This window comes from Cucumis sativus, chromosome 3 (genome assembly GCF_000004075.3).
Source record: "Cucumis sativus cultivar 9930 chromosome 3, Cucumber_9930_V3, whole genome shotgun sequence".
NCBI lineage: Eukaryota > Viridiplantae > Streptophyta > Magnoliopsida > Cucurbitales > Cucurbitaceae > Cucumis > Cucumis sativus.
The window spans coordinates 12,068,956-12,129,903 of record NC_026657.2 but is presented as its reverse complement, the minus strand read 5'-3'; the positions used below and the strand labels follow the sequence as shown (position 1 = coordinate 12,129,903).

The window sequence follows — 60,948 nt, the reverse complement described above, 5'->3', positions numbered from 1 at the left end:
TCATAATTAAAAATACAAAATACAAAAGTAGAATTAACGTTAGATTTATTTTTTGCAAATAAATTATGATAATAAGATTCATGTCACTTCGTATTTTAAATAACAAAAATAACAAATTTAAAAACAGATAGATATTATTAATTACTTATCATATGTTTCATATTTCCATTAGGTAAAAAAGAAGTGTTGTAGACTTTTTTTTTTTTTTTTAGTTTTTGTTTGTGATATAATGTATTTTTCCTATTGTTTTGGTAGTGATAAGTAATGTAAATCATTTATCTAAATCTTAATATATAAGATAAGCGTGAGATATGGAAACTATAATACACCTCTTAATTATTATTTCAATCCCACGTCCTAACAACTTCTTTTCATTCTAAATTCTATATAATTTCAAAATATCCATATTCTAATCTATATATTTCATAATATTCACTCATTTGAGTTCTTACTGTAATTTTAATTTTAATTTATTATTGTTTTTTTTAGTTTTAATCTATTGATCTTTAAACTTTTAAACAAAAACTATTTTGGAATCTATTGTAAATAAAAATTCTATAAAAAAATCAATTAGAACCCTGTTCAGATGTATTTATTAATTTATAAAAGAAAAAGAAATAAATAATAATATTTTATTGTTAGAGTTCAAAATTGGGAGGGGAGAACCACATTATCAACCTTGAATTATTAGTTATTATTATTATTAATTAGTTGAGCTATGTTTTGATTCACCCACTTAGAGTCGTAGAACATTTAAAGAATATAGAGGATGTTTGGTGTCACCAATTTTAAGTTGAAATGATCCGCTTCATGTTTAGAGTTTAAATTATAATAGTTAAGCTTTCGACTGTTATATGTTAACTATAGTGTTGCTATTTCAAAATTTTCTTTATTACAATTGGGGATGAGTATGATAGACTAAAAAATTGAGTCAACTGACCAAAACTGACCGAACCAAAAGTTATCGATTGAATATATGGAGGGGTTTAGTCAGTGTTGATTTTGATAAAAAATCCAAGCTCATACCATTTTTAAAAATATTTCAAATGCCTAAAACTGACCAATTGATTTGTTCTCTTTCATAGTTGAGGTAAATTTAAACATTTACTAAGTGATTATAATTGATTTGATGGCAGTTTTGGTTGAAAAACTTACTCTGACCTAACTAGTGTTCACCCCTAGTTACAATATTTACTATTTCTTGCTCTTGTTGGTACGGTATTTACAATCTTCTACTAAAACTAAAATAATGTACATGCCAAACAAAAAATATTCTAACACAATAATTAATTGTATCAACTCCTATCACATACGTTCACAACCTAATCAATTTTGACTAATAATTTATAACTATCTTCATTTATTTTCATTTAAGATCCACTTAAAATCATGTGAATAAAATCATCACTCACTCAAAACTCTATTAATTAGAGTATTGAGAAAAAGTATTAGGTATTTCTTCCACATAAATCTATGCCATTTGGTTTTAGAATCTCTTAAATACATGCCAAAATTCTATAGAAAAAAAGTTTAGGTCTAATTTTGTTTTCACATACAAGCTATATTTTTCTTTAAAAAAGATTGTATCAATGTATTATAATTTTTTTTTTTAAAAAAAAAAAACAAAGAAACCACGTCTTAATGATTTTAAAAATTATGTCATTTTGTGAATTATATTTCAAAATAAGTGCACCTAACCTATTTAATTTTTCATTAATACATGAAACTGATAAGGGATTAGAAACCAAACCCAACTTAAATCTTAAATTATCTACTTTTAACTATGTTCATTAATGAAATTTGAATTTTTGTTAGGAAGCTTTATCTTTCACTTTTTTTTTCTCATTTGCATATTTATTGAAAACTTATATTTTCATTTTTACATTTATCCGTAACCATATCTTTTAATTGAGTACAAACTTCAACTTTTATACTTAATAGTTTGGTCATTGATTGTTGCTTTATTTATGCAAAAAGTTTCATTAAATATTAACACCAATTTTTACTATAGGGACTAAATCACCCATATAAAATTAAAAGTTTAGTTACTACAAATAGTTTTGAATTTATTTATAAAGGTAGGATTTTGTAGGGGTTTTTTTCTTCTTTGTTTGAAGGGGAAAAAATGGTGTGAACATAAAAAAGAAGAAGAAAAAAAAGAAGCGATAATGAAACATTTTTACACGGATTGCCCTTCGGGTTCAAATCTCTTGACGTTCCTCTATAAATTCACAACCCTTCACTTTTCGAGTCCACAAAACAAAACCCCTAATTTCTTCTTCTTCTTCTTTCTTCTTCTTCCTCAGATCTCCCAATGGCGAAATCCCTCTCCCTTCTCCTCCTACTCCTCTCCATTCTCACCATCTCCGCCTCCGCCTTCAACGGCGGCGCTTCCAGTTTCATCAAATCCAAGTGCAGCGCCGCTACTTACCCTGACCTTTGCGTCCAATCCCTCTCAAGTTTCTCCTCCACAATCCAACGAAACCCCCGCCAATTAGTCCAAACCGCTCTAGCCGTCAGCCTCTCCCACGCTCAATCCACCCGATCTTTCGTCTGGAAACTTACCAAGTTCAGTGGACTTAAACCGAGAGAGCGCGCGGCCTTGAAGGACTGTATGGAAGAAGTCGGAGACACCGTAGATCGGCTCAACAAATCGGTGGAGGAACTGAAGCGCGTTAGCGGATCTAAGAAGGACTTCCAATGGCACATTAGCAACGTTGAGACTTGGGTGAGTGCTGCTATGACCGACGAGAACACTTGCTCCGATGGATTTGCTGGCTCTGCTCTGAATGGAAGAATTAAATCTTCCGTTAGGGGTCGCATTGTGGATGTTACTCGAGTGATAAGCAATGCGTTGTCTCTGATTAATAAGTACGCTGAGAATCAAAGCTAAAGCTGTGATTTCAGGTTCTTCCAATTTCTACTCTGTTTCTGCGCTTGTGGTGAACAAATTGGAGATGAATTAGATGAATCTGTTTTGGGTTTTTGATGTATATTAAGAGAGTTTTTTTTTTCGTTATTTTTTCTTTTTAGTGTTTTGATGTGGGAAATGCAACCGTAACGATTAATAGTGCTTTCTCTGTTTTTGCCTATCTTCTTTGTAATTGTAATACAAGCTTTCAAGTATCCATATATATACATATATTATATAACTTCTAATCTTCTACGTTTATTTTTTCCTTCTTTGATTGTTATTGTGCATATTTTTAATGTTTTCTAAAAAATAAATAGGATGATGACCACAAAATTTCCTTCCAATCCAACCTCTAGTGAAGAATTTACAAATTTAGGTTTCTTGACTTTTTGTTACTGTGAATATCAAACCGAAATCTATTATACTTGGTTGAGCCAAACCCCTATTGGCATGTTTATCTAACTTTGGTGATTGATGTCTAAAGCAAAGAGAAGTTTAAGTTGTTCACTCTTGATGCATGAATTTAATAAGTCCATAAATTGATGGTTTATAGTTAGTCGTAGGCTCCACAATAGTTTAAGAACTCGGTCAATTTATTTCTTAAATGGTACTATTGTGGTAAATAATACACGAAGGAAGTATGAAATTTTTTCTACAATTTAGTAGTGCTAGAAATTTTCTCTAAGCTCATATGAGCTAATAACTCATTGTGTCATACATGTTTTAAATGTTGTTAAAAACTTGTGTGTTAATTTCGTATTAATTATTCATTAGTTCAACTATAGTTTTCACGTTAAAAAACTTCAATGCGGTATATAAAATGAGTGACAAAAAGATGGAAACAAAGGAGGTGCCAATTAATCTTAATTTTTTTAATATATAAATGTTAAAATGAAAAATAAAAATGGTAAAGATAGAGAAATTAAATGATAAAGTAAAAAAGATTGGGGATTAAAAACATCCTTTTATGGAAGTGGGTTTCTTTTAATTACACCACCACCATGGTAGTGCAAAGTTTTGGTGTGCCAATAAAAATGATAAGCATTGTGATGTGAGGCCAAAGGCACTTATACCAGTGCAAACATAAAAAGAAGATTTTGTTTTTTACACTTTTTTTAAAAGTTAGTGTATATCTAAAGAATCCTTGTGAATTTTGACCAAACCAACCATTATAAATTAATTTGTCCCAAAATTACACTATGATTAGACCTTACAAAACAAGATTCACAAAAGTAAAGGAAAATGAAGATTACTTGTTAATTTAAATCATCTATTGTTTTGTATTAGTTTTTTTTTTCTTTCTTTCTAGAGAACAATAGTAATAATAATAGCTCAATTTGACAATTTGTTTTATGCCATTATTGTCAAAATATAATACAAAGCTATCTCAAATATTAATATTTTGGATTTTTTTTTCTTTAAAGACAGTTACTATTATTGTTTTTTTCCTCAGAAAAATATTGTTTTGGACTCTATGATCTTTGAAAAATGGAGGAAAAATTAAAAACTCCAACAGGAGGACAGCAATGTAGGCCCTCTCCCTTCCTTGATTGAAGGACTACACATATACAACAATTAAAATTAAAACAAATATATATGTATGTGTGTGTGTGTGTGTGTATATATAAAGAAAATGAATGGAAAAGTCCAAAAGGATAAACATGAAACACAGCAGCATGTGAGACTGAATTATGATACCATGAATAGATAAAAAGCTGTCCATCCATTTTCTTCATTTCTTTAATTATTCATCTTTTTACAATCTTTCAATATATATATATATAATATGAATTAGAGATATTTGGAAATCCTATTTTCATACCCTCTCTTTTCTTTCTTGACAAAGCAAAAAAGAATGTCACGCAGACTTGTATTTATAACTTTGCATTTTTCTTTTTAATCAAGTTTTCCAATATAATAAGGTATATTGTAAACATGGTTTAGTGAGAAAACAATTAACTGCCCACCATACTCTTCCTTTCCATTATTGTGATTGTGATGTGTTTTAATCATTGCTTATTGTAAACCCATTTTGTCACATTTGTTGTTTTTAAAAATACATGTTTAAGTATATTTTAACACACTTGATTCAAAGATACATTTACATAATTTTAAATTTAAAAAATCGATAAATGTAATGAGATGGAATATTTAAGTTACCTAATTGATTTGATTGATAATATAGGTAGGCATGCAATGAAAAGTTAATTGTAATTGAATGGATGAGGAAGGAGAATAGATTACTTCAAAATTGAAGTCTACAATCGCAATCAAATTGCTGTTAGCTTACTCCCTAATAAATGATTACAAAAAATAAACATCACATTTTTGTTGGTATAGACCTCAATGTAAGGAATATAATTTGTATGTACCACTCTTCTTTTCTCAGTTTCCCCTTTTTCCTCTTTATGCACTTGTTTTCCATTTTCATTTTCAAGCTCTAAAAATGTAAGTTTAGGCCACGATTATTGATCGTAATAACGTAAATTCGTATAATTGTAATAGAATTCAATCGAGTTATATGAATTTGTCAATAAGGATATAACAATAATAACAATTGTGCTATATTCATATTTTTCATACCATAACAATACAACTAATAATAGGACAACAATAACTATAAAAGTAATTTAAAAATGCAATTAGATTGATCACTCTCCACTCTCTACTCACCACTCACTTAGAATGTGTTTTTTTTTATATAATTTAGTAGTGGGTGCAATATATCAATATAAGCATGAAATACAAGTAAACAATAATATCAATATCTATCCTTCATTGAATATGAAATTTTTCTATATGACATGAAAATTTTGAAGGTCCTGTTGCATTAAAAAAATTTTCTAACCTCACTTCTAGATTCAAATTTTTAAATTTATAGATAAAACAAATTAAATAAATGAAAATTATTATTAATTAAAAGTATAGGATATTATAAGAGTTCTATTTAAGTTATCGAATATTAATTGAAAAGTTTAATTGGATAAATTATATCAATAATTTAATAATTTTATCTATGTTGGAATGATAAACTTAATTTTGGACTTAATGGGACAAAAATGAAAATTTCCTAAACTAACTCAAAATTGTAACGTAAACAAACGTAATTGAAGATGTATGATACTTTAATCTTACTTTTAATTCAGTTCTCATGCACTTTAAAAGGTTCGTACTCATCTTCTACTTTTTTTAAATAAAAATATCAAAACTGACACAAATTAATATACAATTTAAAAAATTGATATGATATATATGACTTTCCAAAGTATTCCAGATCAACCCACTAATATAAAATTGTCAAATAAGGTTTATATATTCAAAATTATATGTATGATTATCTTGAGGCTAAATCAATTTTATATATGAACTAAAATTGTAATTATGTATAACCAAAATAGTATGTACTATATATATATATATAAAGAAGAAAAAAGGAAAAATTAAACATAGACATTGAAAAATTATAGAAAGAATTCACATGAACAAATAACACACAAAATTGAAGCCATATATATATATTATACTTTGAAATGGAAGCTGGAACTACAAGGGTGTCGATTGAGTTTCATTTGTAGTTAAAGTTGTTGATGAGAAATAAGGCATTACTAATCTGCCTTACCACATTTATGCTACAATTCTTCACATCTTTCTTCAACATCTTGCTCACCTTCCACCCGGAGCCCCCGCTCAATCCATCCGTGCATGTTATAACGTCGGTCTGTGCTGCACTCATCCATGTCTTTATACTATTCAACTACACATTACAAATATATGAATAAGAGATTGTATGTTAACGTTACTTAACCTAATTTTAGGATTAAAAAGTAACATTATTTGAATGAGCTAGACCATATCATATTATGCAAACATAGTCTTAATAACAGTAAAACTTCTTAACTTTATTTGAAAGCTTTCAAATACATATAATACTTATTTGTAATTTTTTTTTAAAGTTATTTTGATTTTCATGGTTTTTTTAAATAATACATGTCGATGTCTATCCATTACGATTTATTATTTTTATTTTTTAACCATAACTTTAAATTTCACTCATATACATTATGTAGAAAAATAACATTTAGAGGCCCAACTTTCGTTAAAAGAACAAATTAATTTCTATATTTTCAAATTTACAACGATTTTACTTTTTTCAACTTTAATAAAATATAAATCTTAAATGTAGATTAAGATTTGCACTATTAATATGCTTTAATAAAACTTCTTGCAATGTTGATGATAAATTAATAAAAAAAATAAATTTATTTATAAGCTAAAAAAAATATGTCATTACATATTACTAATTGTGACATTATATATATGGAAACAAATCGTTTGGTTTTTAAAGTTTAAGGTACTAAACTATATTATAAATTTAAAATAATATGAAATATAGTGGTATGAAGTTTAGAAAATGAATTGTTAGTATCATAAAAATTGAGAATGAAGAATGATTTTGTTTTAAACCTAAAGTGAAAACGAGATTAAGACGTTATATATGAGATTATTAAGTAGTTATTGAAAACCTGAAAATCCACATCCTTAGAACGACTCAAGCTTTTGATGGCAGTTGATGCCCGACGGAGCTCGTCAACAGAGTCCTTGAGATTATCGATACAATCACCGATGACTTCGGCTTCGTAGGCTGACATCTTCCGACGGGAGAGCTTGGAGATGATGGAGGTGGCGTTTTGTGCAGCTTTGAGAGAAGAAACCATGGCCGCCCTGCATAGTTCTTGCTGGTTTCTTTTGGTTTGTGAAGCGTATAAGGAAAGTGCAGTCTCGCAAAGGCGAGGATATGGCGTTGGCTTGCACGCCTTTCTGATGTGTGGTTGTACCGGCCGGACAGTGGAGGAAGAAGAAGACACGGCGGAGGGGGTGAATGTAGTTAAAATAATGAAGAAGAAGATCAAAAGGGTTAGTGAGGATTTTAGGATTTGAGATTCCATTTCTCTCTCAAGAATCTATTGAGGTTGTCTTTGTTATAATAATGAAAATAAAGAGAGATTTTTACAATATTTATAGCCCCGAAAAGTGTGTCAAATGTTTTAAAAAATAATTATTCAAAGTCATAATTTGATATGCAAGATTTTATACGTTTAAAATGATTAACAACGAATTTGTGTCAATTGGTTATTAAAAATATGCAAATTCTAAAAGTTAACTAACATCAATCAAAGTTTTTATTGAGAAGTGACAATCATTCCAAGAAAAATTAGAGAAGATAAATAATTGTGATTTTCAAATTAGGGTGTAATGAGAATTAGAATGAAAAACACATCTAAAAACTACCTACTTAAATGACATTTTACCAACAAAATAATAAACTTAAATTAGTTAATAATATTATTTATAATGCAAAATGCTTTAACATATATAATTTTAAATACTCTAGCAATCAACTTTGAAGTAATCATATCCTAATTAAGTACTTAATTTTTGAATGGTTTGCAAGTAAAGGTTCGTAAAAGACACGGGTCTTTTTTTTTTCTTCATATGTTTATGATATTGTACATGTCCCCATACATGGTTTTAAAAGATGCATTATCTTTGGTCTGATATTTCAAGAAATAGGTTCGTGAATGTTCTTATATTTATATTGTCATGGAAACATTAATTAACATATAAATTTAAACATGAAAAAAGGAATACATATGTTTAGTTTAACCCATTTCTTGACTAAATGAGTTTACATATATATGATGTTTAATGAATCTATATTTAAAATGTTAAGTTCTAATGTTCATGCCATGCCAACAAAACTCTATACATACAAATTATAACTGCTGTATTATACATCACTTTTAAATGAGTCAATTCCATACGTTTGAATTGTAACCATTATATATTATGTCAAAAACTAAAGAGTGGAGTAATAATTAATTAATTTCAACCCTAATTAAGTAGTAATAATTATCCATGCTGAACAGAAAAAAAAAAAAAAAGAAGAAGAAGAAGAAAAGCAATATAAATATTTTTCTTATGAAATATAATATATTTAGAGGAAAATATGCCGATAAATATGCTGCCCTTCTCCTTCTATATCTCTTTAAAGCAATCAAAGGAACAAACCTCAAATTTCGTTTTTCTATTTTAGAGATTCTTAGAATACTAAATTATTAGATTGGTCAACTCTTCCAAATCAATGTGAACTCGATATTGTAAGATGTGTTTAGCTTGATATTCGCTAAATTTCATACTTAAACTTTTGTATATTTGTTTTGTTTATTTCATACTACATGTTGTCTTAATGGTGCCATGAAGTTTTTAAGTACAAAATGTTTCTGTTTCAAAACTACATTTGGAGTAGAAAACTTTTAAGAAGTTTGAACAAGAATTGAAATTTAAAATAGTATAAAAGATGAAATCAGAAACTGAAAGTGAAACTCAAAAACCATCTCACTATTACAAGCCACTAAACAAACTCATTCAACATCCTAATTGATTAAAGATGATATATAATTATAATAAGAGTTTTTTTTTTTCCCTTTTCAATATAGCTTACTTCTAATTCAATTCAATCAATTTCCAAATGATCATGGGTATCACCTGAACTTGACAATTGTTTTTATCAAACATGTTTTCTTTTCCTTTTCTTCTACATCAAATTTGATTTGGTTTCTTTAAATGTTGTAAAAGTGGAGTCTTGTTTAAAATTTACTAAAAGAATGAGAGTTAAAAAAGTATTGATATATTGAAAACAAATTATATTTTAAAAAGAATTAAAAAACTGAATGATATCTATATATATATATATATATTATAGATTGTTTGGTTCGTTCTCTTATTTTTTTAGCAACAGATTACTTGAGAAGAAATAATAAATTTACTAAAAGAAAATATATCCTGCCACATAGAAATAGTAAAAATTAGTTCAATTCTATAATATTATGGAAATTGAAAACTAATCAAATTACAATAATTACAAAAACAAGATCCTCCTAAACAAAGTCGTAGGTAAAGTTTGGAGGAAAAAGAAAAGAAATTAAAGTTGAAGGAATCTGAGACGTGCAGGTCTAGGGAAAAAGCATGTGGCCTAGAGGGCGTTGAAAAGTCAAAGAGTCCCCCGATAATTTAGGGTATCACACACATGTCACGTGCACTTTACAACACGTGAAACGCTGCTGATCTCACGCTCCTCTTCTACATCAAGTTAACCTGTACGGTAACGGTTCGTTCCCTTAATTGCTCTTCCAACGCTACTTTCCTCATTCACTTATCACAATTTGACGCTTCCCAAATCACTTCCTAACTTTCAGTTTTCCTTTTAATTTGGTTATTATAGTTTTACTTTTCCCATTTCAGATTGTTTTTATTTCATCTCTAAATTTTAACATTGGTAAGTTTAACCCCTGACTTCTTTTTTCACTAAAAACACAATTTATTTTGTATTAATTAGTGTCAAAGAATTAAGCAGAAGTTTCCAAATCAAATTATAAATTTCATTGCTTCCTCCTCACGTAATTGTGCGTTAATTTAGTGAAGAAAATAAGATAAGATCTTAAGGTGGTCATTGTGTGTGGTTTGTGTTTGAAAAAGAAGTTAAATTTTGGATAATTACAAACAATCTCCATCTTTTTCATCCTGCCAAAGATTCCGAGAAAAAAAGGTAGAAAAAAAATATATATGATTTGGATGCACGATAAATAAAAGTGACATTTTTTTTCAGAATTAATCTCGACAAAATTTAAAAAAAAGTTAAAAGATAAAAACTTTTTTAAATCATACAATTCCTTAATTTCACCTAGTTTTAAATCCAATATAGAATAATTATAACCAACAAAAAGACTAAAAAAAAAAAAAAAAAAGAGAGAAATTTAACCGTCCAAAAGATAATTGACATATTTAAAACAACAACTAATTATGTTTAGGTTTAGGTTTAGAATCAAAATAAAATTTAAACTCGTTCTCTTATTTTTAATATTTTTAAAGAATGTAAATGCATGCATGGGTATGTAGGAAAATGAATTACTGGCAACTACATGATTGCTAAAATAAATCTTTTAACAGTTTCGTAAGAAAAAGGAAAATGATGGAAATGTAGATCATAATGTAGTAGATATATATTTATATATAGACTACATAAAGTTTAATAATATATTAAACTAAAATAAAAGGTGGTGGGGGAATAGGAAAAATAAACTTGTCTGAAAATATAAATCTAGACCCTATGAAAAATAAATTTATGTATATAAATGTATAGCATAGCTAGATATTATTAAAGGTGATATTTTCAAGTGGTGTTTTCTTTGGTTCAGCAGCGCACATGGGGTTTGATTATGAATATATATTATATATATATAAAGAGTTAAGTGGAATTTTTTTGCAACCTAAAATAATTAATTTATAATTGCCACAGATGTGATATAAACTTAAATGCTTTTGTGTCCATCTAAGAAAATCTGTCACACACCAATAATATTGTATGGATTTCTATTTTAATTCATTAATATATACTTAAGTTTCTTCATTTCACGTTGAGAAATTATTTCCACTTGGGTATAAGACTATAAATGCATGTGACATGTTAGCCCTAAAATTTAAACAATGCTATTGTGTTACTCCTAATATTCCATTTTTTAAAATTAAAAAAAAAAATACTACGACTCTCATTATTGTTTGAAATTAAAATAGTTATTTCAGTTTTGATCAGTTTAAAGAAATTAAAAAGAAAAAAAAAATCCCATCAACTACTTTAACTACTTATTAAATAAATAAAGGAATAATTATATTAATATTGAAATAAAAATTAGATAATATTTAATTTCTTTATACAATGAATTATAAAGAGTTAAAAGGTCACTTCTAATGTAAATTATGGTAGATTTCCATATCTTTTTACTACCACATATCTTTGTTGCTAAATGTTAAAAGAAATTTGTTGCAATATTTGCAAAAATATCTTTTTAATTAGTGGAACTAATCAATTGTCAAAAAGAAAAAGTAATAAGACCCTGTTGGTTTTTTTTGTTTTTCTTTTTAAAAATTAAGCTTAATTATAAACATATATAGGTTGATTTTGATTGTTTTATTATTTTAATAGTTGTTTTCAAAATTAAAGTAGGTAGTTTTGGTGTTTAGAATTTAGCTATTACGTGGGTGAAAGTGATAGTAAAGATATCAACAAATTATAAAATCATTACTGAATTATCCAGTGATAATAACAATTGCATTCTCAAACTCTCAATTATACAATTTTGAAAATTAAGAGTTAGGGAATAATTAAAAAAATCAATATTGTTTCCTCTATGGTATGTAACCTCTTGGAACCAATCTGCTATATACCATCTCAAATCATCCAATAAAAAAATAGTTATTATATTAGTCTTTTCACTAAGGGATGGTCTCACTCTTAGCTGCAACTCCAAATTTTAAAAAAAAAAAACCACCAAGAAACTCTTAAATAATCAATTATATATTATGGAAATATTCTTTATTCATAAATATTCTATATTTTACAATCATATCAATTGTTACATAAATAGCTAAATTATTCAAATTAAATAAGGAATGTTATGTAATATAATTAGCCTAAATTACAAAATATACATTAACATATATTATGAGATCTAAACATAAATAAAACTATCTCTGAACAAAACAAACATAAACTATTTAGAAAATCTTCTAATGTATGGATATAGATATATATAAAGTATTGATCTTAAATATAAATATCTTTAATTTGTAATGGCAACCTCAACCGAAAGTTCAATACCATACCAATAATTATTAAATTGAAAATATGATTAATGGTACCATTTAGACTTTAAAATGTAGTTTGAAAATTGTACAAGATAAATAGTTATAAATGTGTTTAGAATATATTTTTAAGTATATTGTTTTAAAAAAAAGTCATTTAAAAGAAAAAAGTTTGAAGTGTTTGATAACTCCTCAAAATAAGTTTTGAAAGTATATTTTAAATAGTATTCGTAAAAAAAGCTTAAATAAAAACGATTTTTTTCTAAAGAGAAATTACTATAAATGATAAAAGTGTTAAAAATATTTACAAAATATACCAGATTTTTTCATATCTTATCGACAATAGACTTTTATCCATGCATCATTTATTTTATTATTTAAAAAAACCTTTTTTCTCATTTTATAATTATTTCAATGATGTTGATTAGACCTCTTAGACCAATTCTGTATTTGTTAAAATAAAATGATAATATCTTAAAATATATAACAATCCAAAAATCAATCTTAATTAAGATGGTTTGGTTTACCTAACATTTGATGAATGTTGAATCAAACACAATGGAGTGTTAACGTTTTATTTATGATGATCAACCTTATTATTACATAAACTGTGTATTGATTAGAAGAGTTAGGTGTTAGGAAATAAAATGTGTGATTATACATGTGCTATTTCTGTCACAAATAGGATATATCAATGACGGTGTCCAAATCTCTAACGACGATTTTTATCTATATTGTTTGATAGTAATATTTCATCAATAGCTTTTATTCACATTATAGGGTGTTTGATATACACCATCTATTTCATAACACTGTCTTGGATTATATTAATTGTGCACCAAAATGTAATTGTGTATTTTAAATTTGAACATCCATGAATTTTAAATATGAATATATTTAAAATGTTGTACAAAATAGACTTGATTAATCTATATTTAAAAATAGTTTGAAGGAAACTAGTCGTAAGAAGCAAAGTTGGAAACGGTTAGAATATGTTTAGAAACTGATTGGTTCCACGTCGGTCAGGGTCCCACCAAAAGTGAACAAAAACTTTGTCATTTCGGACCCACAATTGACTACGTGGAAAGCTCCCTTTCTCAAATACTTTTCCTTTAATAATAAATAATATAATATCCCATTGCATTTCCGGATTATTATTTATCCACCTAATTAACCATTCTATTTTTCTTCTTTCTCATTAGCTCTTCTTAATAACATCCACTAAAACATTATTATAAAAACAAGTTTGCTACCACTTTAAATGCTTATAAAACAATTCTAATTATACCCAAAAAAAATATATATATATTATTTAGTATGTCTATTTTAAAATATAACAAAATATCACCATTTATATTCACACAAAATCAATATTGATTAATAGTCTATTTTTATATATTTGTTACAAGTCACTAAATCGAGTGAGGTAAAAGAGCGTAGACAATTTATGTTTTAAAATTGTCACAACAATAATGTCACATCATATATTTGTTAGTTAGTTAATTGGTTATTTTAACGTAGAAACATTTAAAACTATTTTTCAAATTTCAAAGATTAAAGTATGATATATTTTGAAATCTCGATCACACACCAAATAAAAACACAACTCCAAGTCTCAAAATTAAACTGTATTATACTTTTTAGAATCCATTGTATGATCAAATTTAATATGATAAAAAATTTATATACTCATTAGTTTCTAAAATATATTTTACATGATGGTGGTGATCACTTTGTTCCGTGCTTGACAATGGCTCAAAATCGTGAGAGGTCACCAATCATATGTATAACGTCACAGCACTTTCCATTTGCTTTAAAAACCATGGTGAAACACTGGAACGTAATAGAAACAGTTACGTATTTTCTATATAGAATGGTTGGTTCACTTAGTGCCAAATGATTTGATTTTGTTATGTATTTTAAAATACAATGTTAAACATTTTTTTAGTATAACAATTGAAGGTTAAATGATTCAAATCTCTCACATTCTTAGGATGAAAGACTATGTCAATTATTACTAAGTTAAACTCACTTTTACACATTGTTAAACTTTTTAATATAAATACTTTTAAATGTAAATGGATTTGAAATTTTTATAAAATTTGTATTACAAAGATGCATATATATGAGTTTGACCTAGCAAGTCTCTACGAGTCATCTTGACAAACTAGGTTAATTCTATTTTTTCTCGACTCTACCTTTATATTTATACTTTTTAAAACTTTATAGCTCTTTTCGTCTAAAACCATCCTTAACATAAAAAGTAGATTCATATTTATTAAATTGTACAAATATAGCAAGAACAATTAGTATGACTACGTTAACCATATTAATGTAGTAACTTAATGTGAAGTTGAATGTAAGGAAATAAGTTATAAATAATTATTCAAGAAAACAACTTTTTGTTTTTATATATATATAAAAAGTGAGAATTAGAAAAGAAAAGAAAAAGAAAAATGCATAAGATGAAAAAGACATGGTATCGGACCACTGGGTCCTTTGTGGCCAGTTGCTTGAAAGCTATATGTTGATTTGATCATACAATTTTGCATACTTAGCTGCTTATTATAACCAAACTGCGTCTTATTAGGGGCCACTTTCAAAATTATTTCTCACTTCTGGCCCAAATTCATGTGATCAAGTTGCTTGCATTTATGTCCCCCTCCCCCCAAAAAAAGCTTTCCAATGCAACTTCAAATAATATCTTCAAATTTCTTTTCTTTTTTTTCCTTTTGAGATATATAAAATATAGGTAGCATTTGGCTACAAAATCAAGTTGCAAGTATTGACAAATGATATAAATTATTTAGAAGATTGAATTGGGCGTCGAGGGATGAAGAAGCAAATTAAGAAGAAGAGAGTGGCAACACAATTTGAGAAGTAATGACCATTAACTCTTTTATCTATTTCTAAAAAACCATATTCAAATCTTCATGAATTAACTTACATATATCATTTATGAAAGATTATTTTTCTTATATGAAGGATTTTTATACAAATTTCTTGCCGCACCTGGTTGAATTTTTAGATGCATTCTAGTAAATCCAGTATACTTTTAAAAAGCTATATATATTCTTTTTAGTTTAATTTTTTAAAACAGTTTAGAGACGTGCAGCAAGTTCTTAGAGATTTAATTTTCAAAAATAAAACTAAGATCTTGTTTGGTAACTATTTTGATTTTCATACATTAAAATCTAAGTTTATTTTCTCACATCTTCTTTCAATGGTTTACACTTTTATTAAGTAAAAAAATATTTAAAATAAAATAAACTTTTAAAACTATTATTAAGTCTTCAAACCTTGACTTAAATAGTGGCAAAAATTACTAAAGAATAAAGCAATAAATTTAGAAATAGAACAAATGTTATTTATAGACTTAACTTGAAGAAAAAGATGCAACTAAATATATGTACACTTCGAGCTAAATATTGTAGCGTGCATGAGATAAACGTAGATGATGGTCTATTGTTGTCTCTCATGTAGTTTTTTGTTTATAAATATTTTTACTTCTTTTATTATATTTGAAAACAATCAATTTAGAAACTAAAAATAAAAATAAAATAATTAGTAAACTAGACGTATAAAAAAGAATTACGAGGAGAGAGTGAAGGTTAGAATTGTGGACGTTAAAATAGAAAAGAAAGAAAAGGAGGGAGGAGTTACGTGAAAGAGAGATTAATTTAATAATATATAATTTCCAAATACCACAACCATATAATAATAATAATAGTGTTAGAAGCAAAATTATACTTTTGCTAAGGGGATTAATGATAATTAAGAACATCACATCATTTTTGGGTAAGACGTTAAAAGAGAGACTAAAAGTTGAAACACATTCTAATGGTTAAAGAATAAAATCAAATTTTGCAAAGATTGTAATATTAAAACAAAAAGCTAACGTGAAAAACTCTTCAACTCCACAAAACCTCTCATAATCAACCAAATCAAAATAAAACCATATAATAATAACACAAAATAATGGTGGTTAAGATTTGTATATGTAGCACAAGAAATGTGTTTGTACATGCATAAATTAAAAAAATATAATAAAAAAAGAAAAGTTGATGCAAAACAAAAATATCTTTGTTCATGCATTGCAATATTAAAATAAAGATAAAAAAGAAAATTAAAGGATATTTCTTTGGCTTTATTTGGACCCTCATGTTGTCGGCTATTGGAACTTTATCTTCATTCTCTCTCGCTTTCTCGATACTCTCTCAACTTTTATTTCCCACTTTTCTCTCTTCATTAATTATTGGATGACACCCCTCCATTCTCTTTTACTACAATTCTATGTAAACATTTTCGTTCAATTATTTTAAATGATAATCTTTTGTTTTTCTTGCTCCAGTTTAGTTGAAACTTAAGATATTGTTATACAAATATGGAAGAAATTAAATAAGTTTGATTTTCAAAAATTAAAAACAAACAAACGAAATGGTTATGAATTCAAAATAATAATCAAACAATATCTAAATAATTATTTATAGATTCATTCCCTAGCAACCTAAATAACGGATAAATTTTTGAATTCACATCCTACAGGATGATGTGGCTATGCCCAAATTGGATGATGACTGTTTATATGGGACCCTTACACAACCCTTTTACACCTTTTTCATTTGCTTATAAATACAAAGCACATTCCGCTTCTTTCTCTTCATCACTTCCCCTTCTTTCTAAATTCCTTCCATTTACATTTAAGAACACAAAGAAAACAGAGATGGGTATCTCAAACTCCAAGAAAACTTTGATTCTTTTCCAACTAATTCTCCAATTAACACTAATCCATTCAGCCATAACTCCACAAAGCAGCACAGAGTTCATAAAAAGCTCTTGCAGTTCCACCACTTACCCTCGTCTCTGTTTTTCATCTCTTTCAGTCCATGCCAATGCCATCCAAACAAGTCCCCGCCTTTTGGCCACCGCCGCCCTCTCCGTTTCCCTCTCCTCCGTCAAGTCCACCGCCACTCAAATCCTCAAGCTTTCTCACTCCCATGGCCTCCCCTCCAGAGATGTTTCTGCTCTTAACGACTGTTTGGAAGAACTGAGTGACTCTGTCGACTCCCTCGCTGCTTCCATTTCCGAGATGCCGAAGCTCCGTGGAACCAATTTCGACCTCGCAATGAGTAATGTTCAGACATGGGTTAGCGCCGCTCTGACGGATGAAACCACATGTAGCGAAGGGTTTCAGGGGAAGACGGTGAACGGAGGCGTTAAGGCTGAGGTTAGGACTAAGATTGTCAACATTGCGCAGTTGACTAGTAATGCTCTGTCTTTGATTAATCGGATAGCTGATTTGCATTAGCTGTATCTTGAAGTGCACCACCTGTCTTTGATTGAGGAAAAAGACTCAAATTTGACGATGGTAGGTGATTAGTGTGTACTATACGTTGTTGGTGTGTGAGATTTGAAAGGTGGAAGTGTAAGTATGATATTTAGGTTAGATGGTGGAGTTTTTGTCATGGTATTTTATACTTGGTAATATATAGGTTTAAGTAGGGTTTACGTGTGGAGGTTGGAGTTATTTTTGCATTATTAATTCCATGGAGTATGTATAATTTTATTGAAGTTATTAGGATTTGTGGGGAGATGGTTTTTACGTAGACAACCATCAAAAATTAATTTAGATTCGATGTCTATTTAGTCTATAAAGTTTTAAAATAAAATTTGTCTTTTTAAGATTTTCAAAATGATACTAAATGGTCACATAGTTAACTTTACCCTAACGAAATGGTTATCAAATCATGACTTGATTAGATTGACATGTCATTTTATTTTATTAGGTGGACAAATTAACTTAAAAGTTAAACCTGCAAGTAAAATATAATATACTTAAAATAGTGAAAAATCTTCTTCTTTGCCCATGGTTCATTCTTACTGCACACCTCTCTCTACACTAGTATTTTATAATTGTTCATTGTTGACTTGCCTTCTGTTAGAGACCACGACACCTCTTGAAGTGGATGTGGGTCGTGAATATTTGACTATCAAGTCTGAGTTGGACATCTAATTGCTTCAATTTGAATTATCTGAAGGAGGCCTTACTATTATATAAAAAAGATGGAGAATCAAACCTATTTTTCGATTCAATAGTAGTCCAAAGAGATGAATTAGGTTCCAAATAACTAGAGAGATCTAAAATGTTTTGAAATGTCACTATAATTTGAGAAGGTTTACTTTTTTAAGTTTATTCACCACATCATCAAATAAATAAAATGCTAACTCATCCATGTCAGCATCTACTCAGAAGTGCATTTTACCCTACAAAAATATATATTTAGAAAAATAGAGTAAAAGCAAATAAAATATAATATTTTTGTAATACTTTTCACGGGTTATTATAATTATTAAGGTAAAGTAGAGAAGGAATTTAAAGGTTTGTACGTTTGGGTTGGGTTAGGTTGTGGACAAGCCAAAGATCAACAGAAACCCTCGATTTAAAGATGAATCATCTAAAATCGACAGTCCTCACAGTATAGCGCCTTTTTAAACCCGTTTTATTTTTTCGTCAAAGTTTTGCTATCCCTCAATAAAAGAAAAAAGTACCTCCACCGGTTGTGGCTTTGGCGTTATGCCACAACAATCACCGTTTTAAAGTTTTAACTGATATATCAAAGATAGTTGTTTGAATAAATTATGATGAGCAGAGTGGGAAGGGGATGGTAAAGTTAAAGAACTGTAGAAAAGGAAAAAGAATGAGGGTGAGAAGGAAAAGAGAACATAAAAGTTCACCCAAGTTTAAAACTGGAGAGGAGTGGGAGGCGTGAGCGTGAGGTTTTAGTTTTCTATTTTTAAATTGGGCTGACGGTTGTGCTACGGATTGGGCTTAGCTTATCAACCTAATTAGATAACACAGGGTTGGGCTCTCGATTGTTGCATACAATAATTAAGTATATATATATATATATATATATAGTAATATTTTAAAAATTACAAATAGAACAAAGTGTATCACTAATAGGCCATAAGAGTCAAAATGTTATTACATATGCTTAATTATTATTCATAAAATTATCATATATTATAATTATCCATGTAACCATGTTTATAATAATAATTCAATATATAACAATATTAAAAAAAGAACTAAAAATATTATAGCAAATTCTATCCGTGATACATTTCTGTCGTTGATAGATTCTTATGGTCTATCAACGATAGAAGCGATAAAAGTTTTTATTATTGATATATTTTTATGGTCTATTGTCGATAGACTAATATTTTCAGCATGATCTATCGGCGATACACTTCTGTCATTGATAGTTTTTGACATATTTTGTTATATTTACAATTTATTTAAATATTTTGTTATATATTTGCAACTATCCCAAAATTAGAGTTAATGAATATATTATTTGGCCAACTAAGAAGAGAAATTACAAAACAAAATATTTCACTTAGAAAAAACAAAAAAAAATTATAAAAACAACAAAATGAATTCTAAAATTATTAATTGTGAATTAACAATGGACCAAAATACCCCTAACTAATTCAAATAATATAAGATTGAAATCCTAACCATCAAAGACATGTTTGGGGCTAGAAGTGGAGCATATGCTATAATAGTTTGCTCAATATTTGGGACAATGTTTAGTTTTAGTTGAATATTAGAATTAGAATTTAAAATTACTTATATGTCTTGCTATTCTTCAACCCTAGAGATATTTGTTCCAAGGGTTGGAAAGTTCATCAACCAACTAAACATCTTTGGTCGCTATCGATCAACCTTGCAAACTTTTAATAATAACATTTTTACGGTTTAATTAGGTCAATCTTCGATAATAGTCGTCTTGGTCATACTCCGACTATCACCTTTGGTGACTCTACTGACAAACTTCCAACAACCAACTCTAGCGACTGTCGCCACTGCTCAACTTTAAAATTTTTTAATAAAAATATTTTTAGTACATATAACAAATAAAAGAAACTTATATATAAAAATAATTTATAAGTTTTTATCAAAAGCGTTTAAATAAAAATGATTTTTTTAAAAATATTTATTTGAGTCATTCCAAATAATCTTTAGTTTAATTATAATAATATTTTTAAAATACACTTTCTCTACTTTTTCTTTTCCTTTTTCAGGTTTTTTCTAAATTATTATTAATTATTAGGTTATCTTTTTAAAATCTTTTTAAAATTATCTCCTTTTTCTTATTTTTTTAAAAAATTAATATTTCCTCCGTGCTAGTCTATATATACAGTGTTGTGTGTATATATCAAATAAACTTCACATACATACTTAGTTTTGTATTCACCGGCGAATTTAGTATAGGCTCAGGGGCTCGAACCCCCTCAATTTTATTGTCTTTATATAATATGTATAAACAAAACAAATTTATACTTAATATTTATAAACAGTTTAGTGGTAACTATACTTGTCAGCCCCTTCCAACAAGATGTATTGATACAGTTTAGATTTGGGTAGCCAAATCTATTTAAAGTATGTACAATTATGTTGGTACATACTTTAATATATTTAGAGCTTTTTCGTTTTTAAAATTGTTCCGGTAGGTTTGTTGTATTTTTTAAAATCTCCTTCATTAAATGAATAACATAATCAGCAAGAATCACATATCAATTTTTACAAAAGAGGTTATATTATAGTAGAAAAGAACAAAGATAACCAACCTTTCGTAGGATTTCACTATTATTAAAAAATATTTTTAAATTTAACTATTTATTAAGAAAAAATGAAAAATCAAATTCCTACCCATGAGATTCTATATTAACAACGATAAAAATATGTATTAAAACTAAAAAAAACACAAATATTTTGTGCTTAAAATAACTTTTTGGTTCTCACAAATACACTCTACTAAAAAAATACAACAACAAATTGTATATTCAATAAAGTGAGTCAAACAACTTTTAAATGACCATAAATACCTTGTATTTGGGTGAAAGAATTCAACTATTAAAAAAAAAAAAAAAACTAGTATAGCAATAAGGAAAATTTATATATAGGAAGTAGAATAACTATTCTTAACTATCCCATAAGAAATAAAAATGCAATCTAGTTATATTTTGGTAACTCTTTTCCTCCATCCTCACCCTCTAAAATATCATTATAACTCCACACAACTTTCAATGTTCAAACAAAATACAAAAAGTAATATTTGGTATTGAAAAGTTGATACGAGTTTGAGTTGTCTACTAAAATACCTTCAATTTTCAGTCTCTCACCTACTTACATTTAATAGTCGATCCAAATTGTTCGTCTCCTACTTACCTTTATTGTTGTTAATTTGACGTATTTTAAATTTCGATTTTAAGAGGTTTATGATGTTGGAATGAAGAAACTTTTGAAGCAACTAGTATTGACTTTTACGAGTAATTTTATACTTCCATTCAACATGATATATATCAAAATATCACCTCCAAAAACTCATTTAATTTTTCCAATTCAACCGCTACAAGAAATTTCTTCTATCATTCACATCTCTTTAAAAGACTCTCTAGTCTATTGTTGCATTTTTTTTTTTTTGGTCTACCTGATGCGGTCCATGTATATATAATAGCTCTATATTTCTCAATTATATATAAAATTTCCTGTAGTTCTTTGGGTTTTATTAAAATATCATTGAATACAATCATGGAGATTGTTTCCTTATTCACTTCTTTTTTCCTTCCTTACACAATTGATTATGTTTCTTAATCAAAAGATACTATAGATAAATGTTTAAGAAGAAAATATGTTACTAATTTCTTATTGTCAGATTTTGTACTTTGACGTGAATAGAAAAGATTTTAAGATTGAAATTAATTCACAAAATATTTGGTTAATTACGTACAGAAATTTTTAAGTACCAATAATCTAAATCAGAAGCTCCCCAATAGATTTGAAAACATATAAATTAAATGATGTTTGAAAAAATCATATAAATTTTGCATTTTCACTCTCAACATTGTTAAACACAATGCAATGTGAACTACGGTTGACAATCGTTTAATGGTTAATTTATATTTGAAGTTCATACGGATACAACTCTTAAAGATTATGGATATGCATTGAAATCTTTTTAAAAAATTATGTTTCGAAATACAATAACTTTCTTAGTTTTCAAGTTTTGAAGATGAATTCGTGCGTTTCGTTCTTAAGTTTGAAAAGTTTAATGTTTTTGATCTTCAACTTTATCAGTATTTAGTCTTTAAGTTTTTGAAAATAAATCTATTTTCTTTAAAGAAAATTAGCTTTGAAATTAAGTTCTTGAAGCATCTTTTGTTTGCTTTTTTTTAAAAAATAAGTATATAATATCTAAAAAAAGATGTGGTTTTTAAAAGTTATTGTTTTAAATAAAAAATGTGATATAATTATTTGAAATAAAAAGTTGGTGGCCCTGACTAGTTTGAAAAAAAGAAAAGAGGAAAATAAAAGATCACATCTAAAGTATGTATGGAAAAGAGGTGATATATATTGTTGTTTTTGATTGCAATAACTAAGATATTGACATTTGAAAATTATGGTAGAGATTAGAGAATGTCCAAATCATTTTACCACCCCCACATTCATTCCCCTCATTTTGTTGCTAAATGCTCAATTCAAATTATTTCAACATTTGCATATATAAAATAACTATTTTTTATTTTTTACTTTTATTGTTGAAATTTGATGAATAATTCGATCATTACACTTAAAAAGGATACAAATCATTGTATAAAATAAAGAGTAAATAGACTTAAATTTCAAATCTAAAAAAAAAAATTTGAAACAAAACAATGATGCTCGCATCTCTTGTCGAAGAAGACTTGAGATATTTTAAATAAAGTAGAAACAACGTTGTTGGAAATGGTTAACCTTAACTTCAGAAGTTGATTGGTTCCGAATCATTTGGGGCTCACCAAAATTAACAAAAAGAATTGTCATTGTTCTTTCATTTAAACCCAAAATTGACTATTAAAAAGTTTGGATTCTCAAATATTCTCTTTTAATAATATCCATGAGATTTTGTTATTATTTATCGAACTAAATTAATTTTTTTTGTCAAAATAAATATAGCTTATAGTTCTAATGTATACTAACAAGAAAAATTAAAGAGACAAAAAAAAAAACAATCTATATATTTTTATTTTTATTTGATGACTAAATCAAGTGTATGGATGATAGATCAAATATTTATATTTTTTTTTGTCGTGTCAATTAGCATATAGAGGAAGATAAGTTAATTTTGGGAAAGTTTATTTAATTTAAAATGATTAAAGGGGATTTAATTGCATTTAAACATGTGGTGGGACGTAAAGGTTTATTTAGTTATTATTGAATGAAATTTGATATGAGCGGTGAGACATCAGTTTGGTTATTGACAATGACGACTGAGAAGTGTTTGTTTTTGTAAAAGAAAAGAAAACTTGAGCATTAGTGAGGCGTAAGAGAGAGTGAGAAATGCATGCAAGTAGAAGTTTGAGGAGGTTCACCAAAAACACCCATTTCCTTCCTCCCATACGATTCCCTCTTTATTTTTCTCACCATTAATAATAAAAAACTATAATTAATTATATTCATAAATAGTTTATTTTTTTCTTATTATATATTGAATGTAGTATTTCCGTACAAAATGGACTTGCAAGTCGACTTGGACAACACAATTTGAAAAAGACCAGTAATTGAACAATAAATATAATGAGGAGAAAGCAATATATAAGTTAGAATTATATTTAAACTTCCGTTGGGCTTTGGGTAGTTATTTAGTTTTTGAAAAGTTTTACTTATTTTCTTTTCATTTCTCAGGATGGCTTGTACTTTTTATTTTATTTTATTTTTTTTAATATAAGAGTTTTATTCAAAGTGAAATTTTAAAAACAATAGTACGTCTTTTAAATGTTAATTTTTTTTTAAAAAAATTATTATTATTATATAATTGTTGGGTTTTATTTTTGTCGGTCATCCAAATTATTATTATTCTCTCGCTTTCTCAACCTTCCCATCTCTCCTGACTAACATATTTGGACAATTGTTATGAACAGAACAAAAAGAAAGTTATTCACAAAAAAATAAAAATTTGGTTCCTGTTATTCCAACTAAAGTATATAGGGAAGAAAGTTACAAATTATGAGGCTTCTTTTCATAATCATCTTATTTTTTGTTTTAGTTTTTCAAAATTAAGCGTTTTTTCCTTTCTATTTTTTATGATTCATCCCTCTTTAGAATATATTTTTAGTTTTTATAATTTATTCTTGGTTTTTAAACTATTGGTAAAAGGTAGAAAATAAAGCAAGAAATTTGAAAATGTAAGTAGGATATGTAGGCTTAATTTTCAAAAGCAAAATAATTACCAATTGGGATCTTAATTTTTTGTTTTTCAAAATTAAACCTATAAACACATCTTCTACCGAACATAGGACCTCAACCATCACTTGCTTTGATAATATGTTAAATTAAACAATTTTCTCAAAAATCTCAGCTTAAAGATAAAATTAATAATATAATATTTATTTTCATCTAACAAAATATTTTTAGTTTTTAAGAATTTTTAAAAATTAAAATTTGGTTAATAATTCAACTATTTTTTACCTGAGATAGATGAAAATCATTGGAAAAAAAAAACAAATAATTTCTAAACAAGCCTAACAACATATAGATTTTTGTACGGAAAGAAACTTAGTCTTGCTTGCCCCTTGCAGTTTTATGATTGAATCAGACTCAAACTAGGGCGTCTTAATCAACCTAATTGGGTACTCACGAGTGTGAGGGAGAAAGTTCAGCGCACTTAAAATTTTCATCAGGGTATGTTAACTCAGGCACAAGGTGCCTCTTTAATCAGCTTGGATTGATGCTCACAAGTACGACTGTGTGCTTCTTAAAAAGTAAATGTGATGTAAGTGAAAGGTTATAATTCTTATTTACTCGAGGAAGGTTACGAAACTAAAACATATTTAACAATGGGTCATCGATATAAAAACCCTTAAGCCTTTTGATCAATTAGTGTTTTAAGATAATACTAGAGTGAATGGTGCATAAAGATCTTATGTCAAACTGTTTGAATGATATTTTCTTCTCAAATAAAATTAATTTCTACTTGTTTGATGTTTCTTCATGTTTCAAGCGTACAAGTAAGATATAATATTAAATTTCAAACGTACAAGTAAGATATAATATTAAATGTATTTTTACTAGTCATCTTAAACTTTTACGTCAATGGGTGATTTAAGAATATACAAATTTAATAACTTATTTTTCTGTTTGCCTCAAAGTCCTCTAAACCTCTAGTTTGTCTCTGAGACTTAGCTTTTATGTGTAAATGCAATGGTCATTTGCTTATAAATACAAAACCCATTTCACCCCTTTCTCTTCATCACTTCCCCTTCCTCCTAAATTCCTTCCATTTGCATAAAAAAAAAAAAAAAAAAAAAAAACAGAGATGGGTATCTCAAACTCCAAGAAAAGTTTGATTCTTTTCCAATTAATTCTCCAATTAACACTGATTCATTCAGCCATAACTCCACAAAGCAGCACAGAGTTCATAAAAAGCTCTTGCAGTTCCACCACTTACCCTCGTCTCTGTTTTTCATCTCTTTCAGTCCATGCCAATGCCATCCAAACAAGTCCCCGCCTTTTGGCCACCGCCGCCCTCTCCGTTTCCCTCTCCTCCGTCAAGTCCACCGCCACTCAAATCCTCAAGCTTTCTCACTCCCATGGCCTCCCCTCCAGAGATGTCTCTGCTCTTGACGACTGCTTGGAAGAACTGAGTGACTCTGTCGACTCCCTCGCTGCTTCCATTTCCGAGATGCCGAAGCTCCGTGGCACCAATTTCGACCTCGCAATGAGTAATGTTCAGACATGGGTTAGCGCCGCTCTGACGGATGAAACCACATGTAGCGAAGGGTTTCAGGGGAAGACGGTGAACGGAGGCGTTAAGGGTGCGGTTAGGACTAAGATTGTCAACATTGCGCAATTGACTAGTAACGCTCTGTCTTTGATTAATCGAATTGGTGATCTGCATTAGTGTGTTGGTGTGTACTATATTTTATTGGTGTGAGATACAAAAGTTGGAATTGTACGTATGATATTTAGGTTAGAAGGTGGAGTCTTTGTCATAGTATTGTATACTTAGTAATATATAGGTTTAAATAGGGTTTATGTGTGGAGTTTGGAGTTATTTTTGCATTATTAATTGGATTGAGTATATATTACTTGGATTAATTAGGATTTGTGGGGAGATGATTTCTGTTTACTATTCACTAAACACGGTAAAAAAAGAACATATTTGTAAAAGTAAAGGTATAGTGAGATGAAATGGAGTATGGTATTCTTAAAATACATCCCTAAAATACCTTTGATGTAGCTTATTATAATCATTAGCGTAATGTATAAATGGATCGCACTTTAAAAGAGTAAAACAAAATAGGGAGGAAGGAAGATGTGAGGGAAAGAAAGAGGAGAGAGATCATCGCTATAAGATTTTCGAGACAACAAATTATAGACAAATATAATCCAATGCTATTACCGTTATTGTAGTAGATCTTCACATTATTAGGACAAATACCAATTTACAAGTGCATCATACACAACTTGAATGAATAAACACCAAAGGTATAATTTTATTTAAAAAGTTTTATTGAAACAATATATATTTCACACGATATTTCTCAAACTACATCTAAAGGAATGTAAATCATATATTATCCGAAGTTTGGAGTTTATACAATTACTAATTGTGAGTTTATATATTTAAATTGAAATCTTTATAGAAGGGTTGATTTGTGAAGGCATATTAATATAAAAGAAATAAATATTTTATAATTAGTATGTGTGTGTGTGTGTGTATACATATATATATATATGTGAGTGGCCATCTTAATTGTCCAAAAGGAGGATGAGAAAAGAGAAAGTAGATTCGAAGAGATTTTTTTAGACAAAATAAAGCAATAATTCAACGTAATTGAATGCGCATTTTAAGCAATTCAAGCATAGGACAAGACTTTAGAAATTAACATATCAAATAGTTCAATCATTGTCAATCCTATCAAGTTTTTTCTTCCGAGAAAATTTTGATTTTTCTTTCAAATTTTACTCAAGCAGTTTCATCGTACAAAATTTCATCAAATTCCCAATAAGGCTCCCCAAGTGAAACATTTCTTCAGAAATGATCAAGGAAGACGTAAGCTGTCTTTTGGATGACAGAATCAAGAAGAATCAGTACATAAATATTTCCCGGTGGTTAGAAAGAAAATAGTTTGGCACACAAAAATTTAAGACGCACGTTTTGGAGGAGACATGTTACTGACGAGGGAAATCACTGTGCTGATTGCAAATATTTGAAGCAGAGCCCCTATATAAACATATCAGAATCCCAATGTTAGTCTTTCGTACTTGTTGGCTGTATGAAAACAAATGAAGGTCATATGTGATGGAAAACCCACCAAGAGAAATGCGGATCATCTCGAAAAGTTCGAGTTGCTTTGCTTGCCAATTACTTAGATCCCCAATACTCTACATGGTTCATGAGATTCAGAACTCAGTTAGAATGATGAATAATAGACATTACTACATGGAAGCTGTGATTAAAGGCCATAGAATTATAAATACAACAATCAACCAAATCAACTTGATGCTTCCCACCGTTTTAAAGAATAGATGCCAATGGTAACAAAGCTAACAATCAAAATCTCTAGAGTCTCAACAACTATACGAAGAAGGCATGCTCATTAAATACAAAGGTAGATGCCTATTTTACTTTATTGTCAACTTGTCAGCATACATAACAATTCCAGTTGGGATGTTGCTTGATAACATTTACATTTGATTTCACTCTTACTTGAGTACAAAATTTAAAAATGGATCGGCTTTTCTTACCTCAAATGTATAATTACCCTGAGAGACATCAACAAGAAGTAGTAGAAGTGAAAGAGATGACGCAATCGCATATACTTTCAAAAAACTTGTGCGGCTATGCCTTTGGCCTTCAACAAAACATTGAGAAAAAAATAAACCATTACTGTTGAAACAGATAAAGATGAGTAAAAAATTTGGTACAAAAGGTAACAGTATCAGTACTAAGTAGCAACCTAATTCTCCAATGAACAATGAAAAGAAACCAGTGATGGCAGATGAGATAGCAAGTTTATCGGGGGTCTCTTTTTTTGATGTCAATAGAAACAAGTATGCCACTCCACATAACTGAATAACAACCTGCAATAGAATCAAACAGTCCAAATTAAAGTACAAAATTAGAAATTCACAAGCATTGGCTCCTATTTCATTGAACAAGTAATAACCAACGTTACTAAGGCATGCACACACATTATAGGATCATTAGATGAGGTAATGTTTCATGTCACTATCAAATCCTTCCAGTTTCAGTTGGCCTGATTTCAAATATTAGAGAATAAACATTCATCAATTTCAATAAAGAAACTGGGAAGCGTGTGCGTGTCAGTCAATCAAATCAAAGACGTGAGAGCTTGAAGAAATTACATTAAAGCTTTATTAATCACACAAACTTAGATAACAATCATAGAAATAATGTGGTAGATTCCGGAATTAATAAATCTTTTTCGAGGTCAGCTCTAGAAAATTATTGATGTAGATGTGCTTGTAATTTCATTCGCGTAAAGAAACAGAGGCATCATCATCATCATCATCATCATCACACTATCTAATGGAAAAATGTCTCGCTATTTTCATGGGTATTAATGAAACGAGATGTCCGTGATTACACACTCAGCGCAACAATGAAACAGAAGACGGAAGAAGATATGAATATAATGGGTGTACCTGAGCTAAAATCAGAGAATGGAAACGAGATTTCCCTTTGGCAACCTTTTGATACCCTAGAATTAGAATAAGGCATGATAAGAACTGAAATTTTGATTCCAATAAAAGAAAGAAAGTAGGTAAATGAAAATGATTTGGAAATGCTGTTGTGTACCAATGACTGAAAAATTAGGGCTAGGGCTAGGGGTAGACAATCCCCTCAAAAGAAAAACAGGGACGTTTTTGGTTTGGATCAGAATTGAGGAGAAGGAATAGAGGAAACTTACGAGAATCGACGACCATACGATAGGAAAAATCAGAGCCATCAGTTCCAGACGGCCTTCCGGCTGCGGATTTTCTCTGACTCATCTTCTTGGCCGGAAAAGGGGTATCGGAGAAATCGGACGTTCTGAGTTGAACCCAAAATAGGCGTTGTTATTTTGGAGAGATGAAATGTCCAGATTGCCCTTTAGTTTGATGAGGAATATCGTTCTTTGTCACCTTTATTTAAATTAATTTGATTCATACATTGCTAATTTGGAAAATTATTCATCCCTTCTTTTATCTTTTATGACAGTCAAAAACGAACAACACTAAAAACCCAAAATTGAAACATAAACTAAAATTATTATTTTCAAACTCACCCTAAAAATGCATCTATAGAATATTATTTGGAGTAAGGTTTTTGTAAGTTTTGAAGTTGGAAGATAATTGTAAAATGGTTGCGAGATAATAAGTAGTACCTAAAAAATTTGCCCGGTCATGTGTAAATCCATCCATGTCACCTAAAACATGTATAATAGGTGATTTGAGTTAGACTTTTCAAGTTTGAAATTTAGAAGATAATTGTGAGATTATCATAGGAAAAACTTACTTAAACATATACAAGTCCACTTAAAATAACCTAAAACATGTACAAAAATAACGTGGAGTTACGCCTTTCAAGTTTGGAAGTTGGAAGATAATTGTAAGATATTTCAAGACAAAAATCATTAGCTAAAAAACTTGCTCAAACATGTGTAAATCCACTTTAAATCACCTAAAATAAGTATAAAAATTGATTTATTGTGGTTGAGTATTTCAAGTTTGGTGGTTGTAAGACCAACAAAAATAAATGTAGGCAAAAAATCTCCATAAAATATGTGTAAAATCATCCTAAAACAAGTATAGAATTGATTTGGAATTGGAGATTTCAAGTTTGAAAATGGTGTGATATTTGTAAGATGTATTAAGATTAGTTATACTTTTAGTTACTTTGTTATGTCTTTTATACAATAGTTGTAACCATTTGTAAAAGTTCATGAGCTTGTGTATTCTCATTAGCTGTTTATTGCCCAAGCCATTCATTAATAAAACTTGGGTAGATTAAATTACTCTTGAGAGCATTAATAAGATGTTTATGAAAATAAAATAAAAAACACTAGCTAAAAGCTACCAAAAACACGCGTGACAACAACATACATCACATTAAACAAGTAAATAGTTGATTTGGATTTGGTCATTTGAGATTCAGAAGTTGCCCGAATAAAAGAAAGTGACTAAAAATTTTGCTAAAGTTTAAAAGTTGCACCAAAATGAGGGGAAAAAATACCAACCTAAATCAACCCAACATCAACATAAGCGGAAGAGAACCAAATTATAAAGATTTACAATAATAAGATATCTAAAAAATCATAAACACTGGCCACAAATATACTAAAGTTGAGAGAATGATCAAAAGTGATTAAAAATTGTTAAGGCATGGGAAAGGAGCTCGAGGGACGCGAAGTTAAAAGAGAAATTACAGAGAGGGTTGAAGAAAAGTGGGAGAAAACATACTTATATGTATACATTTGAAGTAATGAAACGTTGTCAAAAAAAATAAAGCTCTCTATCACTTTAGTAAATTTTGATATTTAACCATTTAGTCTGTACTTTCTTGTGTTTATATATGCCAATGGTCAATAACTCTCCATATGGCTAATTTAGAGTTCAAACATTGTATTTTAAGCATTAATTATTGATGTTTGTCAAAGATTTGATTTTGTAAACGAAACACGGTTTTTGGCTTCTCCATGTCCATGTGACAAACCCTTACTATCAAAAACAAAAGAGTCAATATATGGAAAGAAAAAGTCACATGTTTATATTCTTATTATTTCTTTTTACATACTAAAAAGTCTTAAGGTTGTATTATTAGGGTAATATTTTAAAAATATTATAATGTGAGTATTGACATCTTCAATATTAATGTCAATGGATGCACATCACTAAAATGCTATAATGATGAAACTAAATAACTAATAAACTATGAGGACAGAACATAAAAAATAAATAAAATAAAAATGTCTTGCGGTGATTAGAAAATACATATATTCCGATGGATTAGAAATGGTACTAAAATGGATACCAAATTGAGGAGTATATTGTGTCATTCATGACGTTTCTCCCAAACTCTATACAATACATTTTAAATGTAAACAATGTTTTTATTTACGCCAACAAACATTTTAAATAATTTCTTTTTCAATTTTTTCATCAAATCAGTACCTACTATGAAAGAATAGTTTACAGAAACAGCATGGTAAAATTTTAAAATGAAGGTTTTAAACATAGTGGCAATGGCAATTAAATGCCTTAAAACTTTCTGTATATCTTATTTCTATTATTGGGAGAAGGGAGGGGGGAACAATTAAACATAAATAAATAAAACGCCTCTATCTTAGAGGTTAGGCAAGCAATCTTGGTTAAGTTAGTCAAAGTCAACTTCATATATACAACTGTTTGCATGAAAGCTCAATACAATAGGAAGTTTTAATAGTAATTCATCTTTCTCATCTTCTAGGTAGAGAGGGAAGGAGAAGGCCTGTGAAGTGAATAGATGAATGGCACATGGATACAATACAAGTTTTGGACTTTGATTATTCAAACTGCTGTTATTTTCAAATAGCCAACCTGTCTCCTCTTCTTCCCCTCTACTATATAATCAAACATAAGAGATCTATCTTAGCTTCATCAAACATAGAAATGGCTGGTCTTTCAATGGGGACAAGTTTTGGAGTCTTCATTTTCCTTCACTTCTTTCTACTGTCTTCTTCTTCAGCCTTTTCCAAGCCTGCCTCTAATGGCATTGATTGGTGGTGCAAAAAAACCACGTACCCTGAAACCTGCAAGTACTTTTTCAACCATGGCACCAAGTCTCCTCCCAAAGATATGACTGACTTCAAGAAAATGGTGATCCAATTCGCCATGGAAAGAGCTCTGAGTGCTGAGAGCCACACTAAAGGTGTCGGTTCCAAGTGTCGAAATGGGAAGGAAAAGGCTGCTTGGGCTGATTGCTTGAAGCTTTACCAAAATACCATCCTTCAGCTTAACCAAACCCTTGATTCCTCTACTAAAAGTACTGAGTTTGATATCCAAACCTGGCTCAGTACTGCCCTAACCAACCTTGAGACCTGTCGCACCGGGTTTGCTGAGCTTAATGTTTCGGACTATATATTGCCACTGATCATGTCAGACAATGTCACTGAGTTAATAAGCAACAGTTTGGCTATTAATAATGCTTCAGCTGGGGTGGGGAATGGGAAGGAGACGTACAAAAAAGGATTTCCAAGTTGGCTTTCGGGTGGTGATAGGAGGTTACTGCAGTCATCTTCAACAAAGGTGGACCTTGTGGTGGCTCAGGATGGATCCGGTAACTATACGACGGTAGGAGCTGCTCTTGAGGAAGCTGCAAAAAGGAAGACAAGTGGAAGATTTGTTATACAAGTAAAGAGAGGGGTTTACAGAGAAAATCTCGAGATAGGAAGTAAGATGAAGAATATAATGCTCATTGGAGATGGAATGAGATTTACCTTCATTACCGGCAATAGAAGTGTAGGAGGAGGCTCCACCACTTTCAATTCTGCTACTGTTGGTAAGCCTCTTTCTCTCTAGGTTCATAGGTTAACTGTTTATATGATAATTTGCATGCATTATAACAACATTTGAACATGTCAACCTGCATATTTCTCCCATTCCAACTCCACCAAACTTACTGACATGACATGGCAGCTTTGTCATCTAGAATAAAATTTCTTCTATTTCAAGACATGGTGCATAGATTTTTCTCCTATCTTCCATTTCCAAATAAAAAATATAAAATATAAGTTTCTCAAACCTAGAATTATTGGTGGCCAGCATCCCAGCTTTCTTTGTCAGCATCAATATAAAAATGGCAATGTGTATATACCGCATTTCATCATATGAATTTCATACTATACATTATATAGCTGTCAAAAGTCAAATACTTGTATACATTTTTATTTTTTATATACATTCCTAAAACAGCATTGTGAAATCAAATAACGAGAAATACTTGTTTGTATTCCGTGACAATCAGCGGTGACTGGTGAAGGATTTATAGCTCGCGGCATCACATTCCGGAATACCGCTGGTCCTGAGAACCATCAAGCAGTTGCACTCCGATCTGGCGCAGATCTTTCTGTTTTCTACCGTTGTGCCTTTGAAGGGTATCAAGACACCCTTTATGTCCATTCACAAAGACAATTCTATAAGGAGTGTTATATTTACGGCACTGTAGATTTTATATTTGGCAATGCTGCAGTTGTTCTACAGAATTGCATGATTTATGCAAGGAAGCCAATGAATGGTCAGAAGAACGCAGTCACTGCTCAAGGACGGACAGATCCAAATCAAAATACTGGCATTTCAATCCACAATTCACGAGTCATGGCCACAGATGACCTAAAACCAGTGGAGAGCACAGTGAAAACCTACTTAGGAAGGCCGTGGAAGGAGTACTCTCGAACAGTTTTCATGAAAACTTACATTGATAGTTTGGTTGATCCAGCAGGTTGGTTGGAGTGGGATGGTGACTTTGCGTTGAATACGTTATATTATGGAGAATATAACAACATTGGTCCTGGGTCACCAATTAGCCAGCGAGTGAAGTGGAAAGGTTACCATGTTATAACCAATTTAACAGAGGCATCAGAGTTCACCGTCCAAAATTTCATTGCAGGACAGTCGTGGTTGCCAGACACAGAGGTCCCATTCACTCCTGGACTCTAGAAGAAAAAGTTGTCTTCAATCTTCCTCTGAAATAAATATAGCCCAATCATTTAATTCATCATTCATGGTCATATATATGTCAAATGAAAAGTTATATTAATCAATTTCCCAATTAAAGAGCACATCTCTATTGATGATCTTCAACACACTTTTTTTAATGGGAAACCAAGCAATTTTCATTATATTAAGTGTAAACAAAATAACTATTGAGAAACCCGAGAGTAAATAGCTCCTTAGTGACACAAGTTGATATAAGTGGACTCCAACTAACTAATAGCAGAAAGATTACTACAGTAAGAGCACAAGGAGAATACATTAAAAAAAAAACAAAACGAAAAGGAAGAGGAAAAACTCCCAAAAGGAGGGTACTAACATGGCAAGGGGATTCAATCATGCAAATAAGAACATGCATAAAGCTTCACACACCTTCAAAAAGAAAGAAAGAAAGAAAATTGAAAGCACGATATTTTGAAATGAACATCATGCAACTTTCTTCTATTCGTTGCAAAGAACTAGCGATGCACTTCTCACAACACATTTATAACATGAACTATGTTATATAGCATAAAGGCTCCTAGAGGTAGGCTTGAAAAGGCCAGTTGTTTAGTGGATGAAAATCTTCATTCTTCACAATGAATGCAGTTTCATATGAAAAATCAACTTGCTGCATGAATTGCAAAGGACTTCACTTGACCATAGAAAAGCTTCGATACGTGAGTTCAATTCAACTAACAAAAAAATTCTAGAATTAAAACATCAAGCATCAAAAGTCAAAATTAACACGTTTCCTCCAAGCAATTCCATGCTTAAGAATATGAAAATTCAAAACGAGGGTAATACATAGAATTTAAATTTTTTGAAGATTTTCAAAAATGTAAAAGGATTAACATTTTAATTCTTCTGTTATTGTGGGGTTGACCCACACTTTAGAATAATCTTAATTGCACAATTTAAAGTAATACATTCATTTAATTATAACTGTTTACTGAGTTTATGAAAACAAAGCTGTAAAATAAAATAGATATAGAAATAGCACATTATGATGCATTAACTCTAGAAAAAATGGGTTCTGGATTAAATCTTTGAAGCAGAGTGCCTTCTAATCAAGTTGATGGTGTTGAAGTTGATTGAACCTTCAGAGACTACAAAGACAGTTCTATCATATCCCTCCAAACAGTAAGAATCTAAACAGGGATAACAAAATGTACCTATTGAAAGTAATGACGAAAAAAACATAAGATTTACATGGAAACCCTAGGACATGGAGAAAAATCATGGTTTAGAGGCTTCTTATTATTTTCTTATGAAAATGATAATACAGAGGGGAAGACTTTATAGGCAACATAGGCCTAATTAAAAAAGAACAAAAATTAGGGCAATATAAATTATAGGCTTTCAACATGTAACAGGTCCACTAATTCTAACAGTGCCAAAATATTCATACTCAAGCAAATTAACAATCTAATCTCCACAGGGACAAATTAAACAAAGTTAAACACCCTAAAAATACTTCTAGTGAATTGTGATGGTCGTAGGGGATAGAGATTTGCGAGAGCAAAGAAATTGTGAATAATTTGTTGATAGATGAAATTGTGGTGCAGAAGGAAACAATGTGAAGAGTTAATGATAGAAAATGAAAAGGGGAAAACCAAGGACTGGATGAGAAAATTTTGAAGAACGATAAGTTTGCTTCAAATGAAAGAAGTATCGACTGAACTGCAGAAATGCAGAGGAAGATTATTACCAAGGATGTGGGCAGTCAATGTGCAACATTTCTATTGAGGTAAGAGTTTATCATGGGCATCATTCCTTACTAAACTTGAAAGCACGATCACTTGAATCACAAGCTCAAGAAAAGTTTTATTATCTATGATAAGCTAGTATATACGGAGTTGGGGAAAAACCTTCTTTTACGCATTGTATGTGAGTGATAATCCATCAGAAAGTCTCCCTCCTTTCGAAAGGCCTTTCAGAAAGGTGTTTGCAACTTTATCTGAAATGCAACCATCTACATGCATCTTATTAAACAACCCAATAATAGAGTTAACATTGCCCACAAGAATATGCCCGTCCATAAGTATCGTGAAAGTAAATGGATTGGACGCAACCCTTCTTTTTGCATCAATTCCAAGTGCTAATTCTCATCCAACATCCTATCTGTCTTAAAATGTCCACATATGCAGGTTAGGCATAATGCCTACATCTTAAACCTTCTGAAGAAGTTTTAATGCTAAGGATTTCATTTCCTTGGTAAAATTTGTGGAAACTATCTTATTATTATCCTTGGGAACAATAACTATTTCATGGAGCGGATGAAACCACGCAAATTTTGCCTTTTCATTATCTTTCCCTAGCATGCACCATTTTTTTCACACTTGAATTTTTGCAAACACCACTGACCAATGTGATATAGAAGATAACATCGGGTTTAATGTGGCTCCTTTCCATCAAATCAACTAATTGAAAGGCATATTAAACCTCTCCTACCCTTAGGTAATGGTTCATAAGTGTGGAATACAATACAACATTAGGTAAAAACCCATTTCTTGACATCTTGCCCAGATATAAACATCCCTTATCAGTCATATTTTTCATACCCAAGCCACGAATCAGCGCTGTATAAATATGAGAGCTTGGTGGAATAGAATTCTCAACCATTTGCTCAAACAATTCACATGCTTCAAGAATCCTTCCATTTTTACTATAGCCTTTAATCATCGTCAAATAGAACTTCTTATCAGGATCCATACCAGCCTCAAGCATCATCTTGAAAACAACTTCTGCTTCACAAATTCTCTTTTCCCTACTTAAACACCTGATTATTGAATCATAAATAGCAACACTTGGTTTCAATCCCACCTGTCTCATTTTCCTTAGAATATGGTATGCTGCTGTAACATTACCCTGCCTACAGTATTCGTTTACGATAATCAGATATGTTGTGGTATTCGGAAACAAACTGTAGTCCTTCATGTGATCGATTAGAGACATAGCATCCTCAAAAAGCCTCTCCTTGCAAAGACGCCTAATCAAGGAATTGTAAGTAAAGAGCAGAGGCTTGCATCCTAGGCTTACCATATTATGCAAGTAATCCAAAGCATAACAAAAATTTTCTGTCTCACATAAAGCACTAATCACAATACTAAATGCCACACCTGCTAGATTCAAGTCGCTAATGGATATTTCTTTCAGAACTATTTCAAATTTTTGCTCCAGATTGCTTGATGTTTGCCACTCTGCACTGGCTAAGATTACAGAAGGATCACACCCACACCCATTCTTTACAATTGTCTCTAAAATATTTAAAGCAAGCTGAAGTTCATGTCCCTTTGGATACATCTTCATAAGTGTTAAAAACAACACATGATCAGGTATGATTCCATTGTCCAACATACCTTTAAACAATCCATCGACTTCTTCTAACCTACCATTCCTGTAAAGTGCACTACTCAAAACTGTATAACAATGAACACTAGGAGATAAGTTGGAGCTGACCATACTATTCAAAATCATTAATGCAGAGTCAACCTTCCCTTCCTGACAATACTTACCGATCATGATGTGAAAAGTTACCACATCAGGTTGGATTCCCCAGTCTTCCATAAGCTTATATACTAACCAACCCTTCTCAACTAGACCCAGTTTCACAAACCCATGGATCAATGAATTTAATGTAAAAGTATCCGGCTTACAGCCTATTTTTACCATTCTAAACAAGGCTTGCATTGCCATTTTCATTTTCCTATCTCTGCAATATCCATGAATTAAAGAAGTATACATCGTCTTGTCAGGATATAGACTTCGGAACTCCATTTCTCTGATCAACAACTCTGCCTCCACTAACCATCCACTCTTACAAAGGCCATAAAACAATGTCTTAAACAAATGCAATGTAGGAGGATAACCATTCGTGCTTTGCATTATATCAAACAATTCAAGAGCTTCCCCCATAAACCCCTGATTGCATAGCCCATCCATCAAGACATTAAAACACCAACACCCCAAGTAAATACCAGCTCCATTGACTCTCACAAAATAGTTAAACGCCTCTAAAACCCTTCCTTGTGCACAAAGCTCTCGAAAGATAGCATTAAATGAAACTTTACTCGGGACATAATTCAACGAAAGGAGTCGATTAAAATGGCTCAGTGCCTCCTCAAATTTTCCTAGCCTACAAAAGCAGCTTACCATAGAATCCAAAAGTAACACATCTGGCTCAGCACCTCCAACTACAAATTTCCTATTGTACAGAAATTCAGACAACTGGGGTTTAGAGAAAACAAGTTGCCGGCAGAGCAAACCATGGGTAGCCAAATCAAGCTCCAAACCCCATTCAGCAGCAAAATTAACAATCGAAATAGCTTCAGAAATTGAAGAAGATTGTGTTACAATTCGTTGTATCACTTGTTGCGCCTGAAAAAAGAAGCCACGACGAATTAGCTGCTCCACTAAGGAAAAGCACAAATTTTTATGTTCGCTTGCAGAAGAGAAACTAGAAGTAGTTGGAGGATCAAGTGGGACAGTACAAGTGGTAACCAAGTTTCTGAAGTTCATAGAAAGATAATACTTACAGGACGGCCGTCCCCGTATCATTTCAAAATCGGAATGCTATTGACAAGAAGCAACAGAAAGAAGGCATAAGGTGAAGACTCTTCTGTCAAAACAGGACGAAATTGCAACACTAACATTCGGTACAAATGATGGGTCTGAGGGAATAAGTAAAACAGAAACTGAAAGAGAACGAGAACGAGAACGAGAATACAAGAGTACATGGAAGAAACTCCGGCAGGTCTTGACCGGAGATTGAATAAGCAACGTGGGAGAAATATGGATAGAGAAAACAAAAATAGGGCAAAGCCCAATACCCAAATTGAGACCAAAGCCCAATGGCTCATCAAAATAAATTACATAAATTATTGGACCACTTGCATATATATAAAAAATAAGAAAATGAAAAATGACAAATTTCACTGTATATTTACCAAATATGGTAAATTTTTAATTTAGTGTTTAATAGATCATCCAAGTTGGCCCAACAACAAGAATATAAAAAGTTATAGACTTTTTTTTCTTGTATTTATTATTTTATCGTATAATAAATATTTGTCTAAAGAGTTTCTAAATTGTCCGATGATGTCGAATTTGATACTTAGTAAACACAAAATTTAGGAAGAGTAATGATAATTGAGTAGAATGAGGTATAGAGTTAAAAAAATAAAATGAGAGAGGTGATAAAAAGAAACATCTATCGTGAATCGAAAGGTTCAATGTTAAAAAAATGGAAAAAAGAAACAACTATCCTAAATATTTTTAAAAAAAATGGAAAAAAATAAAACTTTGCTTAGTCCCATTAGATTGTTACAAGAAAGAAAAGAGAATATGGGTTTTTTTAAAATTAAGACATGTTGCATTTGTGAATATTAATACGATCGTGATCATGGGTGTGGTAGATTTGAGAAATTTGAAATAAAATGATGTTTTTGATCCAACAGGTTGATAGTGTGGTATATTAATTGTGATGTAATTAACATGCATATTCCATAATCCTATATAGGTGGTGAGATGTTTGATAGCAAAAGGAAGGGTTTAACCCCTTAGATAATCCACATCTTGGCACACAATTAATGCATAGCTACATCTAAATTGATATCCTTACTATTGGAAGTTGAGCAGTGATTTAGCAACTTATGGTTCTAAACTATTGAAACAAATACATATGTAAGATCAATTATGTAATTTTGTAATGATTTAAGATATATCAGCACTTTTTGAAGAAGCTTTATTTATTATTTATATTTCTAGATTACAATCCACATAATCGCAGTTATAAATTGGTGTAATTATTTTGAAGGCGACCCATAAACCAAAATGCAATCATATAAATCCTCCTATTTATGTCATTATTTTAAGTTTAAGTAACAAATCTCAACTCATTAAAAGTGATCAAAACTTATATGGATTAAACTTGGATTAACTTAATTCTCAATTTCATTCATTACCTTAAAAGTCAACACTATTGATTTTATCAACGTTTTTTAATTTTTAATTTGATTAGTGACGTTTAGATATGTACATATCTGATTTCATAAACATTTATCTAATTCAATGTATTTTAATGTTTCCAAAAAGCATATTGTATGGCTTTTTTCTAATCATATATTAAAATAGACGTTTCTTTAATTTAAATTTTTAATATATATATTGTGAGAGATTGGTTGGCAAAACATATCATCTTTTTCTCTCTCCATATCCCAACAACCATAAAATATTAAATTAAACTAAAATATCATTCTATTCTTAAATTTTTAAATTTGTTCAATTTTAATCCTACTTCCAACACTATTCTTTATCATTTCAATAAATCTTCCATTAATTAAATAGTAATAAAAAAGTTTTGTGTAGAATAATACAATATAGAAATATGACTTGATAAAAAATTGTAGAAAAAAATAAGTCAGTAAATAACATAATATTTTTTTTAATCAACTAAACTTTAAGGGTAAGAAACTCGAATTAAGATTTATTGAATAAAGTCACCTACAATAGTACATTTTTTAGAAGATAATTGTGATATTTTATTTAAGCAGCTACATGACATCAGATGAACCAATATCATATTTTACTTGAATTATAATCCATGTAGGACAATTCCATCGTCAATTAAATTTTGATTTAATTTAAAATTTGTGTATTAAGTTTATTCAATTTAAAATATTGTGTATACTCTTGGTTTGAGTATTCTATACTCAAAAAATACATACCTTCCTATGTTTGTACTCTTTCTTCTCTCCATTTTCTAGGAAGATTCGTGTGTTGAAACGATTACTTTTTTGTAAAGATTTTAACATATAATAACTTCATTTGACATTCTACTAAGATTATCTCCTGTTTAATCGATCAAATTTTAATTATCAAAGTTATATAACTTAGGATTAGATCAATTCGTTTTTGAATTGATCTCTCGTTAAACTTCCTTTAAACAAATTCAGTAAAATTATAATTGTTAAATTATATAACATTGGTAAGTACTACTTGTTATAGATTAAAATCCCCAAGCTTTTGTCTTGCAAGAAAAAAAAACATGTATTATAGGTTATTAATTTGTTAGTTCATAAATAAAATACATGTACTATTATGTTTTAGCAATGAGATAACGAACTTATTAAACAAAACAATAATAAAAATTTAGTTTATTCACTTCGATACCAATAGTCTTTATCGATAGAAAACTATTCGCGATGATTTTATGAAACACAGAACTATTTATGAAACCTTGAGAAGGTATAAAAACAAAATTATAAGACTACCTAACTACTTTTGAGATAATAGAAATTAAATTTAGAACTTAGACTTAAATTAGAAGTACTAAAGTAATATATGAAAAGAGTAGGGGGAATGATGATGTTGGCGGAAATACATGTGATGTCACGGTGGGTCCGATTGAAGATGGGGTTTCTATTGCTAGCCATCCAGAAGATGCCACGTCTCCCCGCCCAAAATGTCGGGCACGGAAACTCATAATGCTCATAGTCTTCATCATTTCTACCCTGGGACCGCCTTCATTGGATCGCTACCTACCCCACCACGCTACCCTAAAACTCCGTTTTGTACTTTTAACACTTTTTTTTTTCTATTTTATTTTATTTCTTTATTTTTAATCATTTCTTCATTTTCTTTATTATTTGTTCATAAGTAAGATATGATAATTAATTCATCCAAATCAATGTCTCTTTTTTTATTCAATATTTTTATTTTGTTTTCCTTCCTTTTGTTTTTTACCCTCGACTTTTAATGAATTGAAGGATTATATTTCAGGTTTACTTATAATTAATAAAATCAAATCAGTCTTGATCATGTAGTTTTGTTTAATTATCATATTGATTAACGACATTTAATATGATTTAGTTTTAAATATAATATAACAAATTCAATTGAAGTGATCTTTCTTGTACACAACATATTTATGTGCATCAAATGTGTGTAACTTAAAAAAATTATATAATAAACTGTGTTTTTTTTATATATATATAAGTTAAACTAATATGATGGTGACATTAACTAGAGAAATTTACTTTTATTATTGTGTTTAGCCATTTGAGATCGTTTGAAAATTATAGGTTCACATATAAAATATTAAACAAATTCATAAACAGTGAAATTTGCATTATTCTTGAAATCAGAATGATCGGTGAAGAAAATTAAACCATTTCTGTTTCTATATAATTAATTAATTTGTAAGTTTTGAAAGAAAGGTTTATTAATTCAATTAAACACAAAAGTAAAAATTATTAAACTATTAAAGATTAAAATTTATGAATTTATTTGAGACAATTAAAAGTTGTTCATTTTATGAAATGATTTTTAAAACTTGTTTAGAGTATTACAAATACACTGTAAAGATTGAGTACAAGCAAAATGTATAGACTTAGTAAACACATCTCTCAACATGAATAGACAATAAAATATATACTCTTTTGAGAAAGAAAAAAAACCATTTTTATGTATTTTTTTTATATATAAAAAGGGTCACAAATACTTCGATTCTATATATATATATAAAAATTGTTTTAAATCTAAACAAACAAACTTCCTTAATGTTTATTATGTATTTCACATATATCAAATTGGAAAAAGAACGAAAGAAAAAAAGAATCCCTCGTGTTAAGGGGGCTGCTGGGACCTACTTAGAATGAGACAACAGAGGAAAGAGGGCACCACACGAAGAAGCCATGTGGCGGACCCCGCCAGCTGGAACAGACAGAAAACCCTGCCAGTTGCGAGGTCAATGATTAATGGCTAGCCCACGCCGGACCCATTCCCGCCACGTATACTCAATAATTCCTTCTCTCAATGGTTCCCACTCCCACTCCCCCACAATCCATTTCTAACCTCCCCTGTTCCGATATTTATGGATGTAGAGTTAGTTAATTATAATCTATGTATTATAATAGTTTGTGAGGTATTATAATCTATGTTTAAGGTGTAGATTATTATTGTTTGAAGAAGTGAGAAATAGTGAAATAGAAGAATGAAGAATAGTGACATATAGAAGAGATGATGAGTGAGAAATAGTGTAAGGAGAAGTGAGGAATAGGAGAAAAAACAAAAAAAAATAGAATAGTCTTAATCTTAGAATTACAATAATCATTGATACAAACATGGAGTAAACTGAACTAAAATAGCTCATTTCATTCCCTCGTAACCCGAGAGTTGAAGATCCCTTAGTTGACTACAAATTATAAATACAAGTTTGTTGGATTGGAAATTTTCTTGTTACCTGTTTAATTTAAGAACAAAATAAGTTAAAAACGGTTGAGATATCAAAGGATTAGAAGACATGAAAATTTTAGCTTACAATTTGATGTGTAAGTAAAACGTTTAATAATACGCCAATCAAAGTTTAGTTCAAGAAATTTGAATAAATTTTCTAATCCAATTGTTGTATTGAAAAAAAAATTATACTATATTTTGAACTTTAATCAAATAATAACAATATAGACAATATATTATATTTCCCTTTAGAATATATTACAATCTGTTTTCAGTAAAAAGATATAAATAAAAAATAAAGGCCTCACAATTGATTACATACATTGCATTGCAAACATTTGATAAGCAAATAAAACGTGGAATATATATAAAATATTTGTATTCATTTATTAAAATGATCCGTGAAATATAAGTGGTTTTGAAATTGAAATAAAGCAAACTAAAAGAGTCTATTAATTAATCATTTCCACGACACATATTCTACACTTTTTAAAATATAATTGAACAGTTCGCACATATATTTAAAACTTTTCTGAATTATTTACTCAAAATTAGGTAATGAAATAAAATTATTTCTCTAACACCACCCTTCTCTAATATTATGTTAAATAATCATTCTAAAAACCTAAACCAATGGACGAAAGTAATTTATCAAATTTCACACTTATTTGCTTATGTTATATAGATAGTCTTTCGCACATATATATATATTAACAAGATATATGCTTTATTTTAGTCAAAATCGACCATGCAAATTAAAATATATTGGAGTTCTGATATATTTTAGTCAAAATCGACCATTCTCATGTTAAACATACTTTAACTATATAGAGTTATGATAGAACCAGAACATCACTGCTCAAAATGTGATCCCAATGTCATTTGGTTCCTACTTATTTATACTTTTGTTTTTCGTTTTTCATTTTTCATTTCTATTTTTTAGAAATAAAACACACACGTTTAACTATTTTGGTTGTTTTCCGTTCTTCACTTTAAGTTTAATTGTGTAGGGAATATTTAAAGTGCATTGAGATAGACATCATTCATAATTTTCTTATATTTTGTAAATATTTTTAATAATTTTTTCATTTACAATAATTTTCATATTAAAAAGATCATATTATAAAAAATTTTAAAAAATTAATTTTTGATACTTCAGATAAAAGAAAAGATTACCAAAAGACGTTTCCAAGATGGCCACACACACTAACCCTCCCATGCACAAAGTCGCAAAGATGACTTAAAATTGGGTACTTGATGCTTGTTATCGCTAAACTATGGTAGACGTTTTTTTTACTATAAAACCCCAAGACAGTAAAGACATAACCAACCGGCGGGCTCTAAAAGTTCATGTACTTTATGGAATAATTTTGCAATTAGGTATGAGTTATTAAGTGCACTGGCTAGATTGGCACTCTCTTAACACTCATCCTATATATCCCAACTCACCATTTCATTCAATAAAACTCAATGAAAGAATAGAGGATGTTGTTGTCAGATAGCTCAAAAACCAGAGATAACAAAGAGGTGGCAGGAAGGATAGCCATAGGGATGAGGAACATAAAATAAATTACATAAAAGCATCCAGGTTCAACGAAACCTTTAAAATGTCATCTAATTTCCTAACCTAATATATAGTTAACTTTTTGCCTATTGTTTTTAATACGTTATTTGAAAAATGAGAGATTTGAAAATAACTTAGTTACATAGTTATTACATATATTTTTAACAAGTTGAACTATATAATTAATATACTTAAAAGGTTGACATTTCTATAATTATTTTACTTCCCTAAGAAGTTAGGGGTTTCGTTTATTATATCTAAAAAAATGACGGTTAATTTGCATAATAAATGAAAGTTGAATATGATGGAATGAAGGTGTTAAAAGAGGTGTCAACTTTGTTAAAATCATATATGGTTGCATTTTATTGATTTCTCGTTATATGACTATTTAAAAATAAAAAAGAGAAGAATATATTATAGAAAGAGGATGAATGATGATAGCTTGTAACTGAAAATGTAAATGTGGTTACAAGATATTTTGTAGTGATGAGACATAATTGAAAGAGGGGGCAATTGTAACTCATAATTTTGAAAGTAGAAAAGCTAATTAATATGAGGAAGACAAAAGTAATGAGACCACCTTAAAAGCCAATGAAACTTCATAGGAACATCACAACAAATGGGAAAGAGCCTCTCTCATCAGCCCTTCACCACCGCCATCATCATCACACCATTTATTTCTCTATGTTTCATTGTAGTTTCAGACTCAAAGGAGAAGATATATCGATGGTGGGGAAGAAATGGTAGGGACTAGCAGGGATATCAAGATGTTTGGCCCATCTTTCGGGGCCACTCTTTCCATATTATTACTTTGGTTGAAGATATATCTTTGGTTGATGATATATATAATATTTTAATTGGTAAGTTAAAATTATGAGATCAAGAAATTCGTTAAATTCATGAAATTTGGAAACTAAAATGGATACAGGACTTTGACTCAAATATAATATTGCACATATGAAAGGAATAGATATACATAAGGTATGTTGAGTGATTATATGTTTGCTTGTTTTTTTTTTTTTTTTTTCAATTTTAAATTGACAGTTAAAAATTTACTTTTTAATTATTCAAAACCAAAATTTAGTGATATGAAAATCACACATTAAATAGTATACAATTAAGTATTAATTTAGTTTTGAGTTATATTTAGAAGTGTGTTTTTTTTAGGTAATTTAAAATATGACAAGTGATTTTAACAATTATTTTATAGATTAAGTCATCACACTTCATAGATTGAAGTGTGTCTTGATCGATGATTCTTTTACGAGGACGTATTCTATGGATATCTTTTTCTGTATATATATAAAAGAGATTAATCCATCGTTGTTAATGAAAGTTGACAATTTTTCTCTACATTGTTCCAAAAATGTAAATTCTTCACGTAATCAATTTGCACATAGCTTCTATAATATCGTGGAAATGTGTTGGGTATAATATCCCACTTTGAATCTTGGTCTATATTAAGCATGTCAGCTCGGTTGAAGCAAAATGAAAAAAACTCCCCCTCTCTAAACTCATAAGGTTCTCCACTAGCATATACATGTATGTATGTACATGTGTATATGTATGTGCACATACGTGTATGTATATTTATGTATACAAATGTGGTATCATCCCACCAATGAGAACTTAAATCAAGTTCTCAACTTAACTTTGTTGGCTAGCTGTTCCATTACGTCACACACCTAAAAAAAAAAAAGAAAAAAAGTCCAATTTAAAAAAGTTTATGTTTTGGCAAAGTTTTGTCCTGTGACTTCCTATAATACCTTCCAATTTTGCTTAAATAACTCTCTCTATCTTTTATCTCTTCATTACAAACGCACCAGCTTTAAAATTCCTTCCTTATTCATATATATTTCTTTTCCCCCCCTCTCTCTCACTTGGGTCTTTTTCAGCTTTCTTTTTCAGCCTTCACCACCAATTCAGCTATCTCTCTCTCTCTCTCTCTTTCACTCTTTTTCTTCCTAAATATTTTTAATATATATCACTTTCTATATATATACACACATACACACATAAACAAACCCTAGCTTGCTTATTCTTTTCCACCCCTCTCTTTCTCTCAAAGATCTGATCCAACAAACGATCACCCAACCGCCACGGTGATCAAATCAATTCCCCTAGCTAGCTAGAATATATCTCTGTTCGTGTTGAGATCTTGTTTCTTTTCTTCTCGGATTTAGGGTTTTTCTTAACAAAATGTTTGTCTTATATCATTGCAGAAACAAAAGCTAGGGTTTGTATTCTTCATCTCTGGGGGTTCATTTATCACCAAAAAGCTAAGATCATTTCTTGGTCCTCTTTTCTTAATTACCTTGTGAGCTCTCTCTATTTTCTCCCTTCTTTTTTTCATTTCTCCTTTTTCTCTTCTGCCTTTTTTTTTTTCCTTTCAACTTTTGGGGTTAAAAATTAAATACATGTGATTTCACTTTTTTGAGAAAGACAACAAAGTCAATTACAACAGTTCAATTTTATTACATTTGATTTTTTATTGGAAGTTTTTTCTTATTAAACAAAAATGTTGGAGAAGATTCCTAGAGTGATTTTTTTGGATGATTGATTGGCAGCCAAGAAAAATCAAGTAGATCATCACCTAAACTTTTCATTTTTAAAATTTTTGTAGCAATAAGGTGAATTTCCATGATTACATTTTACTTTAATGATAACAGTGGGTATATATATATGTGAGTGGATGACACATTCTCTTCTCTTAAATATGGGTTTTTTTTTCTTTCACTTCACATTAATGAAATTAATTATGCATTATAATCCAAATGTAGCTTATAATTCATTCCAATCTTAGGATGTGTGGAATATTTAGTTTCATTCTCATTCTTGAATAAATACTATGAAACTAAACTAAAGTACTATCAATTGCTACAATTAAATCATTGTGTGAATAATTGATGTTCCAAAACCTCTATTTGTTTAAAATGATTTTTTGAAAAAAATTACATTATTATTTAAAATATTAATTTTGTTGGTTGTTACATATATCCCCATAAGAGACACACAAACCTATCTTAAAATTATAGGGGTATAAATATTGTTGCTAATTATTATGAATTGTATACATAACTTTGTGTTATTCTCTTGCTCTAATTATTCCTCAAATGATATCCATGTCTAATTATTCCTTGGTTGTAGTTTCTAATTTTCTTCTTCTCCTTCTTATTTATTTGTATGTCATTTTAAATATTTAACTCAATGATATTAATAGAATTTTGATTGAAATTAAGCTAACAATTGTTTTTAGGTCGCCTCAAGTGAGGTATGAGTATGAACTTTCAATTTCCCCGCCCCCCTCCCCCCCAAAAAAAAACTATTTATAACGGCTATGCTCATTAAAGAAAACATTATGAAATAAATATATGTGTTAAAATATCTTGCTCTGTTTTAATTGTTACGTTTAAATTTAAAATTTATTGATTGTACAATGACTAAAATTAAACAATTGAACAAACTTGAAAGTACACAAACTAAAATGATATTCTAATCAACTATACAAAAGAGACTAAAATGGAAGGCAAACTATTGGCTTCAAAGTATGATAAAGATGCTAAGGAGGTATGTCATTCTAGGTTAAGATGTCAGGTTGTACCTTTGATCCCTTTCTACTCTAGTATCATGTTAAAAAAACAATAAATACCATGACATAAAATGGAAAATAATTCTTATTAAGTATAATATTATTTGGCATTAAATGTAAACATTTTAGAGCAATAATAATACTATTTTACGTGGGTTCAATTTGATTTCTTGTTAGAGAACTTACATTTTTTGAGATTTGAACTATTAGCCTCATTAAATTCTTGAATGTCACATGTGTATGAAACCAATCCTAGCTAGAATAATCAAAATTAATTAACTTTAATTAAAGAAAAATATAAACATTTTAACGTTGTAAAAAATGAAAATTTCAGGATTTATAACAGAATATAGAATGAACACATTCATACATGTTCCTCCTGGCTTTCGATTCCACCCAACGGATGAAGAACTTGTGGATTACTACCTTAGGAAAAAGATTTGTTCGAGAAGGATTGAATTGGATGTCATTAAAGATGTAGACCTTTACAAAATTGAACCATGGGATCTCCAAGGTAATATTATATCAACTACTTTGTCTTTTACCTTAGAGAATTAATTATAGTAATTAACTATATATATTTTGATGATTGAATCTATATATATAGAGATATGCAGTCTTGGGACAGAAGATCAAAATGAATGGTATTTTTTCAGCCATAAGGACAAGAAATATCCAACAGGAACAAGAACAAATAGGGCAACTGCTGCTGGATTTTGGAAAGCAACTGGCAGAGATAAGGCTATTTATTCTAAACATGATTTGATTGGTATGAGAAAGACTTTGGTCTTTTACAAAGGTCGAGCTCCCAATGGCCAAAAGTCGGATTGGATCATGCATGAGTATAGACTTGAAACCGATGAAAATGCTACTCCACAGGTAAAGTTTAAAACCTGATGAAAATATATTTGAAAGTAATTTTAAAAGTTAGGTTATGAGTTCAAAATCACTAAAATGAAAAGCATGTCTTTAATATAATTATTAATAGTTAATATTAACTAAATATAATTTGATTGTTTCACATAGTTGTTTGAGGAGTTGAATTAGTTACTATATATATAGTCTATAACTTATAATAATATATGTTTGTGGATAGATTATTTGAGTTTTGGTTATAATAGTCAATGTTTGTATATAGGATATTTAATTTGGGTTGCCAATGATGAGAGAATTTGATTACAAAATAATAAATTTTGTAGATAACGATGATTATTTTAAATAGATTTTTCACCATAGCCAAGTGTGTTACGATAATTTGGAACTTCGACTATTATAATGGAAAGACTCAAACATTAGAGTGAACCTTTAATATCATACAATATTTAACACAGGTTGGTGACTCAAGTAGTCCCACAACCAAAATGTTTATATTTAATATTATTTTCATATGATTGATAATTTTTCTTATGTTTTAGTACATTAGATCAAAATTAAGCTTAACGACTCTTTCTTTATTGTGCTTAATATTCATTTGTGTTATCTAATATAAGTCTACAGTCGTGTATGTTCCTTACCTACGCTGTATCATCAATATTTTTTTCGATTCTTTTGTCCAGGAAGAAGGATGGGTAGTTTGCAGGGTGTTTAAGAAGAGAATAGCGACAGTAAGAAGAATGAATGAGCACGGATCACCGTGTTGGTATGAGGAACCGATGTCGTTTATGCCTGACCTAGAATCTCCAAACCAAAGCTCACATTCAAATTTTCCTCACCATGTTTCTAACTTCCCATGCAAAAAGGAGGTAGAATATTTGCCCTACCAACAAGCTCAAGTACCCCAAGACAACCATAATTTCCTTCACTTACCCCTTTTGGAAAGCCAAAAGTTGGCCAATACCTTTGCCCTAGACGTCAACTTACAGACCTCCAACTTCCAACCATCAGCTCCAAAACAACTAAACATCCATCAACAACAGCAACAGCAACTCTCAGACCAAAATTTGTTGTTTTTATTCGACAATAACAACAACGGCGATGAACAAACAATGGATGAGCTCACAGATTGGCGTGTGTTTGATAAATATGTTGCTTCTCAGCTCAGCCAAGAGAATGTTAATAATAATAACAATGCTTCTAAGCAAGAAGCTATGGTTCCACAAAATGCTCCCACATCCACTACTTCAACTTCTCCCATTGAGCTTTGGAAGTGAAACCAAAAACTTTTTTTTTCTTCTTATTAAAAGGTTTTATTTCATATTATTATTATATTATAATTAATTATAGAATGTTATTAGAGTTCAAAAGGGTCTAATTTGAAGTTTTTTTTCAATCAAGATTTATGTACATAATAAAGACTTATATATCGTTGTACCATTCGTATGATATACAATATACACACAACTATACGTAACAACTTTTTTTATGTCTTATATTAGTTTGTGGTTTTATTTGGTTAGAGAAAAATTGAGGAAACAACCTTGTTAAAGCATATTTAAGAATAATTTTGAATATATTTTCAAAGTTATAAAGTTAGAAAAATAGGTAAAATGATTTGCTTGTTACTAATGTTTCTTTTTTTTTTTTTGTTTACAGTGGTTGAAATTCTAAAAGTAAATACTTTAATCTCTAACATTTATAAGAAAAAAATAGTTCTAAATAGTCCTTTCACCGTTATTATAACGTGTGAAATAAAGAAAAACAACCAAAACGATACTAAAAACAAACAAATCAATCTAATTAAAATATTCAAGAGTGTTTACTTCATTTCTGCCTTACTCTTTCTTTTTTTTCCTAGAAAATCTCATGGACTACATGTTGATTGTAGCCTTATTCATATGAACTGATCACTTTGTATAGTTTGTGAAAGTGTAAAATAGCTTGTAATGTGAGTTTAAAAAGAAGCATATAAATTATAATTACTACTGTCTGATAGCACTGATAATGAAGAGAACATAGAAATTATAATTAAGGGGTCTTGTTTTATTGGACTTAAGAAAAAAAGGTTTAAAATGCACTTTTAAAAACTATTTGGTTGTCAAAACACACCCATTTCTTTTCAAAATAAGTTATTTATTAAATTTCCACTTGAAATATATTCAAAACAAATGTGAATAATTATATTGCCTTAAATATACTAATGAGAAGCAACAAAATAATAATATTAATTTCTTTTTTTTTTCTACTGGTTTTTATATATTCTATGTATTAATACTAGTGCATGTGCATTATTTCTAATTGTTCCAGTCGATTGTTGTGCAAACCGATCTCTAAATATACTTATATGCAAAACAACATACAAAAGAATAGAGACACTTATCAATATTGTAAATAATTCAAATAAATAACACACTTATGTCTGTTTTGTTAAGAAGTTTTGAGTTTGAATCTCCACACTTATATTTATTGTTTTTTTTTTAAAAACTTAAAATAATGAAGAGGAGAATAACAAAGGTGAAATTATCCATCAATATAGGAATGTTGTTTAACGTTTAGTTTTATAAACTTTGAATAATAAAAAAATACATATTTGAAAGATTTATAGTCAATGTAAATAATGATCAAATATATATACATATACATAAACGATATTGGTACATATAAGGAAACTATTAAGTGTGTTTTGCTAAAAACATAGAAAACCCATCTTGCCTTTTAAGCCAAATATCCAAAGCCAACAAAAGCATAGAAAAAAGAAGGGAGGAAAAGTGAAAGAAAGTAATAATATTAAACCATCCATATATGGAGGCTTTGCAGTGAAGTTTAAACTTGGCCTCAATTTCCCTTTAGTTTTAAGCAATTATGGTACACCATATAAATAGTCTTAAAATCTTAGCTTTAATATATATATATATATATATATATATATTCAAAATGATGCAATACGAGAACTTTTTCGAGTAGTAGTCATCTTTTTAGTACTACTTTTATTTGAGCATGTGCTTAATTAGTTGTCGAGTTATGATGAGATTTATTAAGAACTCCACATTAAAAAAATCAAATGATCTCACACTCTTAAATAAGAGAAATAGAGGAGTTACTCTTCTTATTAATTGTCAATTGGTTTTGAGATGAAATATCTAAATCCATAAAACTTAAACATGTATTCAAAAACCAAGATATACTTGACACACTCTTAATTATTAATTTAGAGATAGAAATCTTATACTACTGTCAATTAAATATAATGTATTATAGAAATTGTGCATATATTGGGAGACCGTGTACGTTGAATATGCATCCTATAGACCACCAACATCTAAATACACAACCATAACTTAAAAGAAGATATGGCAATAACATAAAGGCTTCCTATTTTCTTCTAACAAAAGATAAAGGCTTGACATATATATTTTAATTGAGAAAAAGAAATATAAAAATATTCCATTGGTATATATAGCTTTAAAAATAGGTAATGTAAAGTAGATAATATGGTATTGTTGCAAAAATATGAAAAGATTTGAGTTGAATGCTTTAATAAGTAAAACTATGAACCATATATACGAGCCACCACCCCCTAATAAAAAAAGAAAAGGTTGGCAACAAGAAATTGGAAAGGGGAGAGAGAACTTTGGCAAAGGAGGAAAGAAAATGGAAAGAAAATGAAGCAAAATGAAGATGGAAAGAGGAGAATATGTGGGTTTGGCTATGAATCTTGTGGTTGTTGGAGTTCTTTATATATATATATATATATGACCTAAGACAAAGAGAGACACACTTGAATTGAAGAAGTCAGAACCAGCTTTGGGATAAACTTTTTTAACCAATGAATTATATAATGTATGATAATTTAGGGGACATATAAACTTTATAGCCATTGTCTCTCTCTCTCTCTCTTACAAAAAGACATAAAAACACAAACATAATTATTTCATATGATGAACACACAAGCAATCCCAAGTGCAACCACATGACCAAAGAACAAATAGGGTTTGACATTTTTACACACACACACACACGAATTTCCAAATTAATTATTAGAAAAGAAAAGAAAGAAAAGAAATAATGATTGTGAGAGATTTTGGTCATCAATCAAAAACAAATTAAAAGATTATTGTTTGTAGGGAAAGCAAGACAAAATATGATGGATTTTTGCTTAGTACAAACACACAAAAAGGATTTATATCCATGTGAATGCTATCATAAATTATATATAATAGCTGTCCTCTTGTTTGATCCTCACAACAAAATGTAAACAAATTAAATTAAATCCTTCTTCTTCTTCTTCTGTCCCACATAATCTATAGTTTCATCATGTTTAATTATTACTTCTTTTGCCCAAAAAAGTATAGTTTAATCGTATACATTTTTCCAAAACTATTAGGGGTTATTCTTACCCCTAATAAAACGCATCTTTTATTGATAAAATAGTTAAATTCTGAAACAAATTTTAAAACAATAACTCTTTTTTTTTTTTTTTAATTTTAAAAAAACTTGACTTAAGTTTTAAAAAAATATTAATAAAAGGTATACAATAAAGTAAGAAATTGAGAGGTAAAATTATTATCAAAAGTTCCAACGGCAATTAATCTATTTTAATTTTTGTTTGAGATACAGATACTTAGTTACAAATATATAAAGTAAGCTACTAGGGGTAAGTTTGCTTGAAGAAATGGTAAAGGCTCTCAAATGAGCACACATGACCGTTTAAGAAGATCTATCATAATTAACTTGGTCTAATAATTCATTATATTGTTTTATGTGGTCTCTAATTTTTCATAATATGTATATAGGATATCCCCAATTTGTATCCCCCTTTGTAAATCTAATTTTCAAAAATTAAAATCCATAACCTTTTTAAGTCTAATATTGAATGAGAATTATTAAGTCTGAGTAACATGTATGAAAAGAAGAATTTGATTCGCAAATTTATTTTGTTTTAGTTTATTCATTTTTTCTTATTTTGTTTTAGTTTATTCATTTTTTCGAGGATTGAAAACTACATATATCAATGTTTATATGGACGACATATTTATATTGTTGATTGGATGAGAGGAACTTTATAAAAAATCGAACATAATTATGAATTATAAGTACCTCGAACAATAAGGTAGAAAACAATATTGTTTAAAGGAGTGTAATTACCATCTAAAATTGCTATAATTAAACACATCATACCAATTTCAAAAGTTTATCACAAAATTTAAGCATAACTAAGGTGGTTGATTTAAGCCTAACATTACGAGGAAAGATGGAGAAATGTTTAGGGTTATATGTAACAACGTTCAGGACTATTTTAAAAGTAAGAAAATAAATATAAAAGTATTTGAAATAATAATTACTAAGATTTGTTTCTAAAAAGAAAAAAAGTGAATAATTACACTAAAGTGAGTGGATATCAATAACTCTGATATCTGTTTGTGTATTAGACATTCCACTCTAAGTGGATAAAATCAAAAATGAACCAAAAGTAAAAAATGAAAGAAAAAAAAAAAACAAGTTTTAAACCAAACAATCATTTGATCACAAGAGGCAAAAAGGAATTCTCAAGGACATGACTGCAAATTTTTGCTAACATTGCTAAACTATTCAAGTTACAATTTCACTAAGTTGAGGAAAGGGCAGAAAAGAATGTCACTTAGACCAATCTCTCTATGGAAAATGACTCATTCACACCTAACTGACTGTATACAAAACAAATCAAATGACAATATCCCAAAACGAAACCAATGATGTTGATCCCGAAAACGACGACTCTGATGAGAAGTAAATGGAAACAATGTTCGTCAATCATAAAAGTTACTTTTAGCTAAAGATGGAAACCAGATTTAGAAGTGCCATCAGAAGAGCGATGAAGAGTTTGGAGTGTCCCTTGAAGATTGATTTGCCATTGCTTTTGTGGTGCTGTTCCCTGAAAACCAAAACAAAAGCAAATGGGTGATTAGATGATGGTTTCCTAAAGGCAGCAACAAGGGAAGAGTAAGAGAATTGCTACAGTTCCATTTTGGTAACTATTTAGTTTTTAGTTACTTTCAAAGTAAAATAGTTCAATTTTTAACCAAATTTAAAAAACAAGGACGAGTTCTAAAAAAAATTAGTTTTCAAACGGGCTGTTTATAAGATTATTTTTTTTGAAAAACCAAATAGTTACAAACGGGCCTTCACATACTTCTGCAAACTCTGCAAAGCACCGCAGTATAGAACGTTTGAAGGAGCTTCCATCTCGGTTTTCCCATTTTCCTCCGGATTGATAATTCTCAAGTATGTTTCTTGACCTAAATACCATCTATCCAAATTTTCTGCTCTAAGATTCCATGATCCAACATTGTCTAGAGAAATAAGAACGGCAGTCCAAGCCCCAGGATAAACCTGAAAACCGATATATATTTACCAAATCAGAATTTAAGAACTAATAATGATGTCAATTAATACCAGTGCTCCTAATACAAAACTATCGGAAAGTATCATTTTTTAAATTATTCACAAATTTCATCACAGAATATATAAGAAAGTAGAGAACTTCATAGTCAAGCAGATCTTAGATTGTTCCACCCTTGTATTATAGTATTTTAATCTCCACTACATTATTTTAAATCAAATGCGGTAAAGAAGAACAAGGAACCCGGTTAAGCTTGCTTTGCTTTAATAATAAGCATTCATTACACGCGTGTTTCATATCAATCTTCACATGACAACTTGGAGAAAAAAAAAAGGAAACAAACCTGAGTCGTGCATCGGGTAATTGCATCCCATTTATTGTAGCTACCTCTTTTGTCTTCTGACCAATCACCATAACCCATACTGCAGGATTAATACACATTGAATTAATCAACATTTGAAAGCAATTGATGCATAAAGTAAAAGGCAAGCTTCTTGACTGAATATATAATGGGGAAATGGAGTGGAAAATCTCACCCAACCACAAAAAATGAATAACCATCCATATGAATACTGTGGATGATAGAATCGTTGTTCTGGAATATTACTTCAATAAATCCTTTATATGTTGCATTTATAATAGATATATCTGCCTTTGGTGTTCTGTTCAATGGCGTATGAGGAAAATCAAGCTTGTATGCTCCCTTAACTTTATGTTGGTCAGCAAGCCTGATTGGTGTTTTAGGAGGAACAAATGAGATACCGTTGAAGGTTGCGCGAGCGGTTTTGTTGATCGTCACTAATGGTTCACTCTTCAACAAATATGTATGAGTAACATTTATCTGACCATAGTGAAAAGATCCCTGTGGATTAGGACGGGCACCACTAGCAGATACATTTTGCCTGATTCATTAAATAGGACATTGATCATAAGAAATCAGCAGTTCCAAACAAAATCCAAGAATAGAACAGTTCAACTGCAAGGTCCCAACAACTTTATCGTGGTAGAATTTAGAATTTTTTTTCAGAAAAAATTAAAGCATGGAAACATATTCATAAATCACAACTCTGATATGACTCAAAATTCTCTACCACAAGATACCGAGAATAAAAAGAAAGAAACTGCTTTAAAAACGAACCTTACACTCCTGGCCTGGTTCATTGATCTCTCCTTGTCGTAAAAATCATTGGGAGGATCTGGGAGAGGGCCGGTTGCTGGTCCTTTGGAGTTGGAGTAGTGTAAGATGGCAACACCAGTTACCTTTTGCCAAAGTGATTCATTCACAAATCTAGCACTTGCAACAATGTAGTAATCTGTACTGGCATTTTGGTCCATGGTAACTAAGAAAGAGTATGATTGTCCAACATGTATATCAAAGTCTGTGTAATTTTGCATAACTGTATAATGTCCCTCTGTTTCTGCTAGAAGCATATTGTGACTTTGGATTCTAAAATTCAAACTGGTAGAAATCCCAACGTTGTGCACACGAACTCGATAAGTTTTTCCTGAACGAAAACAAAAAACTTCAGTGAAAGAAACCAAACAGTTCAATATAAAAGTCTGAAATTGGGAATTTGCAGCAAATAATGCCATTTAGTCCCTTTGGTTTCATGTGAGTGTAGTCTAACATTTGTCAATGAAACTGTCTTTTCCAGAACAATCAGAAGTTGCATAAGAAATCACCATACTTTTTGGAAATATGAAAAAAAAGTTATCATAAGGAATAGAACAGTAACATTCACGGAAGAAAGATCTCATAAAGTACAAACTAAGACATTCAAAGTGGAATGTAACAACTTATGCATGGGTAGTTATAAAACAAGAACATTACCAGGATGAACTTGAATAGTTTCGTATTGGATACCGGCAGGTACGAGAGTTGTGTTGTACTGGTAAGGCCCCTTGCCATTGATAAGAACTCCATCTGGAATTCCAAGTTCCTTTCCAGCATCAAGATCTGCCCTGAGTGCCTGAATTCAAAAAATTTAATATGATATGACTGGTTTAAATTAGAAAAAGTTCAATGACACCACAGATAAAGCAGAAACTAACCGTGTGGTTTCTTGTATACCAATCACCAATCATAATGGAAATTTCTCCATCAGGTTGAGGAAAAGGAATCGAGATAATCTCTCGATTATTAATAACAATTGGGCCAAACCCACCAGATGCTCTTTGAAAATTGAGCGATGGAAAGTAATAGAAACTTCCAATCTGATCCTTGACTTGAAACTGGTAGGTCCAGTTCCACTTTGGAGGAATTGGACAATTGGTTCCAAGAACACCATCTTGCCAGGAGTTTCTCCGCATTTGAATCCCGGACCTGCCATAGTTAATACACAGCTCTTTGAATCATACAGAAGCCAATGTATACATAGAGAAGTCACTTTCTCAAGTAAACATACCAAGTCAATAGAAGATTTTCATCCAAATCATTCCATACATTAACAACAACATTGTAATTAGTAGTGGCATTGATTGGAGGACCAGGAAACTGTTCGTTCACAGCTATAACCTGCAACAACAAATTTTAAATCATCAACGATCAACGATCAATCAAAATACTTGAAGTAAATTTAACTTTATATGATTCATCTTAAATCATCTATCAACTCAAAAACTTATATAAAATGGATGAGATTATATTTTAAATCATACCTAAAAAACCTTCAACCAATTTTGTTTATGTTATTTGAAAAACTAATAATTCATTTACCCAAAAAAATATTCTTCATTATATTTTTCATTTTTCATCATTTAAAAACGCCATTTAATTGTTCATCAAATTTAAGAAACAAAATTAAATTATTAGTTATATGTATATATAGATTTTCGCGTCAATAAAACTTTCTCGACAATCAAAATGAGTAACTTAAAAGTTGTATATTATGCCCCAGAACGGCTGAAAGCAATCATAATGAATATTAAAAAAAGAAAAAGCCCTAAATTATTCAATGCCTCAAACCGCGCGACCCGGTAAGAATAAAAATTTATAAATATAAATACACACAAATTTAAATATAATTCTAAATATCCAACAAACAGTTTCTTTTTTCTTCTTTTTTCTTTTCTTCTTCTTCTTTTTTTTTTTTTTTAATTAAACTAATATTTATTTTCTGTTTGGGTAAAATACAGTCATACAGAGCAAAACCATAAACCACATGGCACATACCAATACTCGAAGAACATAAACGTACTTCTAAACTTGAAACAAACTAAATAGGAGAACCAAACAGAAGAAGAAACAATGAAGAGTGGTATTTCATTTCAAAAAGAAAATAGGCAAAAAGAAAACGGAAACAGAGAGAGAGAGAGAGAACCTGCTGGGGAACGCCCAAGGGAGAGGCGGTGATGTAAGAGAGGCGGAAGTCGTAAGAGACGTAGGGATCAGCGGCGGAGCAAAGGGAAGGAAGAAATATGATAGGAAAGATGAGATGGCGGAAGAGTGAAAACAGAGGCATTGTATTGTAGAGTAAATGGAAGAAGATGAGTTACAGAGAGATGATTGAAAGAAGGATTTACATAATCAGAATTAGAGAGAGAGAGAGAGAGATTTTGTTGATGTTGTTGTTGTTCCTTCCTTCTTCTTCTTCTTCTATTTGTTCTTGGGGATTTGGGTTTATGTGTTAAGAGAAGAAAAGGAAAAAAAAGGAAGGAATTATAAGAATGAAATGCCAACGGTTATACGGTCAATCACACTGACCGGAAGCCTTGCCCCAAAATCCACTTTCTTTTTTTAAGCAAGCTGACCACTCACTGTTTCAACCGGTTTCTTTTTCTTTTTCTTCATTATTATTAAATATATCTTATTTATTTTGTGATTGATTTCCACCTCACCAGACAATTTCTTCTTATTAATTAATTTTCTGAAACCTTGGACTCTCTTTTACTTAATATACCTTATTTGTTTTTCTGTCAGAAAATAATAATAAAAAAAGAATATCCTATTTGTATATTTTGTTTTTTTCCTATATTTTTTGTGAGGGAATGATTTCACACATTACATACCAATTTAAGCCATTATTTATGAACCTTGATTTCTTTTGCTTCTTAGAATTTGTAATACTTTAATCATATATATTTATTAAAATATATAGTTTTTAGAATTGAGGGAGGATAATTGATTTTATTTAAAATTGAAAGAAGAAGAAGAAAAAAGGGAAAAGTTGCTTTGGTTGTGGGTTAGGGAAGAAACCGAGAATAGGCGGTAAAGGGAAGTTGGAGGAAGTGGGGCCCAGAGGGAGAAGGTAACGCCCTAAATTTCGGCGTCTCATTCTCCTTTGAAATGGAAATCATTTTTTGTGACCTTCGGATTTGACGGAACCGTCTTCACTCTTCCCTTCACGCTCCCCGACCCTTCCCCCCCATCCATTACAACCCTTTTCTCTCTTTCTTTCTTTCTTTCTTTTCTCCTTTCCTTTTATATATTTAATACCCATTTTGCTCCATTTTATATCTTTTATACTCCCCCCTTTCATTTTCATCTTAATTTAGTTCTTCAACTTTAATTTCATTTAAATTTATTCAACCATCAAACTTCCCATTCGTCCTATGCATTAATGGCTATCTCTACCACCCAACTCAAGAAAAAACCAAATTTACATGATCGCTTTCACCACTAACGACTAACTTTAACAACCATCATTGAAGACTACTACCATCTCATTCATTTTTTTTTATCATATACTCTAATAGCCACCTACAAGTGAATGCTACCTTAATCAAAAATCACATTTGTTAATCAACTATGGTTACCACCCCAACTCCAAAACTTCGACGATTGTCTTTTGTGGCTATTTCAACTATCAATGACCAACTACACACTTTTGTCTCACTCTGAGAACGCACATGGTTGACAATATTCTTAGCGAGCACACCTAATGAGACGGACTTTGATGAAAACTATTTA

At 29.9% G+C, this 60,948-nt stretch overlaps 9 protein-coding genes across 11 annotated transcripts; 5 read left to right on the top strand and 4 right to left on the bottom strand.

Moving 5' to 3' along the window:
* The first annotated feature begins 2,238 nt into the window (after window positions 1-2,238).
* Window positions 2,239-3,166, top strand: LOC101210705 (21 kDa protein). The gene has a single exon (XM_004148088.3). The coding sequence runs from the start codon at window positions 2,315-2,317 to the stop codon at window positions 2,891-2,893; it is 579 nt and encodes a 192-aa protein (XP_004148136.1). The 5' UTR covers window positions 2,239-2,314; the 3' UTR covers window positions 2,894-3,166.
* Window positions 3,167-6,401: 3,235 nt separating this feature from the next.
* Window positions 6,402-7,897, bottom strand: LOC101210950 (21 kDa protein). The gene is made up of 2 exons (XM_004148089.2): window positions 7,438-7,897; window positions 6,402-6,668 (listed from the first exon to the last, which is right to left on the bottom strand). Exons 1-2 carry the CDS (start codon window positions 7,858-7,860, stop codon window positions 6,480-6,482), a joined length of 612 nt encoding a protein of 203 aa, XP_004148137.1. The 5' UTR covers window positions 7,861-7,897; the 3' UTR covers window positions 6,402-6,479.
* Window positions 7,898-17,281: 9,384 nt separating this feature from the next.
* LOC101211197 (21 kDa protein) lies at window positions 17,282-18,293 on the top strand. The gene has a single exon (XM_004148090.3). The coding sequence runs from the start codon at window positions 17,337-17,339 to the stop codon at window positions 17,919-17,921; it is 585 nt and encodes a 194-aa protein (XP_004148138.3). The 5' UTR covers window positions 17,282-17,336; the 3' UTR covers window positions 17,922-18,293.
* Window positions 18,294-25,908: 7,615 nt separating this feature from the next.
* On the top strand, window positions 25,909-26,871 carry LOC101218163 (21 kDa protein). The gene has a single exon (XM_011654466.2). It carries the CDS (start codon window positions 25,975-25,977, stop codon window positions 26,557-26,559), a length of 585 nt encoding a protein of 194 aa, XP_011652768.2. The 5' UTR covers window positions 25,909-25,974; the 3' UTR covers window positions 26,560-26,871.
* Window positions 26,872-27,506: 635 nt separating this feature from the next.
* On the bottom strand, window positions 27,507-29,804 carry LOC101211693. Its single transcript, XM_004148092.3, has 6 exons — window positions 29,597-29,804; window positions 29,331-29,386; window positions 28,622-28,745; window positions 28,410-28,516; window positions 27,977-28,046; window positions 27,507-27,885 (listed from the first exon to the last, which is right to left on the bottom strand). The coding sequence occupies exons 1-6, from the start codon at window positions 29,676-29,678 to the stop codon at window positions 27,806-27,808; spliced, it is 519 nt and encodes a 172-aa protein (XP_004148140.1). The 5' UTR covers window positions 29,679-29,804; the 3' UTR covers window positions 27,507-27,805.
* A 2,352-nt stretch (window positions 29,805-32,156) lies between these two features.
* LOC101211449 (pectinesterase 2) lies at window positions 32,157-34,507 on the top strand. Its single transcript, XM_004148091.3, has 2 exons — window positions 32,157-33,204; window positions 33,670-34,507. The coding sequence occupies exons 1-2, from the start codon at window positions 32,181-32,183 to the stop codon at window positions 34,359-34,361; spliced, it is 1,716 nt and encodes a 571-aa protein (XP_004148139.2). The 5' UTR covers window positions 32,157-32,180; the 3' UTR covers window positions 34,362-34,507.
* LOC101218400 (pentatricopeptide repeat-containing protein At5g62370) lies at window positions 33,495-39,211 on the bottom strand. Of its 2 annotated transcripts, XM_031882559.1 has the most exons (4): window positions 38,933-39,208; window positions 36,266-38,774; window positions 34,119-34,387; window positions 33,495-34,034 (listed from the first exon to the last, which is right to left on the bottom strand). In XM_031882559.1, exon 2 carries the CDS (start codon window positions 38,550-38,552, stop codon window positions 36,834-36,836), a length of 1,719 nt encoding a protein of 572 aa, XP_031738419.1. In that variant the 5' UTR covers window positions 38,553-38,774; window positions 38,933-39,208; the 3' UTR covers window positions 33,495-34,034; window positions 34,119-34,387; window positions 36,266-36,833. The 2 variants fall into 2 exon arrangements, with proteins under 2 accessions (XP_031738419.1, XP_004148164.2); XM_004148116.3 differs by having other exon boundaries at window positions 36,266-39,211.
* A 7,816-nt stretch (window positions 39,212-47,027) lies between these two features.
* On the top strand, window positions 47,028-51,137 carry LOC101218634 (NAC domain-containing protein 7). Of its 2 annotated transcripts, none has more exons than XM_004148117.3 (5): window positions 47,028-47,297; window positions 47,418-47,512; window positions 49,119-49,298; window positions 49,392-49,663; window positions 50,341-51,137. In XM_004148117.3, the coding sequence occupies exons 3-5, from the start codon at window positions 49,139-49,141 to the stop codon at window positions 50,932-50,934; spliced, it is 1,026 nt and encodes a 341-aa protein (XP_004148165.1). In that variant the 5' UTR covers window positions 47,028-47,297; window positions 47,418-47,512; window positions 49,119-49,138; the 3' UTR covers window positions 50,935-51,137. The 2 variants fall into 2 exon arrangements, with proteins under 2 accessions (XP_004148165.1, XP_031737865.1); XM_031882005.1 differs by having other exon boundaries at window positions 47,028-47,338.
* A 4,023-nt stretch (window positions 51,138-55,160) lies between these two features.
* LOC101211929 (monocopper oxidase-like protein SKS1) lies at window positions 55,161-59,732 on the bottom strand. The gene is made up of 9 exons (XM_011652815.2): window positions 59,360-59,732; window positions 58,445-58,554; window positions 58,092-58,362; window positions 57,871-58,009; window positions 57,178-57,544; window positions 56,576-56,941; window positions 56,383-56,461; window positions 55,830-56,029; window positions 55,161-55,571 (listed from the first exon to the last, which is right to left on the bottom strand). The coding sequence occupies exons 1-9, from the start codon at window positions 59,498-59,500 to the stop codon at window positions 55,466-55,468; spliced, it is 1,779 nt and encodes a 592-aa protein (XP_011651117.1). The 5' UTR covers window positions 59,501-59,732; the 3' UTR covers window positions 55,161-55,465.
* Between the last annotated feature and the right edge of the window lie 1,216 nt (window positions 59,733-60,948).

Excerpts from the sequence above, each read along its gene's own strand:
- LOC101211929 (XM_011652815.2), bottom strand. The coding sequence starts at position 59,500 with ATGCCTCTGTTTTCACTCTTCCGCCATCTCATCTTTCCTATCATATTT. Across the intron at positions 57,545-57,870 it reads AACTATTCAAGTTCATCCTG|GAAAAACTTATCGAGTTCGT; the intron begins GTAATGTTCTTG and ends GTTTTCGTTCAG. Across the intron at positions 56,942-57,177 it reads AACCAGGCCAGGAGTGTAAG|GCAAAATGTATCTGCTAGTG; the intron begins GTTCGTTTTTAA and ends TTAATGAATCAG.
- LOC101218163 (XM_011654466.2), top strand. The coding sequence starts at position 25,975 with ATGGGTATCTCAAACTCCAAGAAAAGTTTGATTCTTTTCCAATTAATT.
- LOC101211197 (XM_004148090.3), top strand. The coding sequence starts at position 17,337 with ATGGGTATCTCAAACTCCAAGAAAACTTTGATTCTTTTCCAACTAATT.
- LOC101211449 (XM_004148091.3), top strand. The coding sequence starts at position 32,181 with ATGGATACAATACAAGTTTTGGACTTTGATTATTCAAACTGCTGTTAT. Across the intron at positions 33,205-33,669 it reads TTTCAATTCTGCTACTGTTG|CGGTGACTGGTGAAGGATTT; the intron begins GTAAGCCTCTTT and ends CGTGACAATCAG.
- LOC101218400 (XM_004148116.3), bottom strand. The coding sequence starts at position 38,954 with ATGATACGGGGACGGCCGTCCTGTAAGTATTATCTTTCTATGAACTTC.
- LOC101218634 (XM_004148117.3), top strand. The coding sequence starts at position 49,139 with ATGAACACATTCATACATGTTCCTCCTGGCTTTCGATTCCACCCAACG. Across the intron at positions 49,299-49,391 it reads TGAACCATGGGATCTCCAAG|AGATATGCAGTCTTGGGACA; the intron begins GTAATATTATAT and ends CTATATATATAG. Across the intron at positions 49,664-50,340 it reads ATGAAAATGCTACTCCACAG|GAAGAAGGATGGGTAGTTTG; the intron begins GTAAAGTTTAAA and ends TCTTTTGTCCAG.
- LOC101211693 (XM_004148092.3), bottom strand. The coding sequence starts at position 29,678 with ATGAGTCAGAGAAAATCCGCAGCCGGAAGGCCGTCTGGAACTGATGGC. Across the intron at positions 28,517-28,621 it reads ATTGTTCATTGGAGAATTAG|GCCAAAGGCATAGCCGCACA; the intron begins GTTGCTACTTAG and ends GTTTTGTTGAAG. Across the intron at positions 27,886-27,976 it reads GATGATCCGCATTTCTCTTG|GGGCTCTGCTTCAAATATTT; the intron begins GTGGGTTTTCCA and ends ATGTTTATATAG.
- LOC101210950 (XM_004148089.2), bottom strand. The coding sequence starts at position 7,860 with ATGGAATCTCAAATCCTAAAATCCTCACTAACCCTTTTGATCTTCTTC. Across the intron at positions 6,669-7,437 it reads CTAAGGATGTGGATTTTCAG|TTGAATAGTATAAAGACATG; the intron begins GTTTTCAATAAC and ends TGTAATGTGTAG.
- LOC101210705 (XM_004148088.3), top strand. The coding sequence starts at position 2,315 with ATGGCGAAATCCCTCTCCCTTCTCCTCCTACTCCTCTCCATTCTCACC.